Source organism: Leopardus geoffroyi, chromosome B4 (genome assembly GCF_018350155.1).
Source record: "Leopardus geoffroyi isolate Oge1 chromosome B4, O.geoffroyi_Oge1_pat1.0, whole genome shotgun sequence".
NCBI classification, from domain to species: domain Eukaryota; kingdom Metazoa; phylum Chordata; class Mammalia; order Carnivora; family Felidae; genus Leopardus; species Leopardus geoffroyi.
Window position 1 is genome coordinate 19121209 of NC_059341.1, and position 72089 is coordinate 19193297.

The 72089-nt window shown below is 40.7% G+C and overlaps 1 long non-coding RNA gene and 1 other non-coding gene across 2 annotated transcripts; both read left to right on the forward strand.

Annotated features, from left to right (window-relative positions):
• The first annotated feature begins 21306 nt into the window (after positions 1 to 21306).
• Positions 21307 to 21411, forward strand: LOC123592290. The gene has a single exon (XR_006709687.1). It is a non-coding gene; the product is annotated as a U6 spliceosomal RNA (small nuclear RNA).
• Positions 21412 to 63779: 42368 nt separating this feature from the next.
• On the forward strand, positions 63780 to 68532 carry LOC123590448. The gene is made up of 2 exons (XR_006708762.1): positions 63780 to 63854; positions 67543 to 68532. It is a non-coding gene; the product is annotated as an uncharacterized LOC123590448 (long non-coding RNA).
• The last annotated feature ends 3557 nt before the right edge of the window (positions 68533 to 72089 follow it).

The window sequence follows — 72089 nt, forward strand, 5'->3', positions numbered from 1 at the left end:
CCCTCAACACAGGCAGGTATAAAAAAGGTGAAACAGGGAGACAGATGGATTATGGGAAAGAAATGGAAATAAAGATTTCACATAGGACATCTCTTTAGATAGTCATATTACTGACTTTATTAGCAACTATTGTGCTTAGCACAAATAAGCCATATTAGTAATATGTCTCCCTTCATCTGAAATGTCAGTGTGTTTTACTCTTGTTAGCAAAGTTCTTTGGGACTTTTTTTTGGGTGTGGGGGGGGGGTGCTCAAGAGAAAGAGGGAGGTTATTGGCGACATTTTCCACAACATTGGTTCCATTACTACAGTGCTAAATAAAAACATTAAAGTCTTCAACTTATCATTGCTTTCAATAATCAGCGATTGAAAACTCAGCGCTTATCATTTAAGAAGCATTCCCTCAGCAATAAAAAACTCTTCACTGTCACTTCTCTTAATGAAGAGTATGCACAATACCCTCCCCAATGAGAGACAGTGGTGTAAGCGAGAGCAAATAAAGCATCCTCAGAAAGTTCCACACACTGGCAGCAAAATGAAACTCCTGAATAAAAGCACATTCGCCCTCCCTCTGCCCTCCACCCTCCTGCTGAACTGTTTTAGTCCTCAATGATGTCTGATGATTCTCTTAATAGCACAAGACTACCCTAATGTTTCTCACATATAAAGAATCCAAAAATCCTCCGAACTCCAAATCAAGAGCTATTATTTTGGTTTCCCCCTTCTTCAGGGCAGCTGGTTCCTGAGGTGGAAACAGCATCCGACCCAGTGGAAATTAGGTGTACAAGGATACGGGCAGAGGCTACGGAATCAATTTCACATTATGGTACCAGAGGCAAGAAGGTGAGGGCTTGACTCACTCCAGTGGTAAATCCTTGGGTGTTCTGTAAGCTGCCAATCACAAACTAAACTTGGTAAAAATCATCTGGAGAGCTTTAAAGAATGAAAAAAAACCTGATACTATATTGCCTTGGAAGCTACCATAACAAGAAAAAGGTCAAATTATGGTTGATTGAAGACACAGTGGGAAAAAGTACCTTTAGAGCTATGATTTTTCATTTCAACTTACAGGCTCTATATTATTTCTCAAGTCTACAATAGCCAACAGCTAGTTAACCACTTTGTTTGATATGCATATTTGTGCGTGGGTGTTAGGAGTGATAGGAAGGGAAAGACAAAAAGCTGTTTTGATCTGTTAAAGAAAAAACATAATTTAATTTGTGTTATTTGAAGAGAGTTTAAAATGGTATCTGGATTCCTCCAATATGAATCTGCTTCAAAAAAGTGAAAATTTTTACAAACTGGAAAGTGGCTCTGTGAGTTGGGACTCGAGTCACTTTTTTCCAAATAGAAAAGCTAGTTTTACAGAAACATGATCTTGTTCAATTAAAATTCCCAAAGCGATCTGAAATGTTAAACTATACTATTAACTAAGCCTTTAATGTCAGTCTTAATTATTAGAAAATTAATAAGATTGAAAAAAAATTTTTTGCACATACTATGTGGTCTGCTAATTTTGGCGTTGGCTGGTACCTCATGCTGTATGGAAAAAGCAGATGAAACCCAGGAGTACATATTGTTTTTAATAATAATAACATTTGGTCCCAATATTATTTGTAACGGTAACTGGGTGGTAAAGGAGAGGCCAAAATAGCATAAACTCATAGCTTTTCTCTTGTCCCTTAGAAAAGCGTTTAAGGATCGTTCAATTCCTCACTCAACAGTTGAGGAATGCAATGAAAGTAATTTAGCAATAATGAAGTGCCCCGGCTGTATTTTTTAGCAAATGATGGATCATCATTCTAGTCTTCTGAAAGAATCAAGAAGATACGATTCTCTCTAATTGATCAAACCCAACCAATTAGAAAAAGAAAAAGAGTTTTAACGTCAACAAACCAGAAGAATAATTTTAGTCCAAGAGGGGTTAAAAAAAATCCTGATTTGACTGATTCGTTCACACAGAATTTACTGCTTATTGAATCGAATTAGTTCTATCCACTGGTCTTCACACAACCTGCCTGAGTTCACACAACCTGCCTGAGTTCACACAACCTTCCTCAGTTCACACAACCTGCCTGTTCTACTGACTCTTTCTTAGCTGTATCACCTCGGTTCAGTTAATTATCTAAGTCTCGGGTTTTCCAAGTATTAACAATAGTAATTATCATGAATCGATTTGTATAATGAGCGGGATTCAAAGCGCTTTGAATGAGTTAATTAATTAATTACTTGTAACAACTCTATACAGTTGTTATAGTAACTAGTAGTTACTATAATAGTCAGACTATTTCTATTCCCATTTCTTAGATGAGGAAACAGATCCAGAGACATTAGGTACCCTGTCTGAGGTCCCAGCCTTACCTAGCATGTGGAAGAGAGAGCTTTGAACCCAAGTTGGCTGCTTCTGTGCCCTGCCTTCTAGTGGCTTTGTTGGGTCCTCTGTCAATATACTTCTCTAGGTTGTAAGATGAACAAATGCTGGGCAGGTATGTAGCCCAGTGTTTGGCACATAGTAAGTACATAAAACCATTATCTCTAACTGTCCTCCACACAAAACTCCTAGGGATGATCAAGTCTCCACTATAAATGAGATTACTAAGTATTCCATATTTGATGAATAACATGTGCCTCAAGCTGTTAGATCGATGTCTCCCAATTTTCCCCCAGAGAAAGTTGTATTTATTTTGAAAGTGAGAGAGAGAGAGAGTGCATGAGAGCAGGAGAGGAGCAGAGGGAGAGGGAGAGAGAATCCCAAGCAGGCCTTGATCTCACAACCGCAAGATACATGAGCTAGTACTGAGTCGGATGCTTAACCAACTGAGCCACGTAGGTGCCCCCTGCATATATATGGCCAATATTCATGTAACTGCCACACAGCTTAAGATGAAGGACAATACCAGGAATTTTGCACACCCCCTCTATGTACACATCCCCCTGTGGCTGCACCCCTATCCTGGAGTGCAATTGCTGGGTGGTAGGGCATGTTCCTCAGAGCCGACATATTGAAATGTTGAAATCATCCTTGACCATCTCTTCACCATTCAAAGATGATCATTCACAAATCTTTTTCTTCCTCCTCATTTATCTTCATTGAAAGATATCACTCCCTGTATTAGTTTCCTGTTGCTGCTATAACAAATCACCATTAACTTAGTGGCCTAAAGCGACACAAATTTATCCTTTGACAATTCTGACAGTTCAGAAACCTGCCATCAGTCTCCCTGGGCTAAAGTGAAGGTGCCAGAGGGATGACTTCCTTCTGGAGACTCTGAAGGGAGAATCCGTTTTCTTATCTTTTTGCTTCTTGGGGCAATCTGTATTCCTCGGTTTGTGGTTCCTTCCTCCATATTCCAATCTCTGTCTCCATTGTCATATTACCTTCTCCTCTGACTCCTCACATCTTCCTCATATAAGGACCATTGTGATTACACTGGATCTACCTGGATGATCCAGGATACTCTCTTTCATCTCAAGACCCTTAACTTAATCGCATCTGGAATGTCCCTTTTGTCATATAAGGTAACCTTCACAGGGTCCAAAGATTAGAACTTGGACATATTTGAGGGGTCATGATTCAGTTTAGCACACTCCCATCCTTTTACTTATATTGTTAAATCACTGCTAGAGTCCTTCCTAAGTCAGATCATTATCCTATGGTTCTAATACATTATAATCATCTCCTAATTGGCCTGTCTGCTCAGAGGTGAACCAAAGACGGTATTGAGAGAAGCGGACAGATCCCCTAGGCATCAATTGATGGGGGTGCCAAAAGATGCCACAGAATGTTTTTATTCCAATTTCATGCTGAGTTACTAGCTTTATATTTGTCGTGCATGGAATATATGAAACTGTTCCCAAGTTTTGCTTCTGTATTTATTCATTTCTAGGCAAATACGCGCCCCAGATAGGGAGAGAGGGCTCCAAAGCATTGCATTGCCTTTGGACACCATTTATCCTCCAGCGTCAGTATCCTTGCTTCAGCTGATCTCCTCTATTAAAATCCTCCACTGCAACACCAAATCCACCCTTTTAAAATACAGGACACTGGCTTATTAAAAGCTATAATAAAAAAGAACAAAATAGTCAATGGCTCCCAGTTGCCTGCAGTCATGATTCTCAAACTTATTAAAGTGGAACAGTACCTGGGAGTCATGCTGCTCCAGGAATGTCATGAACGAAGACAATAAGGACTCTGGCCCCAGATAGAAGTGGGGTTAAATTCCGCCTCTCCACTTCGCAAGGACACATGTACTCTCTGAGCCTTTGGCTCCGCAAATCTGCAGCGTTTATTGAAAGGATACAACGAGAAATTACAGGTGAAGTATTTAGCACAACACCTGGCATCCAGCAGGGGCTCAGAATCTTAACTCCTCCCCCTTCTCCTCAGGGAAACCGCACACTCTTTACCAAAAAGCATGCACTAATCATTCAAACTTGAGTAACATTTGTAGCAGACTATGTGACCATGTAATGCAACATGGAAACTGTGAGGACAAGTTCTCAAGAAAGAAAAAGCCATGACACTAAACCCAATGAGCTAGTTCAACATTCGGGGTAAATAGTCCTTTGCTCTCTTTTCATAGGTTGACGTAGCAGAGGGCACGAAATATTTAAAGAAAATATTTTGGATCGAAAAACTGCAGAAAGACTTTTCGGGGGAGGGGGCGGAGATCTCTACTCGTTAATTCGATTTTTAACAAATTGAAAGTCTGGCATTATTTGGTTTAACCTCAGGACACCTCCGTACAAGTCACAAAATGAAAATATTCTTTGAGAGTGTGGCATGAGGAAGCTATCAGACGAAGTCCAAATTGCTTATCCCGACCTTCAACATGCCCTCAGTTTGGTTCCAACTTGTCTCTTCAAAGTTTTCTCCCTGGAAACCCTCTGTCTTAGATTTATCTGAAGGCCCCTGGCTAATTGCCTTTCTGCCTATCATTCTGCCTGCTTCTCCCTTGTTTCCGTGCCAGGATGACAAGTTCAGATGCCACAGCTCCAGCCCATGAGGAAATGAAGACCCAGAGTGACCAGGTCTTACAGATTTTCAAGAGAAGCCAAAACTCCGGAAATGTGATGTAAAATTTCCCAAGTTTTAAATATTTCTAGCTACATTAAAAATGTTTAAAAGCTGGATGAGCCAAAGAAAACAAGCCTACAGGCTCGAGTGGATCCCTGGCCTCTAATAAGCAGTTCTGCTCTTTGCAAATGAATAAGGCGTGCCTCAAGCGTCCCTCCCCAGCGGTGAATGTCTGGAGAGGTTCCATCTCCCTGAGAGTCCGCTTCTGGCTCCATCGTCTTTCACGTTCAGCTCTTCCTCTCTTTAGCACTCATTTACAGGCTGATCCAAACGGCTGTCTAATTTTTATTTAAGTTTTTGGAGGACAAGGATCAGAGGTCAAAAGGATTTTTGCCTTGTACTGTTTTTCTCAACTCAGAGCACACTGTATTTGGTGAATGAGTAGCTTACGCACTCAGAGCTTCTTTTCCAAGTTTCTGCTGCCATGACGATCATCATCTGTTGATCCAATACATTCGTTTTTGTCGTGTAGTTTTACTGCCCCACACTTTTTGCTGCTGAGCAGGAAATCATCTAAAACTTGTCCATCTATATCCCAAGCCACAGAAGACACAACTGACAAATACAGATGAAAATATATGACTTTAGAGTCAAGGTTACTCGCCCAGTTCAGACTGACGTGTTCTTCTCCTTACATATGGGACCCAGAGAAAAGACTCTGGCAGGTGGAATTGTCTGAGAAGCTTTTTCTGAGTTACTTGTTTATAAGCTGCCTTCATCATCTTATTTAGGGTATTGACACTTCCTGTTATCCTAGGAAAAAATCTATATTCAATTATGATATCAAAAAGTCCTAAATTAAACCCATATTATTTATGCACCATGATAATGTATTGTTTGGATTTCATGCACCACGACTGGCTTCCATTAGTGTGGGAAATTGAGAAATGTCTAAGTGTCAAAAAACCATTTCTGCCTTGATTCCTGCCCTTCCTTCCTTAATCACGCCCTTTAAGTTTTTGTTCTGTCAGTGCATTATTGGTTCCAGGGGCTTTTGTCCATAGTTCAAACCTGTCTAAGTCACGGAGCAAAGTGCTTCTGCTTTTATGACAACTGTGGGCTCTCTGAGCCGGGCGTGGTTAGAGAACTTAAGCTTCATATAGAATCTTACCTGCTTGGGGGTCTAATTCACTTCTGAAGCCTCTGTTTGCCCACCTATAAAATGAGAACAGGGTGCCTGGATGGCTCAGTCAGGTAAGTGTCCGACTTCGGCTCAGGTCACGATCTCACCATTCATGCGTTTGAGTCCTGCATCAGGCTCACTGCTGTCAGGGTGGACCCCGCTTCAGATGCTTCTTTCCCCCTCTCTCTCTCCGCCCCTCCCCTGCTTGCATGCTCTCTCTCTCTCAAAAATAAATAAACATTAAATAAATAAATAAAATAAAATGAGGATGGTAATACTTAGGTAATGGAGGCACTCTGAGTAGTCAGAGACTTATGTGGACAGCAACATGAAAACAATAGTAGCTGTCATTCATTTTCCCTTCCCCTACACCTCCTTTCTACCCTTCAGAAGGAAAAGTCTACCGGGTATGGCCACTCTTCCTCCAGAACGATGTGGAATCTGTAGAAAGGCATTTTTATTTAGTTCCACATCCCATGTATAATTTCTCTCCATGGAGCAACTCCAAATGTTGCTAGATATTTCTTTCATCCATTTACTCACTCAGCAGACATTTGCTTCTCCTTTGAGTCATTGGTAGACTGAATAAGGGAGAGCTATGGTATAAATGGAGTCTATTAAACTCACAACATAGGTTAATTACATTTTGTGCACGGAAGCATAATTTACCCATTACAGGGATGATGTCAGAATAAGTTTATGTTTTTCTTCAAACTGGCAAACTTTAAGTTCAGGAAGGAAAAACGACTGGGAAAAGCTGTATGTGGCCTAATTTAACCATGAGCTAACTATCAGCCAGCACTGTAGTCATGGAAAAAGGAATTCAACATTTTACTAAGACATAAATTACTGTACATAATCATATAATGCTTACCTTAAGACAGACACTTATAAAGTCTTAACATTCATTCGTTCAAGAATGAATTGTAGGCATTGAGCGACTTCCATGAACTAAAGACTTGGGAAACATTTTTAATCAGTAATTCTAATATTGTGCCCAGCTTAAGCAGTGACTCCTCAAGAGAAAACAGGGTCCAAGGGACATCTGGTCTTACCAAGAAAAACTATGGGAGAAATAAAGGGGTTTTTAGAGCTCAGCCTTGAAAAGAAAAGGCTAAGGAATAAATAATAATTGACATCCAAGTATAAAAGATTTCAATCAGAAAAGCAATGAAACATTTTTGGTCTTTACTGTCAGGTGTAAATCATAAAATTGACCTAGAGACACAGATTTCATATACATATTTATATGAAATATATATATTAAATCTATTGTGAATATATATATGAAATTTATTTATATATATGTGTATATATATGAAATGTATATATATATGAAATGTGTATATATATATGAAATGTATATATATATGAAATTTATCGTGAAACTGGTTTCCATACAACACCCAGTGCTCATCCCAACAGGTGCCCTCCTCAATGCCCATCATCCACTTTCCCCTCCCTCCCACCCCCCCCATCAACCCTCAATGTATTCTCAGTTTTTAAGAGTCTCTTATGGTTTGCCTCCTTCCCTCTCTGTAACTTTTTTTTCCCCCTTCCCCTCCCCCATGGTCTTCTGTGAAGACACAGAGATTTCTGATGACACCAAGGAAGACCTTTTGGAGATCTTTTGCTAAAGCACAAGGAGTTCCGAGGAATGTTCCATATTTTCTGTCGAGGAGATCGCTGAGGAAAAAACCATCAGTCACTGTCAGAGAAAGTTTTTCAACATTGATCCACATTGAAAGTATGTGACATACAATTATAAGGTTGAAAGCAAACTTCAAAGAACCTTCTTATATCATCCCTCCCAAATGGTTCAAAAGATTGCTGAAAATGGCTCTTCATCCTTTACTTTGAACTCTAAAGAGAGAGAGTTTACTCCCTGCCCGCTGATAATACATCATACGGTCTTTCTTTCCTTGTTTCTTGATGTGTACCTTAACATTATTAGCCAGAAGAATACAATTGACCTAAACAGTTCTGGGGGTCCACCTATTAAGGAATGTCTGCAGGGTTAAAAACCAAGTTGGAGACCCCTTTTTCAAGTCTGGTCGAGACCCGTGATTTTCCATTTTCGGGACGCCAATAGTAAAGATTATTTATGCCAGAGAAATACGTCCCTTCCTTCAATTAATTAGAGTCATTTTTAATTTCTTTTATTGGAAAAGGACTTGTCTAATTAAAGTTTCTACAGATTCTCCTGTGTGAGAGGCACAGTCTAGGAGAGATGAATGGACTGTAATTAAAAGTTAGGACAAGTGTGCTGGTGAGTTACAGTTGGAGCTTCTTCTGGTAGCTCCCACAGTCGTGCAATTCATCATTCCAGCTGGTTGAGGAGCTACTAATTATTATAACAGGACAATAAGCATAAACTGGAACTGTCCCAGAGAAGTTTAGATGCATGGTCACCCTACTGATTACTAAATTTTACACAACGGTAAAAATGACGGTAGGCCCTGTTTAAATTACACTAACAAAATGCACTTCTCTGCTTCATGATTTATAGTATGCCTACTTTGAACATCTGTTGCTATAAAAATCGGGAGCAATACCAATGGCCAAGGGTAACTTTGACTTTTACACCTATTGCCAAAGGAAATGCTCCTCGACCAGAGCACTTCTCTTAAATTCTTCCTTACGCTCAACGAAGCAGCATGACAAAAAAAACATGGTAATTGCACCGCCAAGATTAGTGAATCACAACTTTGTGTACTCATCTCCTATCAGAAGATTGTGGCCCTTAGCCTAACACAAACAGCAAACAGTGCTTTCCTCTGTGTACATCACCATGCTTTGTACCAGAGAGCTCTGAATCAGTAAATTAGCCCTCAGATCGGATGGTGTGCTTTCTTTGTTTTTCCCAACGCAAATTTTCTGGGTGACCCTGGCATCGGATCCTTAAGAACAGTCCTTTGTCCAGATCAGCAGAACCCCACCACGTACTCATGGAAAAAATTGGGGATGATCTAGGAAACTCTGCAGAATGAGGGTAAGGGGGTCGTGGGAGCTAAGAAGTAGAGAATGCATGTAAACGGAGAGAGGAAATAGATTGCAGAGGACCAGAGAAATGCCCAGAGATCTTCCCATTCCAGATGCTGAAGGACCACTGTGCCTTGCAGACTGTGAGACACCACAGTGTTCCTTATGGCTCAAGTTATTATGGGATGGGTCTTTTAAAATGAACCCAAAATATCCCAACTCAAACCACTCCCTTCGTGATTTTGATACACACGGAATTTGAAATCATTCTCCCCGTTATTTCTTGACCGCACAGCGATATCCCAACCATCTAAATTTTTTGCCAGCCCATGATTTGGCAAAGTGGATTATAAAGTCATTCCCCTAGTTAAGCCACGAGAACTAGAAGTCCAGACCCCACTGTTGTTATCATCGTTACAGAAACTGGCAATTTTCCTTTCTTCTCTCCATTTCCTACTTGCCATTAAAATTCAAAGTGACACATTAGAAACAGCAGAGGAGGCTGCCAGTGAGTCTTGGTAAGCAGGGTTCCAGAAAGAATAATTTCCTGTGGTATTTTTTCTCGCACTAACCTTGGCCCAGATAATGACTGAAGTGTTCATTCATCAAAACGAAATTATACTATCAAAGAAAAATACAATTATTTTGCCTTTTAATGAGCAGGACTTGCATTTTCTAACCAGGGAAATAGCTTTGGGAGTTAAATAACTCCCAAGATAATAAAGAACAAAGATTAAGGCAATTTTAAGTAATTGTGTATATGATAAAATGGATGAAAATGTTCAGAGACTTGCATAATTTGTACACAATTTTCTACAGTTTGCAGGCTGGAGTAAATTTTTACTAATTAATTTGGTAAGCTATTATTCAAAGAAACAAAACTTGATTATAATAATTATTATTCATTAATTATACAAAAATCTTCAAACTGCTAAAGTGAAGAATCTTACTCAGGTAGTTACTAGTCGCTCATTTCATATCGTTGGGACATTTTTCCCCGTGGGGAAACGTGTGCTGCTTGGTAGATGCTGCAGGATGATAATGACCAAACGGGTTCGTTGGGCCCTTCTGGAATTTACAGGGGTATAATTTATCCTCTAAATTGACTGAACTCTGGATGGAATTATGATGGCCTTAAACAGAAGAAAAATGGAGAATGTTTTGCTTATGGGTCCCCCAACTGTTATTAAATTTAAAGTGCACTGCCTTTGGTATTTAAATAAATTAACAGACAGCTGTAAGAAATCACTTGTATAATATTTCAGAAGGTGACTGATATTTACAAACAGATCCTGAAAGACCTACCAGCAGAGAAAGAAGAGAACATTTGCACATAATGTTTTTCAATTATTCCTTCTTCTTCTTCCTTGAAACACAGGCCCAAGGGAACTAGCCTCTCCTTTACCCTGACTAGTTCTGCAGCTAAACAGACATCCCAACAAAAGGAAGCTGTCATCCCCCATACACTTTACAGAACGAACAATGTACTTCCTTGTGACCACATTACACCCCGCCGTAATCCCCTCCAATTTGGTGCATTCGAGCCCGAAAGCCACAGGAATCAATGTCACACAGTGGTGGGGGGTAAGTGAAATAATTGTCCACCAGTTGTTTTATTAAAGATTAGGCAGCTGGAATAGTGTCCAAGCAAATGTATCTACACCCCCCGGAGACTGCTGGAGAGGGAGGTAACAAACTCTGACTTAAAGGAACACCCTTAGAAGAATACATTCCTTTCCCTGCCGAAGCATCAGTAATACATTTGGCTTCCCTCTAACGTGCAGGCGCCTGGGGAAGGCAAATGCAAATAAAAATTCTCTGCAAATAGTAAAATCCAAAGTGAGGTCAACACTTCCACCCTCAGCAGGTTATTCCAGTTTGAACTCTCCTCTTTTTAATCACGGATAATTTTACCAAAAGCGTAGCAGTCCTGCTACATCATGGAAGATGAATTCTGTGTTTTGTAGTTTGATGATTGCATACTCTGGTGCTGGAGTGATTTGGATGCTAATGTTACTTTTGCGTTATTTATTGTCAAAGCAGGCAAAATAGTGCCATATGTTCTTCACAATTTGTCATGATGAATAGGAAAAATGATGAATCAACACTTTAAAACTTCTCCCCATGTATAGTGATTGAGAAGCAAGAATTAAGATGAATGGATAGTAATTACACCTTGCTGGAGGAGAAAGGGTGGGGAGCCAAGCTCTTTGCCCACGGCTAATGTATGAGCAACCCCCCAAACCCATCAAGATCCCTGAAATCAGTAAGACAACACAATAATTATCAAATATGCACCATACCGATGTGCCCCCAATGGTCTCAGATCCTTGTAGAGGATCCCAGAATTGCCCTCCTGATAACATTTCCATTGCATTGGCCCCAAGCAGCAAGTACCAGTGTCCTTGCTCAGGCGTGACCTCTGTAATCCTCAAGGCCTAAACTCAACAAGACGAAGCCAGTGCTGAGGTCTCCCATTTTTGCCTCGGCCCCTAACCACGGAGTACTTAGTCGGCCAGAAGCCAGGCACTGTGGTATGCTGCTAGAGAGTATGAAATCTGGCCAGACTGCCTGGGCTCATTACAGACTCTGCTACTAGGCATTTGCGTGATTTCCAGCAATGCTCTTAACTACTCTAGGACTCAGTTTCCCCATATGTAAGTAGAAATAATAATTGTACTTGCCTCATGAGGTTGTCCAGAGGTTTAAATGAGTATGTCAAGATGGCGACGGACCCCTTTATAAGTATTTATTAAAACAAGTGGATAGAAGCCCAAGGCAAAGGCCCTCTGAGGCCGATGATATCCCATTTCAGAATATTGTGTTGTATTAGATGGAACTGGGTCAGATGCAGAAAATGTTCAAATCAGTGTAAGTTAACAGAGTTCGACTTAATCATTCTTTTTCAGGATATTTCTAAAGAGTCTAAAAGTCATCTGGTGCTTTGAGACTGCCTACCTAAACGTATTCTGACTTGGTACCCTCGTAAGCCACAGCTACCCTGACATCTGGTATCCTAGGGTTTGCAGAATTTCCATATATCAATATTGACTTTCAGGGACTTGATGGCAGGCATACAAATATGGTGGGGCCTTATTCAATACCTCCTTGAAGATAGGAAGGGTGCCATACCGGAAACCACACGAATTTTGAATCAAAAGAAAACTGGGGTACGGCCCATCCCTTACTGGAAGTTCGACTTTGGTCTCCGTTTGCTTACTCGTGAAACGAAAGGATTGGATGAAGCCTGTAAATCGCAGCCTACGGTTTCCTGATTTTGAAGGGTTATCTAAAGAAGTATTCTGTGAGCTATTTTCAACATTTCAAACAGCCTAATGGAAAACCTGCACTCACTCAAGATAACACTGTGGGGGGTTATGGAAACACTAAGTTTTATTGTTTGGTTGGTTTCCTCTCCCCCCCCCCCCCCCCGCCCCATTGGCAAGAATTTTATCACCTTGGTGCAGGAACACTGGTTGTCTTGTGCTGATGAGAAGTTCTGGGCAGCGATATATATGTCATTGGTAGTAAAAGATGGAAAGAGAGTTTAAAGATTGCTAAAACAAATGGATTGTTTTTAGACAAAAATCTTTCAAAATCTGGAACCCCCAGGAGATAGGGAAATAATAAAAAGAATCCCTGTAGTAGAGCAGTTAATATTCTAAACTCTGTAAGTGCTTTAGAATTCCATGATTTGGGGCGCCTGGGTGGCTCAGTCGGTTGGGCGGCCGACTTCGGCTCAGGTCACGATCTCGCGGTCCATGAGTTCGAGCCCCGCGTCGGGCTCTGGGCTGATGGCTCAGAGCCTGGAGCCTGCTTCCGATTCTGTGTCTCCCTCTCTCTCTGCCCCTCCCCTGTTCATGCTCTGTCTCTGTCTCAAAAATAAATAAACGTTAAAAAAAAAATTCAAAAAAAAAAAAAAGAATTCCATGATTTATATGGCTCTGATGATCTAGAACACAGAGAGTAAAATAAACTGAATTTAATTTGGATGAGAGAGAATAATACAAGTCCTAATAAAGAAAGGCAATATGAAGCAGGAGCTAGTTAGAAATGCACATGAGAATTGACAAAACACAAGGAAGATTCATCTTTTTCCACAGGGAGAAACTTCAGAATTCATTATTAATTAGGACAATGCATCTCAAGGGATAACATACAAAAACTATCATAGAGTATTATTGTGACACGAGTTACTAATATAAACTAGGAGCTATATACCAAGAAGAATCCATCCACCAGTAAATAACAAGAACCTATTTCTCAGGGCGAGTTCTCACGGTCCACAGGGCCTGACTTTTCTGGCCTGGGTTCAGGTTATCCATGGTGGGTAAGGAGAGATGAAAACACTGACAAAAATGAAAGAATGACAGAATATGCAAAACTTGGTGAAGGAGAGTAACAAATCCAATTCTGATTTTGCACTTGAGGAAGCCACACTGTCATTTGCCCCTAAGTACAACAAAACAGACAGAGGAGACTCCGGCGAAAGAAGAGAATTGCAATTATACATTCTAGGGGCCAGAACAATATTGTGAGAGGGATTATTCACAATGAGACATGGCGAGCAGCAGTAATGGGCTAGCCTTCTCTAGTAAAAATATGTTAAAATGGTTGTTATAGTTAATGGATCAAATACATCAAATGGATGGACATGACATCAGGAAGAGTGTCAGTTTGGGAGTCCCATTCCTGCGACATTTTTATTAACAGGTTAGGTGATGTGGAATGAAAAGCAGCTTTATTCATATTTTTCAGCAAACATTTATTGATCCCTGGTTATGTAGCAGGCTCTATTGGTGACTAATTTCTTTATCTGTAGAGTGAGTGGAATGGACTAAATGACTCCTAACTGACTTCTCACTCTACGAATCTTTGTCTAAAATGTCAATTGACAGGGTCATTTCTTATCTTCTGTATCTCAGAACAGAATAGCCGTAGAGCCCGATGAGTTTACCAACAGTATCTCTAACTACGGATCCTAACTGTGTACAAAGAAAGTTGTCAGAGAAGGGAAAAAATATAGAACACAAATATTAAGATGATTTAGCTAAATGATAGGAAGTATTTCTTGGAAGAGGACCAATGGAGGAATTGGTCCTGACACTATAGAATCAGATATTAAACATTCCTTAAGTCACTTCCATGTGGTTTTCAAATGATCAAGGATTGTAATTTGTACTGACATGAAATATTCTCCGCATGCGTAAAACATCAACTTGTAATTAATTTCTCTTCAGGTGGAAATGTTTTGTGTTTTTGAATGAATGCTTTTGGAAAATACCACATCGGTTTGTGAGTTACTTTCTTTAGTGCCAATACCATACAGATACACTGGACACTTTTGCTGGTGAGGTTAGAGCAAGGCCAGACAGAGAATTGCAGAAAGGGTACTGGACTCTTCATCTAGCAACCTCGATTCTGGTTTTGAGTCTGGGGCGTGGTCTTACGCCCACCCTCCACGTGCTCTATTTTCCCCACTGATAAAAATGAGGACATCGGACTAAAGGAAGCCGGAATTTTGCAGGGAGACTATACAAATCCCATGCAATTACTCAGTCCAGCTTAAAGTCCAGGATTTCCAGGCAACTCTTCGTCCTTTCAATCGGCTCTGGAAGTGACTCTCTGTTATCTGGCGACCTATGACCTAAAAAGCAAGCTATCTGCCTCTGCATCCCCCTCCTCCCCAGCACGCGTGCAGCATTCAACATTCGTTAGTGCCTCTAGGCTGGGACGCCAGCGAAGGGCAGTCCCGTTTGTAAAGGGAAAACGTGGGAGATGCACAGCAGTGGTTGGCTTGTCGCAAAGATGGAATCCTGCCAGCCAGGCAGTGTGAGATGGCCCTGTGGTCGCAGTGGGGGAAGTTTCTTGATTAGACTCTCGTTCTTATTTTCGGAAAGGAACTCACTCATCTGATGCTTCCTGTGGCTCTGGCCTGCCCTCTGGGAGGGTCCCCCTGGTCCTTTATCCACCAGTGTCACAGCTGAAATTAGGATTTGGGACAAGACCCCAACAGGGGACACGTAACTTTCTGCGGGTGCAAGTCGGAAATTTCAAGGGTGTTTGAAACTCAGTTTTTAGCTCAGACTGCTCATTTCTTGACAATACAGTTTTCTAAAAATGTACTCGACTTTTTCATCTATTTCTGAGTAGAAACATTTGCAAATTTCTTCCTGGAGGTAATATTCCTGATTTTTTTTCTTTGTCCCCCCAACCCCGTGTTTCTCTCAACTTGACACCTGCTTAGAGGCCACCTGAAATAAGACGTGAAAGACCATTCCCTTAATCTAATGTTTGCTGAACACTGAGCCAAGGTCATCTGTGAGGGCTTATTGACCTTTGTCACTCAATAAGGCTCTTAATAATTGTGGCTCTTCTGTTTGCAATGCATGACACCGAATTTGTCATAGAGGGGAAAGACAGTGAATAAATCGATTAGGAGTTTTGAAGGTCAGGTACACATCACTTCTCACATTTCATTGACTAGAGCTCAATAACCAGAAAGGAGACTGAAATGGAACCTACCTAGTTCAGTATTGCCCAGTAGTTTCTGCAATGATACAAATATTCTGTTTCTGCACCGTACAAAATGGTAGACATCCGCCATGCGTGGCTCTGGAGCACTGGAAATCTGGCTAGTACAACTAAAGAATTGATTTTTAAATTTTATTTAATTACAAGTAGTTTAAATAATCCCATGTGGGTTCCAACCACCATTTATTGGCTTGTGCACGTTCCTATTTTCCCAAGAAGAAGAAATGAGTTTGGTGAGCAGTGAGCCAGGCTCTGCCCCAACTGTGGGCATCCCCACCTGGGCTAGCAAGCCAGGGAAAAAATTTCTGGGTGCACGTCAAGCATATTCCCTAAATTGTCTTGCAAACTCTGTTCACATACAAAAGCTAGAAGTCATCTTTACCGTCTTTCTCCAGGCTTACCAGTACAAACAGAGAAAAATATGCTAACTTATATTTATAGTGGATTGTTTTAAAAGCTATATGTAAGGAAATTATTCGTGTTCTATCTATACAAATGGAATTGAGGGGGCACCTGGGTGGCTCAGTCGGTTGAGCATCTGACTTTGGCTCAGGTCATGATCTCACAGCTCTTGAGTTCGAGCCCCACGTCGGGCTCTGTGTTGACGGCTCTGAGCCTAGAAGCCTGCTTTGGATTCTGTGTCTCCCTCTCTCTCTGCTCCTCCCCCACTCATGTTCTGTTTCTCTCCGTCTCTCAAAAATGAATAAATGCTAAAAAAAAAAAATTTTTTTAAAGAAATGGAATTGAAAATAAGAAAAGGGACCTTATACTGAACACACAAGTTTCTGGTTTTGCCTTTTCCCTTGTTTCATGAATAAGGAACATGTTAATCTCCTCATTTTTAGTTGTGAATGAGCTACAGATGGGCTTCATTCAGTTGAAGCTCTTTTTATCTACAATATTTTGTGTAGGAGAATGTCGTGGGAAGGTTACTGGGGCAGTGAAGTGTGTTAGCTATTCTCAAAGGAAAGTAAAACCTCATTGATCGGAATGCAAAGCCTCCATGGCCAAGTGTGTAATAATAATTTGAGGTAAGAAATTAACTGCAGAAATAAAATTTTTAGACTTTGCAACTCCTTCCCTCGAGAAAAATCCGTTTATATTTTATTAGTTATAGTTTCTTTCTAAAAAAGTAAATGCACATCTTAATAAAGCTAGACATCTTTTCAACAAAATTTGGATTTTAATTTTTAAAATTTTCTATAATTTCCTTAAATTTACACTGCTCTTTCATACAGAATTCGGAGTCACATATCTCTCTTTGTCAAAAAGAGTTATACACTCCAAAGAAATAGAGGGGCGCCTGGGTGGTTCAGTTGGTTGAGCAACTGACTCTTTATTTCAGCTCAGGTCACAATCTCACAATTCATGGGACGGAGCCCCAAGTTAGGCTCTGTGCTGACAGCATGGAGCCTGCCTGGGATTCTCTCTCTCTCCCTCTCTCTCTGCCCCTCCCCTACTCATGCACAGTCTCTCTCAAAATAAATAAATAAACTTTAAGAAAAAAGAAAAAGAAATTGTCAGTATCCTTGTGAGTTGGTAGTAATATAAGCTGAGTGCAATTGAAGCCCCTTAGAGCAAATAAAGAAACATCATCTATAGCAGTTCATGCAAGGCACTTATACCCAGCTCCCCCCTTAAAGTTTAAGACGCAATGCTTTAGTAAGCCATTAATACTTTAGTTAAAAATACTTTCGCTCAATAAAACACAGTGTTACGAATGACTGTCTTCATTTGCCACATTATCTTTTCCGGAATAGTTGGAGGCAATACTTTGGAAAAACAACAAACAGAGCTAGTTCTAAGCGAAATTGTAAAGTAAAACTTCTGCTTCCTTTTGTCAACCTCCTCTTTCTTAGATTTTTTTTTCAGTACCTTTGCATTCTCCTGCTTTGAACTAATTAAAACCTATTCACTTTAAAATTGGGTGTGCCCATTTTACAATCATTTGCGATCCTCCGAATTAGAATGCTGGCTCATCGACTAGCTAATTGTATTTTGGTTCAATCGCCTGCTCCTGTACAGTGCGAAATTCTTCTCTCATGAAAGAACTCCTTGAAAGACTTAGCGGTCTTCAGGCGCTGCTAAAACCACACAAAATGAACGGTCCACCTGCGCACGTGGGCCCAAGGCCTGTCCTACGCAAGAAGGTCAGAGTCTCTCAGTAGATGCTTCAGGTAAGGGGACAGCGTCCTTGTTACCAATCTCCTTGTCTCTGAGCCTGAATCAACTAATTGTCACTATGACTAACTTAAAACCCTCAAATGTGTGGGCTTTTCATTCTTAGAGATCAGCTCACAGAAAGCTACAAACATGGCCGCTTTCTGTTCTTGTAAGCCTCATCTCCCAACCCACCTACAATCTGCAAATAAGTCTTGCACTTCCTTCCTCCCTCAGGTTCCTTCCGTATTGGGGTCAGAGCACCACGACTTTGTGCTTATAGTGCATCTTTTTCCCAGAAGCTTCTTGGAGGTTTTCAACAAATGAATCCCCATGTCATTATCCTGTAGTGAATGAGGACACTGAGGACCCAAGGGTTTTTTTTAAAGACCAATTGTCTTTCAAGGTTATTTGGAAAATCACTTTTTTTTTTCCTGTTAGTGTACCTGAAACCTCCTGACAAAGCCTACTGCCATTCAGAATGGTTTTTTAAAAAAGAAAATTACTTTAGTTATGTAACAGTTTTAGTTATTCTAGCAATTTAGCTAATTGATGGCCTTATTCAATTTGCATATTCATTGAATTTTCATGCTGTTTCTCCATCTCTCTCTCTCTCACACACACACACACACACACATCAATGTCTGGCGCAGAAGGCAAGCCACAGGCCCAGACTGCAGGTAACTCACAAATAGTTACTTGTACACTAATAAGCTTCACCCCTAAGATGCCACTGATGGGTTTTTTTTCCAGGTTTCAGGGGGAATAAATCACCCTTTCGCAGACTAGGGTTGCCCTACAATTTATCATCCAAATACATACATGTGAACGGATGTATATGTATCAGTTATTCCGGGACCATAGATTCATTCTCTTTTCTGAGACACGTCTTTACCGTATCTGACCTCCTGCTTGTACCCCCGTACACCTACCGCGCTGCTGGATATGCTGGTTCAAGCTCGTCTCCCTCCTCCAGGTTGGAAGTCTCTTGGGCCTTCGCTCATAACCGCCCTCCCTCCTGCTGATGGTGGTGCATGACGGCAGGTATAATGGCACCCGTGTTGGTGGCTGTGATGACAGGCATGCTTGGGAGACCTGGCTTCCTGTACTAAAAGCATGGCAGCCTGAGCCCCAAGAACTGGGTCAGAACCATCCTCAAGGCCCAGGATCCAAACAATTCCTTCTACAAGACTCGGCCGCAGGCCAGAGGCACAGTCCCTGATGCTCTAGGGCTATCATTTGAAGTACACTACAGTAATAGGAAGAACAGCAACATGTTGTTCAAATCTAAGCACAAAAACTCATAATAAGGTTCCCAAATCGAATGCATACACAGAATTAGGACACCAAAACTTCAGCACGACAATTTTTACTACGATCCATTTTTCCTCTCTCCTCGCCACCCCATGAATCAAACTGGGCTCACATTAACAATAACCTAACTTGCCCCGATTCTAGTTCTTAACCTGCAGAGCAGATAAATGTCTGCCCCTAGTATTTGCGGATATGACTAGCGTGTTTCATATGCGTTCATTAATCATCCTTTTATGTATTTTCCCCTTTTTGCCCACTTGGGAATGTCCCTGCTGTTACAGTTACGGAGGTCAGTGCTCTGATGTCGCCACGTGTGGCGGGTTCCATGGAACAACCCTACACCTGTTTTAGGAAAACTGGCAGAACCAGCTGCACTTGGTGCCATGAGGACTTTGGAGAATTCAGCCTGGCTTCCACAGGTCAATGTCACTCCATTTCGAACAGGCACGAGAAGCTCCCTACCTGGTAGGCATTTGAAGAGGTTGCCAGAGGCGGTGGCCATTCCTTTTTCTGAGCCGGCCTAGTGAACAGAAAAGCAGGGCTTCTAGGTGTCAGTACGTATGAGAGCTTTTGGCTGAACGAGACTGGAACAAGGGATTTTGTACACGGTTAAGATTTATGCCCCTCCCTCCACCATGCAGTGTGGGACAAAGCAGCAGGGCCAAATGGTGTTTCACAGAGCCTCTGGTATAGCAGCTCCCTGCTTCTGGGAGTTCAGATCGTCTTTCAAGAGCAACCCAGAAGTCAGATATGCGGAGATAGAGATGTCAGCTTGATTACTAACAAAATCTAGGCTGAATCATACAGGCTGATCCACCGTGACAGGTCCTGCTGGTCTGCCACGGGCCCCATTAAATTTGGGGGGCAGATCGCCAACCAAAAGAAGGATGGAAGAGGCTGAGTCGACCGTGACCTACTTTTGATCTCAAGTTCAGGCAAATCACTCACATAGAGAGAAATAGGGTGGGGGGCAAGAAGCTTTCCGCTAATAGACGTTCCTCCACGTAGAAACTCAGAGCGAAAGGAAAGGAGCCCCCGGGTGCTCGCCTTCCTGAGGACTCCGACGTTGACCCTTGGAATGAAAATAGGAACATGTACTCCTATTTTGCCCAGAAAATGCCCAAATACCTTTCAAGGCCACAAACCACATCTGCTTGAGACCAAAGCCCTTGTTCTCAATCATTACATTATACTACCGTCCTGGAATCCCCCGCACGTTACAAGATTTCAGTACATGGTCACTAAAATCCGAGTCGTTATTCTCATTGTCGTTATTCTTGCAGTCATAAATAAGTTTGGATTGTTAAATGCACTCTTCTGAAGTTGGTCTTAAGTCTATGCCAATGTGAATAACCCAAGAAACTTGCCACATTCTTCCTGGAACATATTTCGAGAGGAAAGTTGACGTGGAAATGTCTTCAGCTCATGTTCTGCACAAAGCGAGAGTGCTAAGAAATCCTCTTTCATCCGTCATGGGAGTAGGTGGAGTCTGGAATCTGGAAGCTGTAAATGCTGGCGGGCATTTTGGAGAGGTAATAGGAACGGAATCAAATATTCAAGTGAGCTTATTTAAAAAAAACAAACCTCTGTTGTATAAAGAAGTCTGCACTTGATATGATTGCTTATTTGTCCGGGCGTTTTCATTTTTAAAAGTCGGTAGCAGATTTACAACATATTTTAACAGTGGCCCCAGAATCACAGTCAAGTATGAGGTCAGGGTAACCTGTAATGCTAGGAAAGCTGGTCTTTAAATCTGGTCATCAGCTGTTTCTCTCAGGATGCATTCAGCGGCAGGTTGTTGAGGATAAAACACATAAGGATAGGAACTTCATTTGTTGTCTTATATAAAAAAAAGCAGTAAAAAAAAAAAAAAGAAGTCTAGAGATAGGGCCCTTGTAGGGTGAATTAATTCAGTGGCTTAACATTGCCACCAGGGATCCTGCCCTTTCTACCTTTCTCTTGTGCCATTTTCACTACGTTGGCTATTCTCCTCAGACTGGTCACCTCCTGGTCACAATAGGGCTATAATAGCTCCAGGCATCACAGCTTGACACATATCTAAGAATATTAGAAAGAAGCCCCTTTCGTGGACCCTCGTTAAGAGTGAGAAAATCTAGGCTTGCTTCAGCAATGCGTATACTAAAACTGGAACGATGCAGAGAAGATTCGCATGGACCCTGAGTAAGGATGGCATCCAAATTTGTGAAGCATTCTGTATGAAAAACAGAGAAACAGAATGAGAAAATTTTTTCCATGAGGCTCCCAAGACGCTTCTCTCACGCCTCATTGGCCAGAACTCTGTGGCCTGACTTTTCATGAACCAACCACTGGAAAGAATAGTGGAACTTACCATGACTGACTAATGTCATTCTCTAGAACTGAGGAGGGGCCCAGCACCCTTGAAGGGTCTTTTGGTTAGTAAGTACATTGATAAAAATGCCAGTTGTTCTATCTGTGTATTACTCAAGCCACATGTTTCTGTTTCTGAGTGCTATAGGACTGTGGTTTTGCTCTGTCAATGCCCTCGTGTTAAACAGGGCCGATCAAAACCCTTTATAACTTTAACAGAGTGACCATGATTCTGATTGCTCTAGGCTTTGATGTTTCAATGTCTTCAAAAGTGCCTCTTTGCTTCCTGACATGAACCAATGCGCTGGTTTTTTACTGCGCTTCATCGAAAAACACATACAGTTTTGGAAAACTAATATTCGACATTCTTTCGCTCACGCATTCGGTCGTCGGTCTTTGATGCCCACTGTGTGCTAAGCACTGCCCGAGGAGCTGGTTATAGACAGGTCCAAAGCCTGTTTCCAGTCTAGTCAGGGAAATTCAGACAGGTACACAACGTGATGGCAGAGAATTTGTGAAGCGTCCACAAGACCTAAGAACACAAGGCTATAATCCTCAGGAGGCAGCAATGAATTCTGGCTTACAGAAAAGAGGCCTCATGGTGAAGCTGATATTAGAGAGGACTCTTGAAGGTGGAGTAGGTGAAAGGGTACTTCAGACCCAGGTAAACCCGGTGCAAAACCATTGAGTCATTGCACAAAGCGACAGTGAGGGTGTGACAGGTTTTGGAAATGGGGAGGAGTTCCTGACCTGGGGTGGTAAGAGGGAAGCGGTGGGGAATGGCGGGAGATGCGAGTAGATCTTGGAGGGAACTTGAAACTTTCTCAATGGAGGGCTGTCCCTCTTCATTCTGGGAGGTACTGCACCCCAAGAATTACTGCATTCATTCAGTAAACATACCTGTCAAACATTTCTTATGGGTCTAGCACCAAAGAAGATGCTATAAATGTCATAGGTCTCAGAAAATTTCACCTAATCGGATAAGTCTTCTGTTCCTTACGCCTTTAATTTATCCCTTTCCTCTGTCTTCTGTTCAACCTACAAGCATTTTACAGTTTTTTTTTTATGAAAACATATCTTTCCCTTCATCCTACTCCTTCTCAAACTAACACTCTGCCCACCTTCGTCCCTTCAACACCAAAGTCCCTGAGGTACTGTTGGTGATGTAGAGCCTTATCTCCCACTAACTTCTCAGCTTCTTATGAGCTTTTCTACCCTCATTTTCTGTCAGACTTACCAACAGTGACCTTTGAATTGTTATTTTCGGCTCTCATCCCACTTGATCTTTCTGTGATTCTCGATAGTGTGATTCAACCCTTTTTCACTAAACTCTCGCATCCTAGAAGAGCATTCTCTTCTCCTTCTCCTATATCTGATATCATTTGTCTCTGATGTTCACAGTCTCCTTCCTCTTGGCCCACCTCTCAAATATTGATGTTCCTTACTTGGTTGTCTTTCCCCTTTTTTCTCTTCTTGCTCTCCAGTTTCTCCATAGATGATCGTATCTACAATCACAGCCTCAACAAGCGTGGGCTGATGGTTCCCAAGTCTGTCTCCCCAGAGACAACTATACTCCCAGCTTGGGGCCCCCTCTAACCAACTGATTCCTAAGTAATAACCCTGGAGCTCTGAATGTGTCTCCCATTTAACAGGTCTAAGATTGAGCCCATCACCTGCCTCACACATTATCTTCTTTCCTATGTTCAGTCCTCATCAATAGCACAAGGTGGATGAAAAACTCCACTGCATACAAGGGTGAAAGGTTTTATTTGTAAAAAAACATTTGGATCAGATTAGATCATAAGATAATGTTAAAATGACAAAGGAAGTCATGTTACAATTCTTTGAATTTCATATTATATTTCATATCCATACTCAAGATATGGGGCTCAAGAGGGTTCTCGCAGGGCTTCTCAAATTTTAGAACGCATACAAATCACCTGGAGGGCTTTGTTAAAGCAGATTCCTGAGTCCCATCCCTGAGATTCTAATTCTTGGGGTCTGGTGTGGAGTGTGAGAATTTGCATTTCTAATGAACTCCTAGTGATGCTGATCCATGGACTCTGCTCTGAGTAGCACTGCCCCAGAGGACATAAACTTTGACTAGGCACATATTACCCAGCCGAAGACTTGCTCTGAGGGCACTGCTTGCCAAGGTCTTAGTCTTGGTTGAGAAAAACACTGGAGTGTAGTGACTAGAGTAGAAGTATCAGTGGAACCCCTGCCTGGATTTGTACCCTCACTTGCCTACTTACCAATTGTGTGACACTGGGAAGTTACCTAACTTCTTCTTCCTTCACTTTCCTTTAGGGTGAGACCAAGATGACCATAATCCACGTTGCCTGGGATTGTTATGAAAATTGAGTTCATTCATGTAAAGTACTTTGCCCAGTAGTGGTAACATAGTAAACTCTCAAAAGATGTTCTTTTTTTTTTTTTTTTTTTTTTTTTTTTTTTTTTAGTAGTGGTAGTTTGGATGGAGAAGAATGGTAAGAAATTAAGCCAACGGATATGCTAGCTCTGAGTCTCAAGTCTACAAATTATATCACCCTCTACTCTACAGCGAACCCCAGGATATTTCCTTTTGCTTCTTGGTGATTTTAGCATCTGACTCGTTGCCACTCTCCCCAACACCAGAATATCTTCATTCTTGGAAAATGCAGTGCTCTCCAACAGGATCCTTCTGACACCAGGCTTCTCAGTTCCAGAAGCTCCTCTCTGCCAGTGATCTAATCCTCCACCTTGCCTCAGCTTCTCATTTTCACGGCCATAACCTAGAACTTCATCAGGAATCGCCCTTCCTTCCTAATCTCAGTTTCATGCATCCCACCCTGACCAACACTCACTGTCTCCCCAGTCCACCCCTTTTGCTGCCGTAACTCTGCCAGTGCTGCAACTTCTTTTTTTTTTTAATTTTTTTTTTCAACGTTTATTTATTTTTGGGACAGAGAGAGACAGAGCATGAACGGGGGAGGGGCAGAGAGAGAGGGAGACACAGAATCGGAAACAGGCTCCAGGCTCCGAGCCATCAGCCCAGAGCCCGACGCGGGGCTTGAACTCACGGACCGCGAGATCGTGACCTGGCTGAAGTCGGACGCTCAACCGACTGCGCCACCCAGGCGCCCCAGTGCTGCAACTTCTGAGGGCTTTCCTCCCCACTGGTCCTGTCACCTTCCATTCTCCCTCATCTTCCTGCAGCAACCTGTCCTCATCTTACTCAGGTGAAGCTCCCCAGTCACTTGTCCTACTTCCCCCCTCCCCTTGCATACGCCATCATTCTCCACCCACTCCATGCCACACCCATACAGGTGAACTTGATGGCGGCACAGCCCGTAACCACATCATCAGGCCTTACCTTCATGCCCATGAGCTTACTGTAGCCCTCAGTGTTGCCCAGCAGTCATTCCAGACTGCCTTGTCCGTCCGCCATGCCATTCTCCCAGAACATACTCGATGTCAGATTACTCACTGTAGCTGAGGCTGCTTTTGTGCCTCGTGCAGATTCCTCAGGCCCTACCTCTACCGCTGCATTCCACGTGCCGCAATCTGTGTTCTTTGGCCTGAGGGCTTTATCCCACCCACGGGAAGGCTGCCCTACCCAGGTACACCGGCAAGCTGAAATGCTGAGGGATGAGCAGGTTCTGGGCATATCCCCCCCACCTACCACTGTGGCCCAAGCCACCTAGACTACTGCAGTGCTCCCTAGCTGACATCATTCCCCTACTGTCTCCTCTCAGCAGAGCAGCTAGAGGAACGTATTTAAAACGTAGGTCGGAATACATCATTTATGTCCTCAATGTTCTGAAATGGCTCGCCATCCTTTTCAAAGAAAAAGTCTAAGTTAGGAGCCCTCCTAACCACTTCTGGGTTTGTGCTGTCTGATCAGAATAGATTTTTGTTCAAATCCACTCTCAAAATTAGAAGAAAACAAAACAAAACAAAAAGTCTAAGCCATCACGAGGACCGGCCATAGGCCCTGAACTCCCATTGTGCCTCTCCGGTCTTATTTCCTATGCGCGACCTACACCTTCACTCTGCTCCAGCCACACTGACCTGCGCGGTGTTCCTCCAACACACCAGGCATCCAGGCATGCTCCCGCGTTAGAGTTTTCACCCTGGCTATTCCTTCTGCTGGAAGCCATCCCCCAGAAATCAGTGAAGTCCTTCACTTTTTTCAAGTTTTGCTCAACCGTCCCCTCAATTAGGCCTATGCTGACCGTCCTGTTTAAAGTTGCAAACTCCCACTAGCCCCTTGACATTCCCCTTCACGGGCATCCTATCCAGCTTTTCCTTCTTCTTTTTTTTTTAAATGTTTATTTTTGAGAAAGAAAGAGAGAGAGCGGGGGAAGGGCACATAGAGAGGAGAACAGAGGATGCAAAGCAGTCTCTGCTGAGAGCAGAGAGCCCCATGCGGGACTTGAACTCACGAACAGTGAGATCATGCCTTGAGCCCAAGTCAGACGCTCAAGAAACTGAGCCACCCAGGTGCTCTCCCCCAACTTTTCCTTCTTATCACAGCACGTATTGCCTTCTACCACACTGTAGAAGTGTTGTACGTCCCTACCCACCAAAGGGCAAAACGTTTGTCGTGTCTACTGGTAAATTCCTAGAGACCACACAGTGCCTGGTAGGTAGTAGGTGTTTAGTAAATATACTTAACAATAATAAAAATCCGCAGGTCAGGCTGTAAAGAATCTTGTATGCCCTACCACCACACAATTCAGATTGTTGCCCTTTAGACAGTTAGAAGTCATTACAAGCTCTTGCATCGACAAATAACAGGTCAGCTGCATTGGTTGGAGGCCATTGCTGCCGTGTTGTGGAGAATGATGGTAAGGGGCAAACTCACATCGGCGAGTCCCTACTGTGAGTCAGACACTATTGGTAGTACATGCGCACTATAAAATGGTGAGCAAAATGGGCCCAGTCTTCGTGAAGCCTGCGTGGGGTGGGGGGATGGCTGGGAAAGAGTGGGGACCATACAGTTTCACAAATATATGCAGGCATATCTCGAAGATATTGTGGGTCCCTTCCATACGACTGTGATCATGCGAATATCACAATAAAGGGAGTCAATGAATGTTTTGGTTTCCCAGTGCCTCTAAAAGTTATGGTTACAGTATAGTCTATTAAGTGTATCACAGAATTATATCTAAAAAAAAAAAAAAAAAACGTAGATACCTTAATTTAAAAATACATTCTTGCTAAAAACCGCTAACCATCATCTGAGCTTCTAGCGAGTCGCAATTCCACAATTGCAATCGCTGATCACAGATCGCCACAACAAATACAAAAATAGTGAGAGTTTGAAATATTGCGAGAACTACCAAAATGTGACACAGAGACGTAGGAGAACAAATGCTATCGGAGAATGGCGCCGATAGACTTGGCTCTACACCGTGTTGCCACAAACGTTCAATCTGTAAAATAACATACTATCTGTGAAGTCTAAACTAACCCAGAGGCTTCCGGCTCTGACTGTACCTTTCATCAGATCTGTTCCCAGGCCTAACCCCGTTCTGGGCCCAAGCAGATGCTCCCAATCTTATCTGGGGAATTAAAAAACACATCAACGGAGGCAGAGAATGCAAAGTGGGTTTGTGTTTATTTTTCATTTTCGTTTCCTGAGTTGACGTGGTCCCCGTTAAATTGTAATGATATGGGAGACAGATCTCCCAAATCGCTTTCAGGTTATCTGTACCTTATAAGAAATTCCCAGGATACACAGATCATGTTGGAGTCGCCAATGACAACAGGTCACAATTGCTTCCTCTAAAAAGTATAAAAAGTGCACAACGGCCCCCATAGGCCTCCAGGCCAAGGCTTTCTGTCGGAGCCTAAACTGTACCGCATCTGGCAAGCCTTGAGCCCTGGTCTCTAGCATTGTCCTCACTGATATTCTCTGAACATTCTGAGCAGAGGGAGAACCCAGAAGGTTCTCAGTATGTATTCAGCTACGTCAGCAGCCACAGCAGAGAATTGCAAAAAGCTTCAAATGAAGCTCTTAACACCCAAGCTTTACTGAATTCTTTGGCAGAGCAAATCTCCTCACCACCTTACAGTTGGATCCATGCACAGGATGTAGGTCTGCTTCCAATCTGGAAATGAGTTATCGAAATAGGACTTCGCATTGGGATACCACTTTCTTTTTTCTAGAGGAGTTTTAAACATATCTGGAAATGGGCCTGCCAGAATATTTGTTTTTACTGCATAGACCTTTTTTGTTGTTCGAAGCAGCTTATTCTTACTTCTAAGGTGTTACAGATTGAAAGGTGCAAAATTAGAGCTGAGCGCAAAGTGTTTTTTTCTAGGGAGGGTTCCCACGTAAGATCAGTTTTTCTAGGCACTAATAAAAGATGGGCACAAACTGTCACGGAGTCTAATGGATCTGAGTTTAATTTTCCTTCTGGAAATTGCCGGTTGATGAATTTTAGAGGAGCTACTTCAACATCAAGTCTGTTTCTCTATAAAATGGGTTTACAAGCCCAGACTTGGTGGGTTGTAGTAAGGATAAAAGATAATATACGTAAAGTTCCCTACACATCTGATTTCATCAATGTATCTTATGCACAGGTGACCTGGCATTTTGCTGTGACCCACACTGCAGTGGCACCAAATGCATACATTTTGAAGGTTCCACAGTATAAAGCCCGTTTACTAAATTCTTGGTTTGCTTGATCATAGCCCCTGTGATTTAAGTGTGTTGATTATTGCAATATTTATTTACATCTTCATGTATTATTTATTTTCTCAAAGAAAAATGCTACCTCAGACCTTGGGATGCACCATATTTCAGTGAGGTTCTCCTAGGATATCGCTAGCGCCTTGAGGACGGGGTCTCATCCATCAGCACTGCAAGGTAGAGAGCAGTGTCTGTCCTATAGGAGGCACTCAATAAATACGGAAAGCTCCCTGTGACATACTCTGTACAATGTTGTTCCCAGCGCTGACTTCTAAGCGGAATTATTAGTTTGATGAAGTTCAAAGATAAGCGAAGCATTTATGCTTTTCTATATTGAACCAGCGAAGATAAACCCCAATGAAAACAGAGAAGAAACCTCATTTACATGGCCGGAGGGCAGAACATCAAGAGAGACTGATCTGTTCGTTTCCAGAGTGCCAGCCCTGACTCCCACTGGTAGTGATTGATTATGTTAGAGCTCCTCACATCCTTTCCCATCTGAGAATCTGAGAACTAATTTTTACACACACCTTACAAAAGAAGATATACCGAGACAAATCAGCGCACGAAAAAATTCTCAGCACCATTATTCATCATGGACATATAAATTATAAGCACAATGAGGTACCACTACATAGCTGTAAAGAATGTTTACAATTAAAAAGCCCGGCCACATCAAGTGTTGGGGTCACGGAGGGACTGGAACTCTCGTACTCCACTCCTGGGGATATAAAGAGGTACAGCCACTCTGGAAAGAGTCTGGCAGTTTCTTAAGAAGTTAAACATAATTACCTAACGATCCAGACATGTCAATGTTAGGTATTTACTCAAGAGTAAGGAAAACCTGTGTTCATACAAATACTTGGATATTCATAGCAGCTTTGTTGATAATAGACAAAAAAAAAACCCCCAAATGTCCATAAACAAACAAGTGAATAAACAAATTGCAACATATTATATAATAAAAAGGAGCAAATCATTGATATACACAATATGGATTAATCTCAAAATAATTATGCTTGGTGAAAGAAGCCAGATCTCCCTCTCCCCTCAAAAAAGTACATAGTGAAAGACTCTATTTGTAGAAAATTCTAGAAAATGCAAACTCATCTCAATGACAGATAAACAGAGTGCTAGTTTCCTGGGAATAGAGGTGAGGGTAGGAGGCAGAGAGCACAAAGAAACAAAAGGCATAAAGAAACTTTTAGGAGTGATAAACATGTTATCTTGACTGTGGAAATGGTTTTATGGGTACATACATATGTCGAAATGTATTAAGTTGTACACTTTAAATATGTGCAGTTTATTTAATGTCACTTATACCTCAATATTGTGAAAAAAGAACTTTAAGATGTATTTGTGCCACTTCTATTATTTGGGACTTAAATTACCTTTAATAAAATAAAACAATGATTGAAATAATGCAAAAGGTATTAAAATGAAAAATCAAATCATATGTGTTACAAAACACAACTGGCTCACACAATGGGAAACAGAGTCATGTCTTTTTTTCCAGCATTTTCCTGCAACCCACTCTAATGGGAGCAATTAAACAGGATTAGCGACACTTTATTCCAAGAGGGAGCAAGACCTAAAAAGAGAGAGAGGGAGAGCGTGCAAGTACTAATATCAGTAAAATGCAAAACATTAACTATTGATGACCCTAATCAGGGTTGATAGAATGAGTCACTGCTTGAGACCTGAGAATCTTCCGGGATCTCAGAAGATTCCAGCCATACACATCATTCACGAGCTGCAAGTGTCTGATCCATTTAATGTCACAAGGGACTGTTTGGCAATGAAGGATGTGGCAGAGGGGAGGGGGGAATGAGAGCTAGAGTTTGGTATGGCTCGTCCCCTGCTGCTTCCTGTGCCTCATACCAAAGAAAGATTTAATCAGCAAATCACAAATGCTGGCAACAAGTCAGTTGGTTAAGAAAGTGATCTGAAGTGAACCTCAATCATGCCCAGGGATGTCTTCTCTTATTCATGTGCCCTATTACCTCCTTCTCGCCAGAAGAAATGAATCATCCTGTACCTGACCTGGGGAGGAAGCTAAGAATGGGACTAGCAGTCTGGGAAATCCTTGTGCTCAGCATCAGGTGGGTAACTTTCCCAAGGACAGATCAATCTAAAAAAGACCAGCGGAAGAGTTTTGAGATTGAAGTCCCTTAGTAAAGAATGTTAGCAGGATTTGGAGAATCAGAACTCTCATCAACCTAGCTGTAGGAAAAAATTGGAAATAATGTCAGAACCAAGTCAAAGGCACAATCAGAGGAAACCAACTAAATTGTGTGTGTGTGTGTGTGTGTGTGTGTGTGTGTAATATGCTATTTTACGTTACATTATGTTATGTTACATCATGTTATGGTATATATAAAATCCAGAAGGAAAGGATAGAACTCTGTGCACAGTTTTTTCCGTCAGTTTTTGTTTTTGTTTTTGTCTTCCGGGAAGGAGGGCTGATATGACACAAGCCATTTGGAAGCAGAGGACTACACCTTCACACCCCTAACGGAGAAGTACCACTAATATCCTGCCTTTGACTCTCAGGGGAAAAAAATCAAGAGACAGACCTTTTATATTTCCATAGTTGCATAGGAAAAATGTAAGTCAGGATCAAGAATTATTTCATGAGAATATCTGTAGAACCCAGATTTGCTGTGAGTGCACGGACTGATTTTCTTTTTTCTTTTCTTCTTCTTTTTAAAAATCAGAATAGGATAGAAAAGGTCTACATTGGGATTTGACCTCTTCACCTGCATTTTTGTTTAATTTTGTTTATATGAATGTAGAAAGACAATAATCTGAAAAGACTCAACAGATAGCTTTAAATTGTAAAAATATAGTATATTCCTTTCTGGGCTCAAAACACGTTTTCATATGATGACAGGCTCTAATGAGAACAGAATCCGTCAGTTAAATAAATAAACAATTAGGTTGGTGGTAAAAGTGTCAGCGTAGGTAAACTTACTCCGAGGCAGACGGTAGTTGATTCTTGGACACAAGACAGAGAGTGAAATTACCACGATAGCCCTGGAGCTAACAAAATTCAGGACAAATTTGGAGCGAGTCAGTAGCTTCATTATGTCATAATGCTTCATACTCCTAATTAGCACTCTTTCCACTTCCCACAGAAGGAAAACAAAGTCTTTCTCTGAAATGGTCTCCATTTAGTATTCATTAGTCTATAAGCTAAAAACGAATGTTCCGAGTTGCTTTGGTAAATGCTTAAAGTTCATCAACTTGCCTTTTATTTGCTTAAATGAATTTCTTATTGATTTTCTTACATTTTAAAAATGAATGTTGATTTAAAAATTGTATTTCTACGCGATTACGCAGAACAATACAGTCAGATTTTGTTTTAAAAGTTTACCCAACAGACTCTAATGGCTTGAAGTTCATTCTAGAAAATCAAAATGTGCTGCCATTTAAGGAAAATTAACCTTTGTTAATGGGCTATTATCCAAACACAATGGAGGCTTATTTTCAAAGCTTACACTTGCTTTGATTGGTGTTTCCTCATTGGTACCAGATTCCTGAGTCCTTCCAGCAGTCCTTATGATTCATACAGATATAAAGCAGATGGAAACGATTTGCCTGAAAGAAAGTTGAATGGGATTAATTTATATATTTAGGCTCTTGTTCTCAAAATAATGATATGCCATTTGGATACTTTTACGTAGTTTATAGAAATGGAGGGGGGGAATCAGCTATCTAGTCTAGGTTGCAAATTCTTTTAAAAAAAGTGCTGTTTGAACAATGTGGTAGGTTGAATAAGTGGCCCCCCAACAATGTCTGTGTTCTAATTCCTGGAAGCTGTGAATACGTTTGTTTGAGGGGCAAAAGGGAATTAAGGTTCAGATAGAATTAAGATGGTTCATCCGCTGACCTTGAGATGGAGAGGGAGGGGATATTATCCTGGTGGATTCAACGTAATCACAAGGGTCCTTGTGAAAGCCGGAGACAGAAGAATCAGAGAGAATTTTGAAGATGCTACGCTACTGGTTTTGTAACTGGATGAAAGGCCATAAACCACGGATGCAGGAGGCCTCTAGAAGCTGGAAAAAGTAAGGGAGTAGATTCTTCTCTAGAGTCTCCAGAAGGAATGCAATCCTGTCAACCCCTTGATTTTAGCCCATTGAGACGCAGTTCAGACATTTGACCTCCCAAATTGGAAGACAACAAGTTTAAGTTATTTTCAGCCACTAAGTTTGTGGTAATTTGTTACTGTAGTGATAGGGAACTAATACAGGTAACGTATGGTTGCATCTTGAGATGCCCTCCAGAGCCTGTTACCATCATTCATTCAAACCTTTACCCTTTATTCGGCAACCATATTTTGAGCACCTACCATGAGCCAGGCAGGAACATTGCCCCTGTCCTCCAAGAAGCTTGCCACCAGGATGGAAAACAGACTCATAGACACATAAACACAACAAAAGAAATAAATATTTATGAATTACATTAAACATGCTTTTAAGGAGCACGTGCCGATGTAACAACCTGGCCTTTCCAAGTCTAAAACAAAACATTTAGTCTCTTGGTCCACAATTCATCTGAAGACTGAGAACAATACATTTCACCAAATTCAGCTTCAGGAATATGGACGGTGGTCTTGAACAAGCCACCCAGTTATTGCCAATTACATCTTTCCATCTGACCAGCTTTGCTCACCGAAAGCTAGCACACACACTTCATCATAAGTGACCTCTGGGCTGAACAATAGTCTCCTGGGCTTTTGAGTGCTTTGAGGCATGGCTTCTATGGGTTAACAGGGAATCAGCTAATTCCTGTCACAGGCAATTTTAACTATAGGTGAATCTGTAAAGCAAGGTAGTTTTGCAAAAAGCTTCTTCCTAATCTTACCCCCCCAGTCACGCAGAAATTCTCTTTGAATTTCTGGCCCCTCTCCTACCTCCTATACCGTGGTGAAGAAAAGTTATCTGAAAGCAGTTAACAGGCAGTGGTCCTCATGTGATACATTACACCCTTATAGTGTATTAAAGGTGACGATACAGGTTTCATGCCAAAGGAGGTAACTGATAACTGCGGATAAAACATCAAGCACGGTGATCCAGGAGGAAGGGAAGTATGAGGTACAAATTTTATGTGGTTTAATCAGGCCACATAGACACTCTTATTGGGAAGTTGTGATGCCAAACAGTCCAGTTTATCCACGAAAAAAAAAAAAAAAAAGATTCTGCCACAGAACAAAAGTCATTTGGTGGTATCATTCAATTAAACCTAAATATTGTACATTTTGAAAAGCAAAATATAATGATAAGCCAATGGTCATAACAACTCAAAATATATAACCTAGGGAGAGAAAAGGAATCGAAGGTGTCATGCACCCAGAAAATAACTAAGGATGTATCTTAGGAGAATTAAATGGGTGATAATATGAGCCATTTGAAGCAGTAAGTACTTACCTTCAGAGAAAATCCAAGTCTTGTGGCCGAGTTTAGAAGAATTATCTTCAACATCAATGAATACAATTCCTTCTCTTTTTTTCTTTTTTCTTGTGCCCCTGAAATTATGCTTATGAAATTATTCTCAGCTACCATTATTAATATACTTGACAATGTTTTATTTTATAATCATACAAATGCACCTAATCTTTTTTAAGTGTTTTTCTCTTCTCAGCTGTGCAATGACCTTTAGATATAATTTCTCATAAGAAAGGCAAAGATTTGCTTTACTCACAGAACTGAATAAATAACTTAGTAAGTAATTCACTTAATGCTTGCTAATTTTATACGTTATTCTATCACCAATTCCTTGATAGAGATATCAACTTTTTGATAGAATTTTTTGGCAAAATAAATGGAAATAAAAATTACATCGTGATATTATATCAACGTGCTACCTAGTGGCTTGAAACAGAACATTTTCACTCAGGACTATGTACTTACCAACATCAAGAGTTCCTTGTTAGTCTCAGAAGTCCAGATGCTAACAGTAGGAATATGATCAATGATTGAGTATATTCTCCTTTATTTTGAGAGAAGGAATTAAATGAAACACAGCCGATGCCTCTTCAGTCGTTCTGAGTTAGCCTTCAGAAGTCCTGAGCAAACATCATCATGAAACATTTGTCAAGGGAAAAGTCATTCAAAGGGAAAAGTAGTCAAATAGGCTTCTACACAGGGGGAGAAGGGAATGGTCAAGCTTAAAAAGGCAAAACATTTGTTAGACACACAAGGAATATGAATGTGAAAGAACAGAACTTTGAGACGTTTTTGGTCCTCAATTTTTGCTCAAAATGTCTAAAATCCTACTTGTGGCAGAAGAGTCAGTGGCAAAATCTTTCAGAATGGGGGGAAGAGAGGGGCGCCCGGGGAAGCTCAGGCAGTTGAGTATCTGACAGTTGGTTTCAGTTCAGGTCATGATCTCACAGTTTGCGGGTTCGAGCCCCATGTCTGGCTCTGTACTGGCAGTGTGGAGCCTGCTTTGGATTCTCTCTCTGTCTCTCTCTCTTTGTCCATCCCCTGCTTGTGCTGTCTCTAAATATATATATATATATATATATATATATGAAGATATAAGATCGTCATTATAAATTATACACCTTTATTCCAACACCTGATACGAAGAAAAGGATGAATGCCATTATTTTTTTTAATTTTTTTTAACGTTTATTTATTTTTGAGACAGAGAGAGACAGAGCATGAACAGGGGAGGGCCAGAGAGAGAGGGAGACACAGAATCGGAAGCAGGCTCCAGGCCTTGAGCTGTCAGCACAGAGCCCAACGCGGGGCTGGAACTCACAGAGCGCGAGATCATGACCTGAGCCGAAGTCGGACGCTTAACCGACTGAGCCACCCAGGCACCCCAAGGATGAATGCCATTAAAGACAAAGGGCAGACACCTAGACATTGTTGAGCATTGGACAACAAGGCTCTGTGTGGAGACAATATAGCAATCCAGGTCTCCTCCCCATCCGCTGATGGCCCATGCAGAAAAAAATGTATGAATCATGTGCCAAAATTTCAGGAAGGCTTTGAGATCTTCCCATTTGACCCTGTCAACACCAAACCCAAAGATGTGGTCATATCGATGTGAATAAACCATGTGAGTCACTAAAAGTGTGTACTGCTGCTTGTAACAAACAGGGAACAAATCGAAGACTGACCCAGCACAATGGTTCTCCCCATGCTGGGCGCCGATGGGGCCCTGCCCAAGAGTTTCTGATTCAGTAGGTCTGGGGTAGGACCTGAGAATTTGGATTTCTGTCAACTTCCCAGATGATTCCGCTGGTCTGGTGACCACATTCTGAAAATGACCGACCAAGAGAATCGATGTGGAAATTGGCACATATAGATATTTTTTTCATACAGGTATCTTTATCAAATAAGCTCTTATTGTGACTGCAGATGACCAATAACACATTGTGCCATGATGTCTCTCCTTTTCAAAAATTATTTCCTAATTTATTTCCTACTGTTTTTTTTTTAATTTTTTTTAACGTTTATTTATTTTTGAGACAGAGAGAGAGCATGAATGGGGGAGGGTCAGAGAGAGAGGGAGACACAGAATCTGAAGCAGGCTCCAGGCCTTGAGCTGTCAGCACAGAGCCCGATGCGGGGCTCGAACTCATGGACCGCGAGATCATGACCTGAGCCGAAGTCGGACGCTTAACCGACTGAGCCACCCAGGCGCCCCTATTTCCTACTGTTTTAATGATACATCTCTGTTCTACCTATAATCAATTGCATTAACACCTCCAATTCCTCACACCTCCCTGTAGCCACACATTTTACAATGTTCCCTAGAAAGAGGCAGAATAGATTTTCCTTGCTCCTCAGTTCTGGGCTGGGCTTGTGTCTTGCTCTGGCAATAGAATGGGGCAGAAAGGACAGTGTGTCACTTCCCAGATGAGTCCCTAGGAGGTCTTGCTTTGTTCTGTTTACAGCATCATGCGAAAAACAAGCCTGAGCTAGCCAAGTGGCCCCAGGAAAAGGATAAAAGACCTATGAGGCAGAGCTGCCCACCCGGCCTGGCCCAAAGCAGATCAACCAACCCACAGATACCTGAAGGAACCCAGCCATGATCAGCCATACCCAGCTGAGATGAGCCAAGCACCTCTAGATCAACTGACCACCAACCCATAAATGTGGAGTTCTAACAGATAGTTGTGTATGCCATTGAGTTTTGAAGTAGTTTGTTCCACAGTATGTAAAATATTTAGCACATGACTGCTCCACGTTAAAACTTCCGTTGCATACCATTAGGCTAAATTAACTGATCGATAGAAATTAGGTTTTATTCGGCCCTGTCTTTGCTACCCGCATCTGGGGTGGAAAACATTTCAATAATTTAATGTCATGGCTGTTCTGCTTCAGGTGACAGTAGGGCTTATGATTTTATAGAAACTTAGGAAATAAATTATTTGTGCAACTATGACTCCACGATCTGAAATCTAACCACATTGACTTGTAGAATATAGATACCCTCCAAATCACAGGCTTTGATAAAAATGGAAATAAATCTGTTGATACTTGAACACACTTTATGCTTGCTATTCTCTTTTAAACATTAAAAAGTTCAGCTACATCGTTCAGGATCCTGTAATTTGAATGTAGACAGCTTAAAAAAAATAAAACAGGTAAATGGCATTACATTTTACGGAAGAGAGGATTATATTAATTTTGATAATGAAAGTTATAAGTACTGCTTTTTTATGAAGTTACACAGCTAGTATTTGTTTCCTTTCAACAAATACGCAGAAGTTCATTGTATAGTGACTTTTCATCAATAGCTCATTGTAAATTTTTTAAAAATCAATTTTCTTCCTTCAAGACAAAAGATTTATATAGTAAAAGTATTGAGGCAACCCATCTTCTATCACTGTAATTAAGAGCACAAAAGAAGCACTTAAGAAACCAAAGAAAGTTTATTTGAAAAGTACCAGCGAGAAAATCTCTCTACATGTTGTTGCTATTGATACAAATTGAAAACAACAGCTTTTCATAAGAGACTAAAAATATATATACATTATTAATATACAGTAATATGTAAACCACTCGTGATTTCTTTAAAATTCATTCTTGAAGAATTGACTCAAACTAGTTTGCTTCAGTCTTCATTTACATTTGACTTTATAAAGCTTCAGGATCTAGATACCGCTACTTAATAAAGGCCAAAATAACTTCTTATTTATGTCTTTTCTTAAGTTCTTCTGATAGATTTGTCAATGGCCCAATATTTTTTTTTTTACAGTGAAAACAAATCACCATAACCATTTCGCACATTTCCCGTTCCCTATCACATCCATCATACTGAAGACAACAGCACTTTCCTCGTCCAACCTTGGTCAAGTCCTTTGAGGGTCAAGGGTCTGCCTTTCCACAAGGACATCTGGGAGATAGCGTTGTCGACAGCACACTTCATAGTTGTTAGATTTATTTATCCCTCCATTCATGTGACAAATATTTATTAAGGACAGTTATGTTCCAGGAACCATTTCAGGCTTTGGGGATAGAGCAGCGACCAAAACAAGCCCCCTGCTCTCTCAAACAGACAAAAAATGTGTATATAACAAAGATATCAGGAAAGGGTAAGTGCTGTAGAAAAAAGCAAAATAAGGGAAACATATTTTTCTCCCTCTGAAGGACTCAAAAAATTTCAGATATGTTTGCTAATTCTCTCAGCATGTCATTTCAAATGGGGTGCTAAAAACATAGTATATCCAAACAGAGCAGATTTTGCTAAATGAGTTCACGCCAAAGAGGAAAAAAAAAAAAACTGTTCCCAGGATACAAAAATATCCAAAACCCCTTCCCCTGGTATCCAGTTTTCTGGTGACACTGATTCCATCAACTGAAGTTAGAAACGACTATTTCAAGGCATATTGGAGACAAAGAAACAGTAACAAGGGTGCCCCTATGCAGGCACAGGTGTGAGGCAACGGTGGCAGGGTTTTTGAAAACGAGAATTGTTTGGCTGTGTTTCATTACTCTCATCTTCTCTTCCTTTGACATCTTTTTATATGAAAGAAAAACCTCTGGGAAGAAAAGAAAAAGAAAATGACTCTTGCACTAAAGCAAAAAAGAAGCTAGGGTGAAATAAACCCTCGCGCTACGGGTCCCAGTTCTAAGATAACCCTTAAACACTTTAAAGCGAGGAACGAGATTAGCACAGAGCCCTCCCAGAAAAGCGTAGCTGTTACCGCCTTAATATTCATCAAAAAGCAACTCCAGGGGCGCCTGGGTGGCTCAAGCATCTGACTCTTGATTTCCGCTCAGGTCACGATCTCACAGTTGGTGGGACTGAGCCTCGCATCAGGCTCTGCGCTGAGAGCACAGAACTTGCTTAAGATTCTCTCTCTCCCTCCCTCTCTCTCTCTCTCCCTCTAAAAATAAATACATCAACTTAACAAACAAAAAAAGCAACTCCAAAGGTCGTTGATCTGCCTAAGATCTGGTCACTGGGCAAGATAACTTCCCAGCTCCCTTTCCATGTGGCCCCTGCGTACAGCAGCTGTGTTTACTACCCCACAGACGTTCTACTCCTAGCTCCCTTTCTCCTGGCAAATATTCACATCCCAAGAAGGAAGCCTTCAAATTTATAAACTTTAGAGCATCATGTTAAATCGTCAGTATGTTATTGGGATAAGAATAGTATTTGCTTTATAAGGTTATTAAAAGCATAAAAGGAGCCAATATTTGTAAAGTGTTTAAAATAGTGGCTGGTACATAGTAAGTGCTCATGTGCTTGGTAGATAATAGAAGGAAATACAGGAAATAAGCCTGTAGTGATAGCCTTCTTTCTTTGGAAACATAATGTGGGACACTTTCCCCCAGTTCCTTCCTGTGGATATCTTGTAGGATATCTTCACATCCCTAGAGCTCTGTTTACTTAATGTATCTACATCTACTTGGCTCTCATTTTGACCGAATGCCTTAGTTGCCAAAATGGAATCCATGTACTTTATGGGGTACACAGCACCACCCACTAAGTTGGGTGAAAAAAATGTTAGAACTTCTCTTGTTTTTGTTTTTATCTAAAAGTAAAATAAAAAATGATGCTTTTCATATATATATATATATATATATATATATTACTAATATATAGTATACAAATTGAAAGAATATCTAAGTATAAATTTTAAATAAATATGTAATTATTGGGGACACACACAAAAGTCTTTTACTGATGAAGCCTTCCGAGGGTACCGATCATCTGTATGTTCTTGCCTGTTTCAGGTCCATTAAAAGAATAAATATGTCCATTTCTACTTAAAAAGCACAAAATATAGTCCAAACTTTTTGACATGGAGTTCCTGGGTCCCTGGAGGATCCATGGATGGAATTCAGGGGGAGTGTGAGCCATTGAAATCACATCAACACAGAATGGTGCTGAACTGTCTGGAGGTGAGCTCTCCTATAGGAAAAAAGAGAGAGGTGAGTACATGCCTGGCCACCCCATCTGTTCAGGTAGCAGCTGGAGAAACCCATTGCTTTCCAGCAGCACCCAGACTACTGAGGTAGGACCTGTATGACCTGGAGGAGGGAGAATATTGGGAAAGAAATAGATAAGAATATAAAAGGAATTAAAGGAATGCAGTTCATGCTGACTGCAACCAGGACATCAGCAGGAAGCCTGTGGGAGAACCTCACCCAAGGATCTCCTCACCAGGTCCACAGGCACCCCCAACCTCCTGAGTGCTAAGTCCATACCTCCCCCAACTCTGCAGCCAGCTCTTTGTGTACCCTCAGGAGTGCGGTGGTGAGAGCTCCGTAAACCACGTGCTTTCCGAAAACCAGGTGAGAATCAGTGGGCAAGGAAGTAACCACAAACTTGAAAGATAGTGCCATCTTCTGGAAAACAAAAGAGAGGTTTCCGGCAGCCAGCCTGCTGAGTTGTAAGGATCAGGGAAGACAGGAAAGCTTAAGAATTCTTCCAAACAGGGAAACAAAAGTGTGGAGCAGATGTATCCATACGAGGTCAGAGAAAATCCCAGGTATAACAGAATCAATGAACAGTATACCCTAGCTGCAGGCAACTAGTAAAGATTTGAGGAGGTATCTGCTTCTTCAGATGGGAAAGCTGTAAGGCAAAACTATGAGGAACGGGAAGAATCAAGAAAACATGCCAACACCAAAAGGTAACAATAGTCTTCCAATAACTGAGTTCAAATACAGAATTTTGTGAACTGGCTGATAAAGAATTCAACATAGCTGTTGGGATGAAGTTCAATGATCTTCAAGAAAATTCAGAAAGACAATTTGATGACATCAGGAAAAAACTTTATGAACAAAATGAGAATTGGAAAAGAGATTGAAATCATAAAAAAAATAACCAAACAGAAATTCTGGACCTGAAGTATGCAACGGATGAAACACAAAAGGCAACAGAGAGCATCTACAGCAGAGTAGATTAAATGGAAGACAGTTCAGTGATCCAAAGGGCAAGAACTCTGAAATAAACAAATTGGAAAACAAAGAATGAAAAAGAGCAAAGAAAGCCTACATGATCTGTGAGATTCCTTCAAACATACACATATTAGAATAATCAGAATCCAGAAGAAAAGGGGGGAAAAAGGCAAAAAGTTACTTTAAATAATGGCTGAGAGATTTCCATACCTGGGAAACTTGGACATCTAAGTTTACAAAGCTAATAGATTCACTCTATTATCTCAATACAAAAAGGCCTCCTACGAGACACATTACAGGGAAACTGTCAAAAATCAAAGACAAAGACAGAATCTGAAAAGGAGCCAGAGGAAAAAAGATTGTAACTTTAAAAGGACGCCCCATCAGGCACCAACAAATTTCTCAGCATAAACCCTGCAGGCCAGAAGAGCATGGGATGACATAGTCAAAGTGTTCAAAGAAAATAATTGCCAGCCAGCAATCCTCTATTCAGCAAAGTTATTCTTCAGATAGGAAGGTGAAATAAAGACTTTCCTGAGGGGTGGGGGAAGCTAAGATTTTAATATCACTAGACTCACCTACAAGAAACACTGAAAGGAGTGCTTCAATCTGAAATGCAAGGACAGGTGCTCGCTTCGGCAGCACATATACTGAAATGCAAGGACAGTAATCAGGGGCATGAAAATACAGGAAAGTATACAACACATTGGTGAAGGTGAATGTACAGTCAGATTTAGAAAACTCTAATGCTGGCCTAGGGTGCAATGCTAACCCCTTAACGACAGTACTAAAAATACCTATGGCTACTATACTTTGTTAATGGATACACAATATTAAAAAAAGTTACATTGTGATCTCAACACCATAAAATGGGGTGGGAGAAGTAAAAGGGCAGAAATTTGTATGTAATTGAAGTTAAGTTGTTATCAGCTTAAAATACAATTATATCTAGGTTTTATGTAAGCTTCATTGTAACCACAAAGCAAAAATCTAGAGCAGGTGCACAAAAGATACAGGAAACAGAGCATAATGCCACAGAAAATCACCAATTTACAAAGATAGGTGGACATAAAGGGAAAAAGAAACAATTGAAATACAATAAACCTGAAAGTGGAAAAATAAGATGGCATTAGTAAGTCCTCGCATATCAACAATCACTTTTAATGTAAATGGATTGGATGCACCAATGAAAAGGCACAGAGTAACTAGATGGATTAAAAAAAAAAAAGAAAGAAAGACCTAACTATATGCTGCCTGCAATAGACTCACTTCAGTTTCAAGGACATGCATAAGTTCAAAGTGAAGGGACAGAAAAAGATATTCCATGCCAGTGGAAACCAAAAGAAAGTAGGATAGCTACACTTATATCAGAAAAAATTGACTTTAAGCCAAAATGGCACAAGAGACAAAGAAGGTCATTATATAATGATAAAAGTGCCAATTCATAAAGAAACTATAACAGTCATAAAAACGTATGCACCCAATGTCAGAACACCTGAATTTATTAAATAGCAAATACTAACAGATCCGAAGTCAGAAGAAGACAACAGTACAGTAATAGTAGGGAAAATCAGTATGCCTCCTTCAGCAATGGAGAGGTCACACAGACAGAAAATCAACAAAGAAACTTGAGCTTCAACCATAGTTTAGACCAAATGGACCTAACTGACATTTCTAGAACACTCCATCCAACAGCAGCAGAATCCACATTCTTCTCAAGAGCACATGGAATATTCTGCAGGATAGATCATATGATGGGACACAAAAAAATGTCTTAGCAAATTTAAAAAGATTGAAATCATACCAAGTATCTTTTCCAACCACAATGGTATAAAACCAGAAATCGGCAAGAGGAAACCTGGAAAATTTACAAGAATGTGAAAACTAAACAACACAATCCTGAACAACCAATCTGTCAAAGATTCCAAAAGGGAAATAAAGAAGTATCTCAGGACAAATGCAATAGAAACGCAAAACACCAAAATCTATGGGATGCTGCAAAAGTAGTTCTAAGAGGAATGGTTATAGCAATAAATATATATTAAGAAAATACAACCATCTCAAATAAACAACCTTCAGGAACTCAGAAGGAAATAGAAAAAAGAACAAAGTCTAACATTAGCAGAAGGAAGGAAATAAAGATTAGAGTGGAAATAAATGAAATAGAGACCAGGAAAACAGTAGAAAGGGTCAACAAAACTAAAAGCTGGTTTTTCTTCAAAAAGATAAACTAAATAGGCAAAACTTTAGCTAGATTAAGGAAAAAAAGAAATAGGACTCAAATGAATAAAATCAGAAATGGAAAAGGAGACTTTACTACTCTTACTACAGAAATACATAGGATCATAAGAGACTATAACTATAAGCAATTATATGCCAACAGACTGGATAATCCAGATGAAATGGATAAATTCCTAAAACCATAAAATCTACCAAGACTGAATCGGGAAGAAATAGAAAATCTGAACAGATCAATAATAAGTAATGAGATTGAATCATTGATCAAAAACCTCCCAACACAATAAAGTCCAGAACCAGATGGCTTCACTGGTGAATTCTACCAAACATTGAAAGATGATTTAATACCAATACTTCTTAAACTTTTCCAAAAAATTGAAGAGAAGGAAACACTTCCAAACTGATTTTATGAGGCAAGGATTATCCAGATACTAAAGCCAGATAAGGACACTACAAGAATGGAGAATTACAAGCCAATATCCCTGACAAATATAGATGGGTCCTCAACAACGTATCAAATTCAATTCAAAAGCACATTAAAAGCTGGATTTGGATACAGGAATGCTGATGCATAGGGGCACTTGTACCCCAATGTTTATAGCAGCACTTTCAACAATAGCCAAATCATGGAAAGAGCCTAAATATCCATTGACTCACGAATGGATAAAGAAGATGTGGTTTATATATACAATGGAATACTACTTGGCAATGAGAAAGAATGACATCTGGCCATTTGTAGCAACGTGGATGGAACTGGAGAGTGTGATGCTAAGTGAAATAAGTCAGGCAGAGAAAGACAGATACCATATGTTTTCACTCATATGTGGATCCTGAGAAACTCAACAGAAGACCAGGGGGGAGGAGAATGGGGGAGGGGGGGTTACAGAGAGGGAAGGAGGCAAACCATAAGAGACTCTTAAATACTGAGAATAAACTGAGGGTTGATGGGGGGTGGGAGGGAGGGGAAAGTTGGTGACAGGCATTGACAAGGGAACCTGTTGGGATGAGCACTGGGTGTTGTATGGAAATCAATTTGACAATAAATTTCATATTTAAAAAAAATAAAAAATAAATTATTTAATTAAAAAAAGCTGGATTTGGGATACAAGGATGGTTTTATATAATTATACAAATCATATAATCCTCTAAATAGATGTAGGAAAAAAACACTTGACAAAATACAACATTCCTTTATGAGAAAATCCCTCAACAAATTGACAATAAAAGGAATATATGTCAACATAATGAAGGCCACATACAACAAACACACAGCTAACATCATACTCAATGGTGAAAGACTGAAAACTTTTCCTTTAAGACCAGGAACAAGACAAGGGTGCCCAGCCTCACCACTTATTCAGCATAGTACTGAAGTGCCTAGCCAGAGCAATTAGGCAAGAAAACGAAATAAAAGTCATCCAAATCGGAAAGGAAGAGGTAAAATTGTCGTTATTTGCAGATAATGCAATTTTACATATACATAATCCTAAAGCCTCCACCAAAAAGGTGAGTTCTCTAATGTGTCCAAGAAAAGTCTGTGAGGATGGGAGTGAGAGCTTCTAAGCTCTTTGCTTGTCAGAGCTGAAGTTGGAAGTCAACCCCCTGCTGAAACTTTGCAAACCCCTGCTGATCTGAAAACCTGCTCTCAGAAAATCCTCAGCTGTGTACTGCCTGCCTTCACGGCCTCCCTCCCCCTCAGCCTTACCAGGCACAGCTCTGTCCTGAGATCATGCCACTGCAGAATGGCAAAGGAAGACACTTAGGTTGTGCGTTTTGCTTACCCCCAGTTATGCTGAAGAGAACTCCTCTGCATAGGGTTAGAGTTTCCAACCCCTAGACAGTGGGCAGAACTTGTCCTGGGTACCATAACAAGGACGAATGATCTCTTGCCCTTCAACTCTATTTTCAGTGATGGAACCCGAGATGCTTACTGCTGTCATTGTACTTGGGGGTCCGTCACCTTAAACCCCTACACAAACCCATGGCCCCAATAATATTTGGATTTAGATTTTTAGTAACATGGGTTTTGAAAAGTCTCTGAGACAGAACCATCCTGGTAGAAAAAAAAAATTAACATCAAAGATGTTTTACACTGCCAGGCCACAAGAAAGAAGCGTTCGAGAAAGTATAAGACTGAGACCTTGGGCATCAAGGTAACCATAATTTTGTGAGCTACACAAGGCATAAATATAAGGAACCTTAAGTAATAGAACGTAGCTAAACAAAAAAATATTGAAACACACACAGGATTGCATTAACTTAATGAATCAGCCAGAGAGTAATAGTCATAAGAATGCAGAGGAAAGGTTAATGGCTTCAATCTGGAAATGATCAGTAACTCTAAAGAATCTTCTAGCATTCTTCCAACTCTGACTGCTAGCTTCTAGAAGAGTACCGAGAATGCAAGAGCATTCCAATGGGTAACGGTGAGAGGTAACCCAGCTTTTATTATTCTTTATGTTTTCAAAGAACTTCAGACAAACTGGATATGTCAGTTCCATAATTGAGTCCAGGTCTATGTATACTAGAAGAGTCTGATGTGTGATGGAAACATCCATTCCATTCAGGTCCAGGCAGCAGGTGACAGGGGCAGTACATTCTGTTCCCTGCCTGCTGGCCAGCAACATAACTCATTACAGAATTCAGAAGTCTTGTGGCTTTATCTACAAAGTTGTGTCTGTGTTGGAGGTGTTCACAGTTCTTATAAACTCATTTTCATTTGTGTGCTAGGTAAATTGATTCCGGGAGCTGTTTGGCAGTATCTGTTATAGAAATCCTAAGCTATTTTTCCACTGGAGAAATGTCACCACAGCGAAGTCTTTGATGAGACCCAGAGCTTTTGCTTTATTACTTAATTTTTTTTAAATTAAATGGCCATAAATTTTTAGTGCTACCATTATTACAGGGTTGTCTTTGTCCCTTTACAGATATATGAATAATTCTGGCTCTGACTTGGGGGAAAGATCTCATTATCTTTATCCCTGTGTTAAAGTTGAGATTTGAATCGGTGATAGACCATGGGAAATTTTTATTGCTTTCCTTTCTCAAGATCCAGCCCAAATGTCACTCCACCTATGAAATGCCTTGGTTTTTGACTCCATTGGTACTTTGCATATTCACCTATTAAATCATACGTACTTCACTGTAATCATTTTATAGGAGTAAATGTCCAACTTCCCCGTTAGACCATGAACACCTTGAGATATAGGATGGTCCTGATCCCCACTGCACCTCCGTGCCTAGCACCATGCCTAAGAAACAAGAAGCACTCAGTTAATGTTAAATGAATACTCTTGAATGTGTTACTTCTGATTACCTGGTTAAATTGAACACACAGGTATTTAGCACCTCGTATCTTGATTACACAAATGGCTGCAGTTAGCACAGAAATGGGAGAAGCAGGGCTGGGAGTGGGCTAGATGAGATGGGCCAGTGGTGGGAGATAGTGTGGTTGGATTGAAACTCATTCCATGAAGTCACACTAGAGTCAGGAAGAGCCAGGGTGATGGTTTCTGGGCAGTGCGTCCACACCTGACTGTATAGTGCCTTTTTTAATATTCAGGTTTTCCAAATTTCCCATAGGGACCATCTTTCATTTTTGTGATTGAACAAGAACCAGAAAATTGCCTACTTTCACATGAAATAACATTTCCAAGGACAAGACTTATAATGTGGTGATCACTCTAAAGTCCTACCTGCCTCTATCATATCTTATCTGTTGTCTTAAACTTTTGTAGGGGCATAACCTAAATATGAATGCAAATTTTCAAGGTGACTATATTATTATTATTATTATTATTATTGTTAATTTTAGACAGAGAAAGTAAGTTGGGGAGGGAAGCAGAGGGAGAGAGAGAGAATCCCAGGCAGGACCAGGGCTTGATTGCACAACCCTGGGATCATGACCTGAGCTGAAATCATGAGTTAGATGCTCAGCTGACTGAGCCACCCAGGTGCCACTCAAGGTGACTATTCTAAACAGGTGACATTCATTCATTGCATGTTTCAATTAGGAAAATTGTTACAATGCTTTATAATCACACCATTTTGGAAAAAAATTGGAGAAACCACCTTAATACATGTAATACAGTAAAAGAGCAATGCAAAACAATATTTAATTTAAAGTATTACATTGGTTGGTAGCAGCATTATTTGTTGAAGAAATTAAGATTTCAGAACAATTCTAGAAAAATTTCTTCCCTTGGGGCTTCATGGCATCCCTACAGTTGTCTGATGGGATAACTGTGTCTGTGTCAAAGAACGTGCACATGCATTTTTCATCAGTATGAAACTATTAACCTTGTGTTATAAGAAAGTAGGATGGGGAGGGAATTACTTAACTTGCTTGTTACCTGGGAAGACCACCATTAGAGTTCTTTGCCAAAATCAGGAGTGACCACCTTATCTGAACTAAGTATGGTTTTAAGATGGACATTTCAGCTGCAAGACACAGAGAATCAAAGTGGTCCTCCACACTTGTCTTTGTGCTTTACCCAAGGCAACTCTATGCAACACACAAATGTTATATAGACTGCTTCATGGGCCACAGCCAAAGGTGTCTTCATGCCAAAAGACTGAGTCATAGAACTTTTGAGCTGCAATGGCTTGCTTGTCTTGGGGAGCAAACCCACCGGGGGTTGTTTGCATCCTTTAGCCAGAAGGTGGGGGTACAACCAGGCAATTACCAAACCAGAGGCCTTTTTATTACTTCCTTGGGACAGAAAGATTGGGTTATGGGTAACAGTCAGTCGTAATTACATTACTTCCAATGGGCCAAACCCATAACCCATAGCAACATAAACAGCCCTAGACAGAGGATTTTCTGCAGCAATTTTATAAGGATTACATGTTTCACTGGTTGCAATGCACATATAACTGTATTCTAGGAAAGATGCACCTTGGTGTAAGTGGTGGGCAAGCATCACAATTTGCTAATTGTATTTGTTTCCACTGAGAAAGAGAAACCTATCAATTGAAGGATATTGGAGAGATTCAAGCCCCTGGAAGGGAATTTTCCTGAGGGTCTCGGAGCTCCCAGAACATCCCCATAGAGACATATTTTAAAGTCATGTAAGTAGCAATTTACATTGGGTAGCCATTTTTAGTTCCTGCATTCTGAGCCTTCCTCAGAGTTCTGTGATTTCCACACTGTCCCCATCAACCTGTATGCATGAAGTTAGCTATTCTCATGAATACAGTATCATTTCCTTCAGGAAATGAAAATCCACTAACCCACTGACTTTTGCATTATTCTTTGCAACTTTAAGATTTTCCCTTCTCTAAAGTTCCCTTACCTCTCTTTTTCAATGTAACTCCCTTAACAGATACAAATGCAAACTCATTCATAATAATCTAAATCTTATCAAATAGGTAATGTATACTTTCAACACTATATCCCAGGGTTCCATAAAACAAAGAAAGGGTGGGAAAAGTCAGCGCACCGTGGATTGAGGAGGAGGAAAGTCGCTTGGAAGAAGTCTTGAGATGAGCCAATTATAAAGAATTTGGATAAGTGGTTAAGATCTGTGGTCAAGAACCAAATTATTGTACAAACGTTTTTTTATGACAGGTTGAGTCACTATGCCAGAAACCAGCTACCTCATTATGCATTGGATCCAAATATATGTTCACTTTGAAAAGGCAAACATCTATGGGTCTCTGAAAAGAGCAATGCATATAAATAATACTGATTCTCTGGGAGAACTGAGGGAGACGATGCTCTGGTAAGACCTGCAATCTGAAACGTACACATACACAACCACCAACAGATTTTCCTGTCATACATTAAGCTGGTAAATATTAAATCACTGTATACTTGCCTCAGTGTGACTTTAGGATGTTATTAGCTGCTGACTCATTCTGTTGCTTAGACACCACAGACTGATTCTAATTTGTAGTTTTGGCTTTAGCCATTTTGAGCATATTAATTTTAAGAGTAGGGCTTACCCGTCAAAGAGTTATTGACTACCGCCCGATGTTTTCATAGAAAATTCTCTTACTGCAACTTCCCAGTTGCTGACCAAGGTCAGATTCTAAACACGATTCCGCTTTTCTACCCATCCTCTCAAGTCCCCAGGAACACAGGATTCCAGTAACTGGGCTCTCACAGGGCAATTTAATTCTGTCTTCTATTTAGAATGCTCTTTCTCTCTTGGCAGTGGAGTCTGGTGCATTTAAATAAACTCTTGCAAAGGTGGAACAAAAACTATCATTTTATAATGACCGGCTGTGTTTTAATTCTTTTACTACTAAGAACGATAAAAGTATTTAGATACGATTGCCGTTTTTAAAAGATTTTTAAACTTGTTGAACTATTCACGTGATACAAGTGCAGATTCAGCAGAGCTAGGTCAGCACTAACAGACTAAAGAGAGAAAGTGATCAGTATGGCTAAGAAAAACCCTGTCTCCAAAACTTTCCAAAATGTTCCACCCGCCACTGCTCGTCTATTCAAAGCTTACCAATTATTGATAGACCATTTCTAATCTTGTATGATCCTCACAAATCTTTTCTTTAAATTTTTATTTCAAGTGTATTCCATCGTGAACCAGACTGCCTTTGTGTGTGTGTGTGTGTGTGTGTGTGTGTGTGTGGCAATTTTTGAAGAATTCAGTTACTAGGTGGCTTTCCAAAGGACATTTGCTGAAAAGTTGGGTAACCTCTGAGTTGCATTGTAAATCAAGCCAAGGACTCCTAGCTTGAAGACATTTAGAAGTGAAGTGAACTTCCTTCATGAGGCACAGATGTACACAGTGAAACAGGAAAGTTCTGTGTACATGAGTTCACAGTAATTTCAGGGATTTACATTTTCTAGCACAGATACTTTTTTTCTTTTTTTGGTTGGGGAAAAAAAAAATGTGGCTAGAAAGATTCTCTAATGGGAGAGTAAAGATTATTTTCTCCCCTACTAGACTTTTCTTCATGCTATCCAAGAGAGGGAAGTTGAAAAGGGAATTATCAAAGAACAGAACTGTGAATCTCAGATCACCTACCACAAGCATCTATAGATGAGGAAACCCACAGAAATTTTTATATAAACCTACATGACAGCTTCGGGAAGGATCAATGAGCCACCGGGACCCTAAAGGAAGTCTATGGCAACTTTTAGCATCTGATGCTGCTAAATCTGAACCTGAGTTGAAGGTAAACTGAAAAGTTTCTATCTCAAAGATAATTAATGGATCAGAAGGGTCCTGGTATCTTTCAAGTCAGGATTAATAAGGAAGGAAAAATCAAGGAATGGAAAGGAGGATGGCAACATACACGAAAGGTGGAAGATATCTCATTGTACTCTAGAATTGTTTATTTCCCAAATTTGCTCTAAACTCAAATGTCAAATAAGTTTTATAAAGACAAGTCCTTAGCAGCTATAATATTTATTACAGAAAAATATATTGTTACCCACGCAATTAAAAACTAGAGAGAAGTGGTAAAGAGAAAAAGCTTAAGGATAGTCTCAGACTGGAATTTTAAAATCTTTTTTTTTTTTCCTTTAAATTAGGAAATACTGGGCGCCTGGGTGCCTCGGTCAGTTAAGGGTCAGACTCTTGGTTTCAGTCCAGGTCATGATCTCGCAGTTCATGAGTTCCAGCCGTGTAGGGATCGGTGGTGACAGCACAGAGCTTGTTTGGGATTCTCTCCCTCGCTCTCTGCCCCTCCCCCGCTCTCTCTCTGTCTCTCTGTCTCTCTCAAAATAAATAAACCTTAAAACAATAAAAATAAAAAGGAAATACTATGTCCTCTGGTGGCAACATATCCCAAATACAGGAAACATGAGGGAAATAAATCCCCCTCGGGGAGCTTGATTTACAAAATTAAGGCATACAATGATCACTCATAGCTCTCGGTGTGAAATTGTTATGGGCTATATTACACATGGTCTCGAATGGTCACATGTGTACAAATCTTATCTCCTGACAAGTTCAAGTTTTATGAGTATTAGGGCTACACCCCCTACCTCTTATAAAGCTCTGTTTATACTTAACACAACCCTGATTGACCTGATAGCTGCTTAATTACGAATTAAACTGAATTAAACTCAATTCTCTGTTCTTGACAAATAATCGCAGACTTGGAAAGCTATAATTTCAACCTGGGGGAAAAAAACCCCGCGGATTTGCTCTCTCTACCACTCCCCACCCACCCCACACCCCACTTTCAATGCCATGGTGGCACCTTTAATTTTAGAATTCATTGATTGCGAAAATCCTATGCATATATTCAGACATCCCTTGCTGAGACACAAATGCCACCACACACCCCTCCTCTCCCTGCCCACGGTCCAATGCGAAACGCACACGCTGGGAACCGCTGGAATACTTTCAGGAGCCTATTTTAAAGATACATCAACAGAAGATAATAAATTAAGATTTCCAAGGTACCTTTGAACTATGTTGGGGAACTATTGGGAAACTCGTAGAAGCAGGCAAACAGCATGTGTGATGAGGGGGGAAATCATTACAGGAAGAGAAAACTGTAGGAGCGATAGAAAGCATCAGCCTGAGCTCCGCCAACCGCTGACAAGTCTCCAGAACCACCAGGACTGACTTGCATGCTGTGAGGCCTGCTCGCGTTCTTTGTTGTCGTTTCCCGCGTCTCCCCAGGCACCCCTTCGTTATTTCTGTCTCCTCGAGATTGTTTTTCTTGTTCACAATGAAAATAGCTCTTTTTTTCCCCTCTATTTAAATATTGCATACTTATTATACAAAACTCACACCTTATACGCAAGCATTTGGAGCAAAAATAAAAGTTGTCGGAATTGCTTTCGCCCCAATATAAATCAATAGCATCGTAGTCCTGTGTGTGTTGACCACGAGGAGTCACTTTGCTGTGAGGTACCTATTCATAACCTTCGACCATTTTTACTGTCTTTCTCTTACCAGGCTTGTAAACTCTATTTGTACAACATTGATATTAACCACTTTTGTTAACCGCCTTGCAAATAGTTTTAGGAGTCTTGCCCTATCGCAGTTTTTGTATTTGTGGTCATTATATGGGTTCGTATATTTTGTGCTTTTGGTATTTTTGCTGTATAAAAAGTTTTTATGTTTAGAGACTCTAACGCATCTTTTGTAGCGTTTCTGGGAGGCTTTCCGGAACACTGTGCAGCTGGAGTCACCCGAGCGTGGTTATATTTGCCCTAAGAACCGGGAGAAGTCAAAGATGGTCAAGTTTCCCGGATGCATTGATGTCTGTGGTTCCTGAAAGGTGATGTAAGCCTGTGTCTACAATGGCAGGGATGTCTCAAAACCTGGGCTATTTCTCTCCTGGACAGACCCCCACCGCCACCAAAATGTGTCACTGGCATTGGCACCCGTCGGAGCACTCCAGGGACAGGGAAAAAGACGTGCCCCATCTGCATTTGGGCTGCGAGTTCATCTCACTTCTGCTCTTTCTGTGTTTCTGTTTAACCAGGTCGGAACCCTCTACCTATTTGCACTTTCCACTATGACACTCCTAGGGCATCTCTAGATGCTCCAGAGCAAACTCTTGATGTCCACATCCCGCTAAACTTGCCCCACTCCCTAGTCTTCTTTATCTCAGTCTATAGCAATTTTATTTTGGGCTGTTCTTCTGATCGAAAGCCTTGAACCCGTCCTTGACTCCTTTATCAAACCTTGTGAGCCCTCCCATCAAACAGACCCAAATCTTAACTATTCTCACCTCGCTACTGCTCCCTGGCTGGTAGAACTGGCTACAAGTCTTAAAGAACTGTATTCTTTTGCTTTTCACCATCACGAAATGCCACACACCCCCAATCACACACACACCCCACACCATCACACACACACCCCCAATACCTATATTTTGTTTGAAATATTCACAGAGACGACCTCCCAAAATTATATTTTTGGACAGCCATTAAATATTATTATGGAAAACACTAACAGAGGATGAAACTCACGCCCAATATGGCAATATATTTTCACTTTCAATCCCTATTTTTTTTTTTTTGAGAGAGAGAGGGAGAGTGATTGGGGGAAGGGTCAGAGGGAGAGAGAGAGAGAGAGAGAGAGAATCTTAAGCAGGCTCCATGTCAAGCACAAAGTCCATCACAGGACTTGATCTCACAACAGTGAGATCATGACCTGAGCAGAAATCAAGAGTCCAGTCCTTAACTGACTGAGACACCCATGCACCCCTCAATCGCTTTTAATTTGGGGGTGTGTCCATGTAGAAAATGCGTGAAAAAAATAGTTATCCATTTCAAACAAACTTTTCCCTAGACATAAGCATATACCACTTGAAGAGAATTTATAGTTTATGTTTAGATTTGTACATCATCTGTGGATCCTTAGACTTATTTTAAGATATTTAAAATGGAGTATTTCAATGACATTTCTTTTCTTCTAAATAGGTGGTATATATGTCAAAATATACATTTCTCTTTATATGTGATATAATTGACGTGAACACACATGATTTTATTCTAACGTATTTTAGAAATATATTATTTTATCATTTTAGTTATATCTACTAGCTTTATCAGTAGCCATAAACAAGACAGCAATTTGTAATAATTGGATCTTAGGAAGTATCTTTTAGACATACTGTTTAAGGAGTTATTATTTCTCTATGTTACATTTTTATACACCATATTTTTGGTTAACCTGTTAAAACTCTTTTCCTTTTTTTATTTCTCTATGTCATGGTGGTGCAGTATGCCAAATAAAAGACATATTTGACTGACAACTAAGAGATTCCCGGATGTAAAACAATGCAGAGCCGGAAGCTCACTACAATGTTATCATCAAGGTCTAGAGAGGAGGGGCTGGCCCAGCAGACACCCTGAAAGCAGTGCATCAGCTGAGGGGCTTCTGAGAACTTTGAACTTCAGCAAACGGTCATATGAAAGGGGCCCCGTGATTCACGATTGCCCAGAGAAATATCTTACAATAATGCACCCCGGTATCCAAGCACAGTATATTCATTATTTTATAAAGTAAAAAAAACACTGTTCTAAACACTCTGAATCTAATATAATCATTCTCTTTCATTGATTTGAATGGTAAATGACAGTATCTAAAAATCATAAAATTAAAATAGCAGCCCTTTCTTATATGTGCATTTCTATCTAAATGAAATCTACCATACCTCAGGGTCTATGTTCAGTGCAATATTTTCACTCAGGCTCAGTCTACAGTCAATACTTCATGTTCTGACACTAAGATTCTGAAAGCATTCATTTTTTTTTTCCAATTTCAATCCCATTTTATACACTTAGAAATATATTTTCTAGAAGTAAAGAGGAAGAATGTCAGGGATTTTTTTTTTTATTTGTGCATTTCACTGACTCTTTGATTTTTCATAAGTAAGCCTCAAATGAGTTTCTTTTCCTTTTGAAAACCTCACACTTCTATGAGTCTTCACTGCGAACAGTAAACAGGGGTAGAATGTACCAGGTAACCTAGCAACCATCCAAATTCCATCCACATTCCTGGCCTGTGCTGTAGTTCTACAGGCAAGACCCATGCAACCCAGGAATAGACCAGAAAGAGAGCCGAAATCTTTGTGACAATGCTAGAGAATGGGCGGTGAGCAAAGCATTATGCAACAACACCGTTATGCAACAACACCTTGCCTTTTACACGCTCCCTGGGGTTTTTTATTCTAGTAAGAGGACCAAGATTTTGGTTCAATTAAAGAGGAAGAGAGTTGCCACTTACTGACAGGAGAGCAAGGTTAAGGAGTAGAGGGCATTAAAAATGCAGGTTTTGACATATTAAGTTCAAAACACATTACCAGGTGTTTCCTCTGAGAGCAGGACTGGAGAAGGCGGGCGATTACCAGGTGAGATGATAAGGGAAGAGGTAACATGAACTTGAAGGCATGCCAGCATTTAGAGACCTAATAAGGCTGAACTGGCTGAGGAGACTGAATAAGGCTGGTGATAAGTAAGGGGCATACATGCCCAAAGCTACTTCAATTAGTGTAAAAAGGAGAGTGGTTAACCGTGCCAAATTCTGCTCCTAGGTAGGCAGGATGACCACAAAATAATGACTGGCCCAGGCAGCGTGGGAACCCCTGGGGACATTGACAAGCGTTACTTCAGAGCAATGGTAGGGACAACGCCTGATGTGAGTGTGTTCAAGGGAGACTGGAAGTGGCCCATGAGCAGTGGGACTGGTAATTAGCAGAATAGAGCATCTCAATATTGCATGCCTTTAAAAAAAAATTTTTTTTAACATGTATTTGTTTTTGAGAGAGAGAGACAGAGCATGAGTGTGGGAGGGGCAGAGAAAGAGGGGGACGCAGAATCGGAAGCAGGCTCCAGCCTCTAAGTTGTCAGCACAGAGCCCAACGTGGGGCTCGAACCCACGAACCACGAGATCATGACCCCTGAGCTAAAGTCAGATGCTCAACCAACTGAGCCACCCAGGAGCCTCACAGTATTGCATTGCCTTTAATTTTGTGATTTGGGTCCACACATTTAAAATTAAAATGCTAAACTATATGATCTTTTAATCTTCCATCAGAACATTTTTCTACTCTATAATCCCTCCTTCATTAAGTATACTTTTCCAAATTTTGCTTTCTTTTCTTCTTTGTTTTTTTTTTTTTTTCTTTTTCTTTTTTGGTCTCTCTTTTTCAGTTAGCCAAGTAGAAGAACACATACCGTTAGTAAGTCTATTAGGAAATACGAGTTCATATTATTAACCAGAAAGTTACATGAAAACGGAAAATTTTAAACTTTGCAAATGGAGCCAATCATGTAATTTCTATTCAGGACATTTTTTTCTATAATATCATAAAATACATACCCCGTTTGCATTTAACATTGTTTAACATTGTTACCTTGTTTATTTTTTTTCAGATATGGAGGCAGATATTATTTTTTTAATCGAGCACATGCCTGCTTTAATATCATATACTGAAATATTTTGTATTCACAAAGTGATTTGAGCACCTCAGGAAATCTGTTAAAAATGAATAAACAACAAACTAGCCATACTTTCATTTGTTCCAAGACTGAAAAGTGACACTTTTCATTGGGAGGAATAGACATTAAATAGAGATAATCTCAGATGAAGACACTTCACAAACATTAGCTTTTTATGTCCCTCTTTCCCTGAAAAAAATCAATGGGAACCCTTCATAGAACCTTCAAATTCTTGAAAGCCATGCCGAAATATCGATCCGGGATGAAGTCTTCCTAAAGTGGGTCCCCAGTGCATCCAAGGAGAAGGAACAGGGAGGCCGGGAAGGAGGCTGTCCCCTGGCCTCTGTGTGTCCCTGCCTCTCAGCTGTCCTCCCAGCAGCAAACAGTAGCTCACACACGGGGCTAGAATCCCATCAGGCTCCAGCGACAGGAGCCCTTGAGGAAACAGAGCCCAGAACTCAGGTGAGCTTTGCCCATCAGTCTCGGAACACAGGAGTCACAGAAACCCCAACATGTGGCTGTCTGGGCGTCGCATTTGGTGCCCCATCGGGCCAATGCTCTTTAATGTGCATTCAGCTTTTGTTTACACAAGATGCAAACCATCTGTCTCTCCTTAATTGCCCAGAGCAATTTAACTGGCTACAGACTTAACACCCTATCCTACAAAAGAGAAGCCCTAAAATTAGGACCCCATCCTCCAGAAGGGGCATTAGGAGTAAGAGGCAGCTACTGACTAACTGCATGCTTCCATCATGACTAAAGCAGGCCCCTCCCATTTCCTTTTGCTTTTCATTAGTAGACCCTTTTGGGTCTTGGGTTTACTGAAAACTTGAGCAGAAGATCCGATGAGTTGGCCCCGCACGGTCTCTGCTATTATTCTCTCTCCTTGGTGTGGTACAGTTGATGTAACGGATGAGCCAACACTGAAAAATTATTATGAACCAAGGCCCATAGTTTACATGAGGGTTCCCCCTTTTGTCAACCCCTTTTTATGGGTCTTGACAAACGCCTAGTGTCCTGTATCCGTCGTGACAGAATCATACGGAATGGTGTCACCATCCTAAACACGAATGGCCCTCCCTTTTCCTTTTGCAGCAGTCGGTCCCAGTATCCCTCGCAAAAGTTATCCAGCACACCTGCAGTGATGCTTCATTACCCGGGAGGGGTTTCATTACCTGGGAAAGACGTTTGAACGTCTCTCGCAGAGGGCCGACCGCCGGGCTGGCCCACGGTCATCAGGCACTCACTCTGTGGATCGTCAAACTGCCAGTTTCCATTTCCGGCCCACCAAGCTAGAATTTCAAAATTTATGACTGGCAAGTGAGACGGTGATTATATATATATATATATATATATATCTAGTCTTCATACCTATGTTCAAACGGGGGCAAAAAATGCTGAAGGACAATACCAGTGGAGACTTCCCAGCAGGCTACCTTCACAGAGACACCGAACAGAAGACAGAAAAAGAGCCAATGCCATCATTAAGGCAAGGTCAAGTCACAAACCAAATTCTGCTTTTTTGTTGCCAAGTTCTCTTGAGGGAGAGTGACTTTCCTCTTGAAGCAGGTTCAAGTTTCCTTTCTTTGCAAGGAGGCTTCGGTTCCGGTCGCTGGCTACAGTCGTATTCGGGACGTGAGTCTCCTGGTTGTTTAAAGGGGTGTGAGCCTAAATGTAACAGAAGGACAGACCAGCAGTTCAAAGCGTACCGAGCGTTCCCCAAATCACTTGAGCCTGAATCGCTGGGTGTGTTGAAGTCTGAGCATCACACTTCCATGGAAACTTAGGAGGAAAAGTAAGCTGAAATGCTTGGGCTGGGAAAAATCAATATAACACCAGCTCTTAAGATCGATGCAAAATTAACAGCACGGAGGAGAGACAGTGCAGTGAAGCCGAAAAACATGACATTTGGAGTCAGGGCTAACCTCAAATCCGGCCCCTGTCCCTTAGTGGCTGTGTGTCCTTGCCTGGCTCAGTAAACCTCAGGACTTCCACATTTTTTCATCCGGAACATAAAGAAAATAATTATTTTGGTAATTAAGTTGGGTCAACTTCACGGAGGATTTAACTCCCGGTGGGTAAGGACAAATTCTGGAGCTACTCTTTCTTTTTGTACCATGTAGCCTATTAAGTAAGTTTATATTTTTTAATTGAAGTCCTTTTCTCTCTATAGAAAAGCTTCATCGTTGTATTATCTGTTTCCTAGTACGCTACGCTTTGTGTCGGCTGATTGTTCGCTGTGGCTCGATGAAAAATGACTTCACATTTTTAATTTGCTTGAATTATTCTATTACTATGAATAGACAGCCTTTAGAGAAATAATGATTTGTCTCCCATTAGCAGAAATGAGTTTCACATCACAAACTTAAATTATCTGTTGAACTTCTTTTCAAGAATGGCCTTTTTAAAAAAAATAAAATGATGATCATAGCACGAGTACAGTAACTTTTTCTAAGCCAACAAGCCAGAGGATTTAGAATATAGATGATTATCCTTTCAGAGGAAGAGAAAGCAAGTAGCAAAGTTTCTTTTTAGTCAGTTTGCCTTGCTGTAAGAAAGGAGCTTAACCTTACATACCGAGGCAGTCCTGAAGGGCCGTGCGCTACACAGCAGAGAGATTTCTCCTAGGTACAGACAGGTAAGCATGGGCATGAACTTCGTGGAGCCCTTTATTATTATTATTATTATTATTATATTATTATTATATTATATATTATATGTTGTATATATTATTTATAATATATATTGTCATATATATTATATATTATTATATATTATTACATATACTATATATTATTATATATTATATATTATTACATATATATTTTATTATTATTATTATTATTAATTTTTCAGCCCTTGTCCCCTCATGGGAATTGCTGCTGACTTTATTTCCCACATCTGCCGTAGAGTTTAGAAAATGATTAGGAGACCATGAAGAACCTTCAGATCAACCCAAACTTTTCCTTCACATCGCGGTGAAAGGTTTACATAAAATAAGCAGACAAAGACAGTGAAGGGAAAAACATTTATTATGCATTAGTCAGCGAGCTCAAAAACCATAAAATTCATTTTTGACGGTTACCCTGATTTTTTTTTAATGTTTTTATTTATTTTTGAGACAGAGAGCGACAGAGCATGAGCAGGGAAGGGGCAAAGAGAGAGGGAGACACAGAATCGGAAGCAGGCTCCAGGCTCTGAGACATCAGCACAGAGCCCGATGCGGGGCTCGAACTCACAGACTGTGAGATCATGACCTGAGCCGAAGTCGGACGCTTGACCGACTGAGCCACCCAGGCACCCCAACCCTGATTTTAATCAAAGCCTATTTTAACATTATCTCAAACTCTCTTTTTAACTTAACTCACCTGTTATTGTTGGTCTTTAATTGGTTATTTATGAAGCCCTGTGTATGAAAACCTCAGTCTCTCTCCTGTGTTCTCTCTTACACGCTGCTACCACACTCACAATGCTTCTGACACCTGCTGTGTGGCGATTGTCCCACGACAAGCAATTCTGTGACACCAGATTGGGGTCCTCCAATTAAACTCAGTTCTGACACTAACTACCGGGAGATAACATCAGATCCCGTAGGTGAAGGGAACGGTTCCATGAGACTGCCCCCATTTTATTTTCCATTTCATGTGGTAGGTCCCCAGGTTACCCACCACTTCTGTCTGACTTGTCTATAAATGAGACATTTCCATGACCTCCACCCTCCTTGGATTTGACTATGTGAACAGCTCAGAGAACTCGGGGAAACACCTTTACCAGCTTAGTAAAGGATATGACAAAGATGAACAGCCAGATTTAGAGATACATAGAGTGAGGTCTGGAAGGTTCCCAAGTGTAAGAGTGTCCGTCCTTGTTGAGCTGGGTGCACCGTCCTCCTGTGTTCACCAACCTGGGAGCTCTCTAAAGCCTGTATTATTGGGATTTATGGAGACTTCCTCACATAAACATGATCAATTATTAACTCATGTCTAGCCCTCCGCTCTCCGGAGAAGGGGGGCAGGGTTGATCACGGTTTGGTCTTTCTAGTGAGCATCCCCCATCCAGGAGCCCACCGAGAGTCACCTCGTTAGAGCAAAAGACACTGCTACCACCCAGGAAATTCCAAGGGATTCAGGAGCTCTGTGTCAGGAACCGGGGTCACAGACCAGATAGCAGAACAAAAGATGTTCCTCGTGCTCTTATGATGTAGGAGTCGCAAGGATGTCAGGAGCTCTATGCCAGGCACTGGGAGCAGAGACCCATATACCTCCTTCTTACTATCTCATAACCTTAATAAAACATCTCTCTGCACGTAGATAGATGCCACCTGCAAATTAGCCTGCCCCTGAAGTCTGCCCGTGGGTATAACCAGGTATGACTGGGATTTTTCTCAAGGCCACTCTTGTGTTCCTAACTTTAACTGGACCCTAATTAAAGACTCTTAACAATAGATAGAAGAATCAAAGACATAGTGCAACTAGAAGAGAGATCACAAGCCACCAAACCAATGCTGCTCTTGCTTAGTTCAACTGTGAGAGCTGATCACTGTGGTCACGGAGAGGCAGAGAAAGACTAGAACCAGTTAAGACCTCCTAGTCAAGGCCAGCGAAGGTGCTTGTTTGGGTTCCTAACTCTTGCTAGAATTCAGTCCTTGCTCCGGTGTTGGCACATGAAAAATCAACATTTTATCATTCAGCAAGTAAATAATAACTATCGAAGGTACTGCAGATGCAACAGAGAACAAAACAGAAAAGGTCTCTGTTTTCGGGGCGCTTTACATTCTAATGTAACCTGGAGGAAAACATCGACACATAAATATAAAATGTTTTTCCAGCGATGGAAAGCTCTAAGAAGACAGATAAAGAAGGGAATGGATAAAGAGTGATGGAACGTGCTCTTTTCGGCAAGGTGACAGAGAAACCTCTTTGAGCAGGAGATCTTAGCAAGAAGCCGGAATGAAGTGAAGAAGTGAGCCATATGCGTATCTGAAGGAAGAGCGTTCCAGGCTAAAGGAACAGCAAAGACCCATACGGTGTGGCGGCCACATGTGCGGGGTATCCTACGACCACCCGAGAGGCCAGTGTAGCTCAGTTAAAGTGAACAGGAGGAAGAGTGAGCAAGAAGAAGGCATTATGATCTGTGGTAAAGAGTTCAGATTTTACTCTGATTAACACGGGAAGCCTTGGGGTGCCTGGAAGGCTCAGTCGGTTGAACATCTGACTCTTGGTTTTGACTCAGGTCATGATCCCAGCGTCGTGGGATTGAGCCCTGCACTGGGCTCTGTGCTGAGCGTGGAGCCTACTTGGCTTTCTCTCTCTCCCTTTCTCTCTGCTCCCCACCCCAAATAAATAAAAACGCTTAAAAAAAAAAAAAAAAAAGATGGGAAGCCTTGCAGGAGTTCAAACAGGCAGTGTCTTGCTCTAATTATGAGTTTAGCAAGGTGATTTGGCCCTCATGTGGAGAATGGGCCATGGGGGAGCCAGAGGAGAGCTCCAGAGCCACGTGGAGGCTTTTGCAACATAGTACTAGATGCTAACGGCTGGGACACAGGGATAGCAATGAGAGTGGTTAGAAAGGAAACTGGACCAGAAGGTTAGGACAAGAGTCAAAGATGACTCCAATTTAGGGATCAGAACAATTAGAAAAATGGAGTTGCCCTTACTAAAATGGGGAATGTGGAGAGGAAACAGATTTGTGTGTTGGGGGACCAAGATTTCAGTCTGGGACTTGTCACACTGGGTTATTTTATTAGACAGCTGAATGGAACGTCAAGCAGTCCCTTTGATACACCAGCTAGACGTGTAAGGAGCGCATTTATTTTATTTTATTTTTTTAATCTTTCTTTATTTTTGAGAGACAGACAGCATGTGAGCAGGGAAGGAGCAGAGAGAGAGACACACACACACAGAATGCGAAGCAGGCTCCAGGCTCCGAGCTGTCAGCACAGAGCCTGACACGGGGCTCGAACTCACGAACTGTGAGATCATGACCTGAGCCGAAGTGAGACGCTCAACCCACTGAGCCACCCAGGCGCCCTGGGAGTGCATTTAAATATTTACATTTTGGACACATTCCACACAGTTCAAAGCCATGTGTCTATCTGTGGTCATCCAGGAAGTGAGTAGTGATAGGAAAACATCAGCCTTTCAGACAGAAGATAAGACTTCTTTTTTATCTGTCTCCCAATACAAAGACCTAAAAAAAAAGCATTCCCAGAGAAATGACTACTATCTTAGAAATCCAGTAGTCGTCAGGAAGATGCATGTCTCTGTAAATGGCAGTGACCGTAGACCAGAAATGGTACTGTGATAATTTAATAACCAAAGTCTGTCTTGTCTTCTAACTCTATAGTACGGCGGAAATTGCTCTAGATGGGGTGGTTGGAATCTAGTCACCTCCTTTCCAGAGTCTCAGTTTCCTTATTTCCAGAATCTAATGGTTGGAGAGGCTCTAAGTTTCCTTCATGTTTCACAAGTTGACTCTCACATTTTGCTATTTATTTATTGCATTCTACAATGACAGATGGCTAGAGTATTTTTATTGTAATCGATTTTCTCCCTCTCCACACACACACACACATACACACACACACACACACACATATCCATATATCCCTGCAGAGAGAAAAATACAGTTTTTAGAACTAAATTTTTGTCCAAACCAAATGCCTTTCAGAATCCACATGCCATTTATTACTCTTATATTCACACTGAAAACAGTTCTCTCCTTTTTTCGCCTTCTGATTTTCCGGACATCAATGCAATCAGGAGTAATCCAATTGATCAATAGACTTGTGCTCGTTGAACTGTGGCAGTGAATCCAGGATTCCAGAAATTCCACTGTCAGTTAATTGCGTGCGGTTTTTCTTCAAGATTTAACAAGTGCTTTTCTTCTCTAAGTTCTGACGTGTACAATATAAACTGTGCCATCTTTCGTTTCATCAAACACTGTAAACACAGAATTAGATACCATGCCCAAAGGCAATGCTAAACTATGCAGGATTCGCATTGAGCCATCAGGACAAGTTGGAGCATCACATTATAATTCTCTAGCCTAGCTCTTCCCCAAGCATTAATACCAAGGTTTCCTGAGGTCATAGGGAGATGATTTAGAGGAATTTAGAGTTAGTCAAGTAAATTAAATCATAATGTCAAGAAATTGAAAACACCTGCACCCACAATGTATCAATTCTTTTTCAACTCCTAGCTTTTACAAAGCATATTTAAGAAGAAATGCATAAAAGACAGCTTGTTTAAAAGCATTTCCTAAACCAGTTGGAACGTTTATATAAAAATTAGAGGTTTTTTTTATACTTAGCCCCTAACTTAGGCTATTTGATATGCCCTCACACACGTATCTTCATGGTTATGCAATACACTTAATTCAAAGAGAAACCCTAAAAGGAATCACAAACCCAATAGACAAGAGGAAATAAATGGGGGGGAGGGGAAGATAGCACTTCCATACAATGGAATTTTTAAAAGTCATTAAATATCACTCTTTGAAGATTGTTTAATGATACAGGGAAATGCTTCTGACAATAGTAAGTGAAAAGAAAAATGTGTAAGAACAGTATGATTTTAAAATTTTACAAAGAAGTATGTATTTCAAATCAGTAATGGTTTTAAAAGGCTGAAAGAAAATGTTTCTCCAAGTGACAGAATTTATCATTTATTCATTAAAAAATTTTTTAAAAAAAAGGGGGCGTGCGCCTGGGTGGCTCAGTCAGCTGAGCGTCCGACTTCGGCTCAGGTCATGATCTCACAGCTTGTGAGTTCGCGCCCCGCTTCGGGCTCTCTGCTGACAGCTCAGAGCCTGGAGCCTGCTTCTGCTTCTGCTTCTGTGTCTCCCTCTCTCTCTGCCCCTAACCCACTCGCATTCTGTCTCTGTCTCTCTCAAAAATAAATAAACATAAAAAATAAATAAATAATTTATCATTTATTTTTTATTTTATTTATTACAGTAATCATGTATTTATGTTGAGAAAAATGTTAATTTTGGATGGATCAGAAATGCAAAATCATTCAACTATCAGAATAACGTTGTAAGTAATTCTACAGAGGTTGGATCTCATTTGCCTTTCCAATATTGCTGTAGTTTTATGATCACCCTTGTACCCGATAATCAACAGCTCTTCGCTTATAGGTAAATATGCCTTATGATTGTTTCCACAGAACTCTGACTTGGATAGGGTCAACCATCCTTTTATATAGGCTTCAATATGTTTTAACACTGTGAAAGAAAAAATTATTATTCAATGACACTTGGGCTTTTTTTTTAATGTTTATTTATTTTGAGAGAGGGCGTGCAAGCAGGGGAGTGGCAGAGAGAGAGGGAGATAGAGAATCCAAAGCAGGCTCCACACTGTGGAGAACCCCCCGGTTGTGAGACTCAAACTCACAAACCGTGAGATCATGACCTGAGCCAAAGTCGGATGCTCAACCAACTGAGTCACCTAGGAGCCCCTAGCTGACACCTGATAAAGATGATAAGAAAGATTTTATTCAAGGGGGACATCACAATGGTTATAGGGACCCCTGAAATAGCACCTTGCAGTGAGGACAAGATTGGACTCAACTTCGAATACAACAGGGGCAACTGGGATAAGGGAGGAGCCAAGGAACCCGGGAGGGGTCAGTGGATGGAAACTTATGAAGGGAAGATATCAGGGGTAGGGTGGATTCTGGCTAAACCCATGTAATAGGATTTGTGCTGAAGGCTGGCCAGAGTGAGTAGACATCACCTGGCAGACAATGGAAGATGAAGAACCCCTGTTAAATATCCAGAGTTATCAGATATGGAGCATGAAGGGTTCTAGCTGAACCAACTTAGCAGGGTTCTTGCTAAAATTGGACAATGCAACGAGGAACACAGAAGTCCAAAAGTCGAAGCCGGGTTGAGAAATTCAAGGGAGCCTAAATAGAGTTTGGTCAAGGAGAGAATCTTTGGCAACACAAATCAGAATAGTCCATAGAATGTAAGTGGTGTGAACTCCAGCATCCAGTTTAGATCTCAACTAATTTGGATCGAATGATTTTCAAATTCAGGATACACAGATAAGACACCTGGGTTGAATTAATCCAGGTGGGAATCCTGCTCTTCAGAAGCCTCAGACACTAAGGAGGGGATGTGTAGATAACAATTCCCCATAATGCATATTTCACATTAATTCATAAAATAAAATATGTAGCAGGTGTCAACGTGATATATTCATACATAAGTATAAATATTGTTATACAGTTGTTAATTTAAGTGGAGATTAACCTTAAGACGCATTACGTCTGATTTTGCCTTTATTCTAAGAGACTGGGAATAATTTCTGTGCCTCGTTATGCTCAAGGGAAATCAGATCTATACATTAAGATGTAAACAATCCAAACACAGTAAGAGGAGGTAGGGGAGAGATTACAGAGTCCAATTTAAATACTGAAAAGGGAAACATTTTTAGAAGCCAAAACTTATAAGCCTCCAAATTTCTCTTTCTTGCTGAATGTTGTAAGCTTTTGACCCTAAAGGAGCATCACATTTAATCTCTTCATGTATTTATTTGATTATAGTCTTAACGTATCGGTTGTATGATGGTGGTCTTCTTACATTTTAGTTCTCCCGAAAGCAAGAGCTGTCTCTGTTTAATTTGAATCCGTGGTACTTGAAGTGATACCACTTGATTGCAATTATTAAGATGATGACTATGGTGGTCCTGCTGCTGCTTTTCAGAAAAGGCTCAGGAAAATCCATCCCACGACCGTAAAAGACAGTTTTACTGAGGCAACATATTATTAACTCATAGTAACTGTAGGCACTATTCCGAAAGGCCCCAAATCATTGTAAAAGTACACACAAAAAAGGAGAGGTACTAACGTATTCACTCCGGGTGGCTTTTAGGCAACACATTAATTCTTGAACATGAATATAAATAAATAATAAATAAAACGGAATTCATCCCAATCTATCATAGGACTTCTCTGACAACACAAAAGTCAACCAAATAAATCAGAATAATAAGATTTTGACAAAACAAGACATTTATCTATTCCCAGAGAAACGTATTGGTCACACAACTTATAAATTGCCAATAGAGTTTCTCCATCCATCACCAAGATTCCATCTAATGACAGGGAAATAATTACCACACCTCTAGCATGCCACGCCATCTTTTGATATGTCAGGAAGTGAAACAGTACATAAATGCAGCCCTCTCTGTGTGGACAATACCTGTGGGGGGGGATAGATTTTTGTTGTTGTTGTTGTTTTCACTAACAGCATCTAAATTCTCTCCGGAATAAGTGGGGAATGTTTGTCATCATTCTACGGCTTCAGGAAAGGCTGAGTTGCTTTCCATGGAAGACAGAATATTTAATTTGGGCCTTTCTATAGGCTATCCCAACCCTTTCCCGACTAACATTCCCCCCCCCCAAATGTGCTAATATTTTAAAATAATTCAGATTCATATTTAAGGTAATTCAGATTCAGTTCCAACCCACTGGGTCTCTGCAGCTTAACAATAGAAATTTTCTCTAACCTGAAACCTGTAGGCATCTATTAGCATAGAATTTGAATATTTGAATAAATGAATGGGGATCCCGTTTCCAAATTTTACATGCTATTTTTCACATATATATCTCTCACATATGCGTATGAGAGGGAAAACCTGTCCAGCACTGCAAGAGTGATAGTCCATTCTGATTGCAAAGGCAACAAGGAACCTTGCTGGTAATCAGGCAGAGGGGACACCCATAAAGCCAGCTGTGTAATCAAAAGGAAATGCTGTTCCTCCCAAGGCCATATGCAGCAAGCGTAAAACGCCATAACAACTCTCTTCTTAAGGGAACACTGCTTTGTCACCAAAGACGCTCACAGCCCTACATCACTATAACTCATCTATTACAGGGGGTATCTAATTGCTACACGTTCCTTGCCTCACGACCACACGTAATTCTTAGTTAATCATCGCTAACTTGCTGAGAAACAGCCAAGGATTTAGAACTGATTCCCACTGGCTTCCACTGGGCCCTCTTCAGAACCTTTCAGTGAGAACACAAAGTCTGTAAAAGACACTTCCCCTTGTGCATTCTGGGCGCTTCTGAAGGCACCCCCTGCCCCTCATTGCAGATCAATATATCAGATCTTATCAGACTACAGGTTTGTCCGCAGTGATCTGTAACTCATTAGATTTTTCACGAAGTGGAGGTTTTACTGGGAGTTGGCTGAGCCCCTCAATGCACCACGACTCTAATAATGAACACATTTGAGACACCTTGACTCACATCTTGTCCAGTCTTCTCTGTCCACAACTGCAGGAGTTTTTCACTGAACCAAGGGTCTGATGACCTCTTTGGCCCTTCCGTGCCAGGTTTCTTATCAGTCTCCCAGGATTTGGGGATTAGATTTCTGACTTTGTCAGACTACAGGTTTGTTACTGGTGGTCTAGAAAAAAAAAAAAAAAAAAAGATGATAGGTAGATAGATAGATATAGAATTGCTTCTTCAGTTCAAAAGCAAATACTTTTTTGAGATTAGGTACATTAAAGGCACAGATTTAGATATTTAGCTTTCTCGTTTAATTATTCAATTGTTTTTACTAACTTTTATGTAACAATGGACATATTTATAGACAGAAGAAATGAAGGATTCAAGTGGGGGGAGGGGCGAAGCCCTCTTGGAAAATTCATTTTCAGAGAACAGTTTAGGTCTGGTTTGGTTTTGGCTCTAAGAATTCTTGATCCCCTTCATCAACATAATTTTATTGCCCTTTTATGATTATATGAGCGATACATCTTGGTTCCTTTATTCACTCGATAACTTCCTTTTTTTTTTTTTTTTTTTACAATCAGGCAAGAAGAGAGGACACTCAGGCTGATTAGCAGAGTTTTTTTCTTTGTTCCTTTTTTCCCCTCTCAAGTCATAATGACCTAAGATCAGAGCCCTCTGATCATTTATGCTGCTACCTTAGGATCCAGTTTCATTCTACAACTGGCTGAAGCATGAAATGAACTAAAATAAACCGAATTGAATGGAACTGAACTGAACTGGAATAATGCGATTTCCAGTACACTCGACGCCTTAAGGACCGAGAAGCTACCTCACCCACCGTCCTCCCAGAGGTCCCAGCGCCAATGACCAACCCAGTCAAGACTCAGTGCATGACTGTTGGGTGTAACCTACCCTGGTTTTACCAGGGCTGAAAACACCGTGAATTGCATTAGAGAGAACTGTAAGCTAATTGCCAAAGCACATAACGTCATCCAAATATATCTTTATTTCAGTCATACCTGAGGAAACAAAATTTAGACAACAAGCCAGAAAGGAAATGGAAGGACTTGAATACTGAACACCAATTTCCCCTCGATTCACCTGCTTTCTCCTTCCTCATCCCGTTCGTCCTGTCTTCTATTCCCATCCCCATAGTTTTTCTAGTATTTGTTGGATGTTTACTACATGCCCGGCAGCGTGCTAAGCACTTTCCGTGCATGGTCACATTTGACCCTCACGGTGGCGCGCCAGCAAGAGGAGTAAAGAGACTCGCTTAAGGCCACCCCACCGTCAATTCTGAGCCACGTTCTGTTCAAGCCTAATCTCCAAATCTCTGAACCCACATCATTATTTACTGCACTGGTGAAATAATGAAGTGGAGGCAATACTGTTGGTATACAAACTAGCTGCAGATTTACAAGTAACTAAGTAGGAACTCTCCAGAAACCCAGCACAGCAGTTAGCACTATTTCTGTCTCCTCCTTCATCCTGGTAGTCTTGTATATATCATGCCTCCTAGGAGGCATGATATATACAAATAGTCTTGTAGTCTAATACATGTATTTATTAAGTTTTTTTGTTTCCTAGCCATATAAACAACTCACGTATAAAGTTACCTTTGAGTTTTATGACATTTTTTTTCTGCCTTGGTTGCTGTTAACTGAGCACATTTCTATTTGTGAATCATCAGATAATGAATTTATATTTAGGAACAGAAAATCATTTCACTTGATAAGTATGCAGGTGTTGGTGTTCCGAAGCACCAAATACCAGATGCAGATGCTGAACACTCAATCTCATGGCAGGATTCTCTCCTTGAAGATGCTCCGGGATCATAAGGCTTTCCGAAGACTCAATTTTCAAAATAACCGTTATGATCTTCACATAGCAAATCAGCAAATCATTTTTTCATTATAAATCTCTTTTGTTGGGAAACAATTTACTCGAATTCTAGGTGGCAGGTTCACTTTCATGTTCTTCTTCTCTACAGAAATCCATTAAAAATAAATCCACAATCTTGGCAGATTTCACTAAAAGATTGATGTCAGACTCCTTAAAAAAGAAAATTACTTGGGCAGAATTCTGACTGAACAGCAGCTGCCCCTCTCCCGTTTGCTTGTTTTATTCTGCTTTTTATCTTTTCAGTTTGGTTTTTGTTTTCAGGAAAATTATAAATACACATAGGTGAGTCAAATAGCTCTTTTAAGCACAAGAGGAAGAACAATGGAGCTCTGGAATCACTGTCCAGCACATATGTGCATTTCCCACCCTCTAGTGGCAGCCATTTTCAATTTGTAGCTTTCTTGTTACTGTTGTTCATAGTAATCTCCATAACTAAGTAGCCTCTAATGCTTCTTTGGGTAGTTCTGTTTTACGAATCATCTATAGGCTTCCCCCTATGGAAGATGAAGATTTAGGTTGCTTTCACTCTCTCTCAACCCAACCAACTACCAGTATCATCTCACCAAGTTTGGTTAGATTACCATCAAATACTTACCTTATTGAGGCACCTGGGTGGCTCAGTTGGTTAAGCTTCTGACTCTTGATTTTGGCTCAGGCCATGATCTCATGGTTCTTGAGTTGGAACCCCACATCGAGGTCTGTGCTGACAGTGCAGAGGCTGCTTAGGATTTTCTCTCTCTCTCTCTCTCAAAATAAACATTTTAAAAAACATATAAATACTTACCTTATATATTTATGTAAATGCTGGAACATATGTTAATTGATAACAATTTTTCCGTGCATGTGGCACAATGTTTTTTATTTACCTGGAGTTAATAATTGTCACGTTTTTGTTTGCTTAGTTTTGTAAATACTTACCACTAACTCATCTGCAAAATTGCACTCCCGTGTTTATACTCCCTCTCATAAGTTTCAAACACATGTAGTACTTTTAATAAGTTCATCTCAGGGGAGACATAGCTTTCTGACATCTTCTGGTCTGGACTGGTTTCTTACTGGGCCATCTCTCCAGCTGCCTCTTTCTTAACCACAAATTTAAGATTAGAATCCTGTGCCTGGGTCCTGTATCTTCCTTGTTGTCAGTTTAGTTCAGTTTTTGGTGGAGCATATTCCCAATACCATCCTAAGAAAGCACGTGTGTGGGAAGTAAATTTTACAAAGCCTTGGTCTACAGGTGTCTTTATTCTTGATTGCAAATCATTTTCCCTCAGGGTAATTAAGGTATTTCCACTGGCTTCTTGCTTCCAGTATTGTTTTTGAAAAGTCAAAGCCACTCTGATTCCTGATCCTTTGTAGGAATTCCCCATCTGGAAGCTTCTGGGTACTTTCTTTTGCCCCTGTATCTGAAATTCACAATTGAGTGTTGAGTGTATTTCTGTTTTTATAGATTTTGTTGTCCACTCAGTGGACCCTTTTCATCTACAAACTCATCTTCCATAATTCTGGGTAGTTTCTTAAATTTTTTGTTCTGATAATTTCTTCTCCCTTTTCTTTTTTCTCTCTGTTATTCAGATGTTAGAATTCACAGAATAAATCTTTAATTTTTGTGTTTTCTCTTTCTGTCTCATTCTCCTGTATCTCTTGCTGAATATTTTGTTTCTAACATATTTTTACTTCCTGGAGCTTTCTTTTTGTTGCTGTGTGCTGATTATTCTATTTATACAAAATCTGTTTTTGGTTTTGGTTTTGGTTTTGGTTTTGGTTGCCTAGATAGATAACTGCTCCTATCTTTCTGTTAAAATAAAACTGTTTTTATTTTTGTTTTTTATTTTTTTCCCTCCTGGCATCATCTTGGTTTCTCTCAAATTACTTTTCTCTTTGTGTTTGTTTTGTCAACTTTCTTATTAGCAGCTTTTCTCAGATGACTAGTGATCTTTGAGAGTTCACATTTAAAAAACAAAAACTGATTACAATTACAGGCTGATGAGGCTTCTCAGCTGTGAAGGGTGACCTTTACCGGACCTTCTTGTTTGGACACCCTGAGAGCAGAGGTTTTTTCCATTGGCCTAGTCAGATTGCCCAGTGAAGACTCTTCCAGTCTCTTGCCTTGAAGCTAAAGGCCTGACCTGTTTGGGGAGCCAAAGTGAGGAAGAGGTTGGGTGTCTCAAAACTCAGTTTGTGAAATTTCACTTAATCCTCTTGTTTGTAGAATGGTATCTCCACCCTCAATTCTTTGGAAAGTCTTGCAACCCAAAACCATCTGTTTCACCCAGGGTCTTAGCATAAAACTGGTGGCAACTCAAATTAGGATAATTTTAAAATGGTTTAATAAGGGGACTCTTTACAAGGGTATAGGTAGGTGTAAAGTGTGTAGGGAACCCCCCAGGGAGAGTGCTAAACCTCTTGTCAGAACTGCCTGTAGGCCCAAGGAATGAGAGAAGGGGAAGGTTGTTAGCACCTGGAAGGAAAAAGTCCTATAAAGAGACCAACTTCTGAGGAACTGTGACCTTCAGGGAAGAAAGGAAGTCATCCCAAGGGAAACTCACGGAAAGGGAACTTGCAAGATAAATGTCTTAACTTTCTTAACAACCTCTGATCTCCTGTCAGGGCTCTCCATTGACCAAACCCAGTGGGAAACCAAAGGAGAAGGGGATCTATTAATTTAATCCATAAAGATTAGCCTCCTAGGAGCAAGGAAGAGTGCAAAGGATGGAGAATGCACCTAGAGGAACACTTGGGAGAGATCCAACACATCTCTAAGAAATAACCTCAATATTATGCTGGAATGATGGAGAAGGAGGGAAATTCTAAGAGTCTAACTGCTTTCAAACTGACTTCCCACCAACACTTCTATTTTGGGTCATATTTCTTCTAGCTTTATTGAGGCACAATTGGCAAATAAAAATTGTATATACTTGAAGTATACATACAATAATTTGATATTTGTAGACATTGTGAAATGGATGACCACAATCAAGTTAATTAACACATTTGGGCATATGGTGAGAACACTTAAGACCTCATCACTGAGCAAATTTCAAGTATACAATACAGTATGTCTAACTATGGCCAATCGTTGAACAACATGACTTTGAATGGCATAGGTCCATTTATATGTGGATTTTTACAATACAGTGCTATAAATGTATTTTCTCTTCCTTATGATTTTCTTAATAACATTTTATTTTCTCTAGCTTACTGTATTGTAAGAATATAATATATCATA